Here is a 53,294-nt window from a genome sequence, read left to right as displayed (position 1 = left end):
TTGTGTAACCCGACAACTACAGTCGCACAATCAGGTCCTAATCTAATATAACAGGCTTCTTTTTATTCAGCTGCAGCTTTAGTTGCTGATGATAACAGCTTCTGTTCTCCACTGACATAGTAGACATAGTACAGATGTGTTACTATGTGTAATGTATTATGTTCTGTTGATTAAGACATAATGCATATACTTTGTGTACTATACAACACATGTTCATATCAAGTACAGTTTTGCTCAAAGCTTTTCAATATTCAGTCATTTATTATGTCAACAAAGCTACGAGATCTGCGTCAAGTTGACATTTAATCTGGAGACATTATTATTTACACTGCCTGCGTTATACTCACATGGCCACACTGGCGTCAGCGTACCCGTGGGTGATCTGCTTCGTGATGCCTTCCGCGCTGAAATTAAACTCTTTTTTTCTTTTTTCTCCTACCTCTGAGTCCTCTGAGGAAATCATGCAACCTTACTTTCTCAGAGCAAGACATTGTTTTGTTTCTAACCTTGATGGATAAAGACGGCTCTTCAATGCAAACACCTGCAGTCTCCTGTGCATGTAACCTGTCCTTAAACTTTGCCAGCGAGCATTCAAATGAGGTTTTTGTCTTTGCAAACTCTGATGACGCGCTCGTCCCTCGTGCTTTCACATCTGAAAAAGGTCTGGAGAGCTTGGATGTTCACAGAGTCAATATTTATGTGGAGGCTCACCGCCTCTGGCTGCAGTCGCCTGGCCCTGCTTTGCTCTCCGAGCGCTTATTTACAGTGGCAGGTACTCTGCGGTCCCTGTGCATCCTCACCTGCAACAACTGAGTGAACTCTGGACTCTGAAACAGATGGTTTTTCTTCCCCCACTGCATTTTTTTTTATTATACTATACCCACATTTGTTGTTCACGGTCAAACTGGCTGTTTGTGTTTCACTCAGCCTCTGAGGTTTTGTTTTATAGATGAAACTCCCCTGAGGCCACGCGTGTCTTCGCTCCCTCGGTCAGCCTGTTTTTTTATAAGTCTGGATATTTAATAAATATTCAAGTACTTTACCAGGTGAAGAGTTTCCGGCTCATGCCTCCAAATTGATCTGTATTTGACATCTTCATCTGCTCAGCCGGCCACTCTGTTATATGAGCTCGCTGAGAGAAGAGTATTGTTACCTTGCTTCATCGATCAAATCCCTCTTCCCTCTTGTAACCATGGGTCAGAGACCGGCTGTTCCCATAGTGACAATCAAAACAAGACTCTGCTGACAGCCACGCAGCATGGTGCTCGATTTAAGGCTGCATCTGAGGAAAATCCCCAAAACCAGAGTGTTTACGCCTGGCACTCATCCGGACAATAATCCTCCTGTGTATAACATTACGCTGTGAATATCTGTTATCCCATGCTGTGACGTTAGCTGTGCCGCACATTACCCAATTCCCAAAGCTTTCAGAGCTCAACTTCATATCTCCTACCACCAAAGTGCAGTTTCACAGAGATAATGTTCCTACTGGGCTGTTTGCAGTCACACCAGGTTGGAGTTTACAGGCTGTTCTCAACCATAAATAAGTTATTCGCTGAGTTACCTGCCGGTTCAAGTACAATCAATGACTTCCAAATTAAATAATATATTGTTTTTACAAAGCGTTTAGAGGTGCTAGCCACGAAAGAGCCTAATAATACTGTAAAGCTTTGGAGGAGACAAAAGCAGAAGTAAAAGAGGAAAATTCTGTTCTATATGAATTGATAAATGAGTGACGGATGGATGGATGGATAGATAGATGGATGGATGGATCAGTCTGTCAGATAGATGAATGGATGGATGGATGGATTAGTCTGTCAATAGATAGATGGATGAATGGATGGATGAGTCAGTCAACAGATAGATTAATGGATGGGTGGGTGGATCTCAGAATAGATAGATAGATGGATGGATAGATAGATAAATAGATTTGCATATAAATACACAGTGCAACAGTTTCTCTGTGCAGCATATATTAGAATAAAGAATATACACAATAAAATATACATACTATAAACACTGTTGATATTGCAGCAGCAGTTTTCTCCTGTTGAATTTTTCAGTTATGTTAACAGCTTCATTCTCATTGATGCCTGGGACTGGCCCCACGGGGGAAAGAAAGGTCGGTCTCCTCAGGTGCAGAAACAAGGTGAATGTTTTGAACTTATATACAGTATATTGTCAGACAGGAATAACCAACCGGCAGAAAAGTGGTGAGAGGAAGAGTGTGTACTGGTGCAGAAGTTGGATGGTGGTGTTGTTGTTGTTAAGACAAGATTATCTGAGTGGATTTCACATGTCAGCGCAGCTACTAAGAACATTTTGTTCCACATCGTTACCCACAGACAGAGAGCAGAAATCCAGCTCCTGGACCAAGGGGGACAAATAAAACAACACATGCCAATCACTTTTTCACAAACCAAGTCATTTTCATCCAGAGCAGACACACACAGACCTGAAGTGACCACGCCATCTGGGTACCTGTGTATGATGTGCATACAAAGCTGCTTTTCACCCCAATGTGTGTTCGCTGCTCAGCTGTGGGTGACATTGATGCAGCAGTCTCCGTCGGTCAGTGGATAGATAGATAGATAGATAGATAGATAGATAGATAGATAGATAGATAGATAGATAGATAGATAGATAGATAGATAGATAGATAGATAGATAGATAGATAGATAGATTAGACAATTTTAACGCACAAAGTGGCATCTGACACATGCTAGTATTAAACTATGTGAATATATTCTGTGTGGTTTAATTAACAGTATTGATGTTTTGCTCTTGGCCAGTGAAATCGCTGGAGCATCAGTGTCAACAGACAAATGTCTGTGTTTGATTTTTTAAAGACATAATTTCAAGCCAGAGTTTCTTTTCCTGAGCTCCTTCATTTGGTTTTGTTGTGGGGGTGATTAGTAGATTCATGTTTCAAGGCTGCATGAGGGACAGTTGTGAATTAATGAAATATGGAAAATACACGTGAAAAAAATAACTAAAGGTCATGAGTCTACTTACTGTAGGTGAAAGGAACTGATGAATATCATATTACACTTCAGAGTAGAAACATGGCCACACAGCTAATGAGGAATGTAATTTCAAAGTATTCACTACTGAGTACAGAGATGCCAAGATGAAGATGAACAATAACAGGGCCATTTAATGTACATGGGTAAAAATGTCTGCGTTGGATGAAAACCTTTTTAAAATCTGTCTGGATTATCCTACAAGGCGTGAAGCAAGACTTCTCTTTCTTTTTTCTTAGCTTAGTCCTTGAAAGAAGTGTGGGTTTGAATGGACAGTGACGGACAAAGGGCATCTCAGCCCTCTTCTCCTCGCCCTCTCAGGAGGTTTCAAACAAAGAGCCGTGATGAATAGAAATCTTGGCATAATGAAACATTGTTACGAGCATTACTGTAATTGCTGACGGAGCTTGATGGGAGTCATCTGTAGCTATAGAACTAAAGAAATTATACCACGTCTCATCCGTAGGAACAGATTGTTAAACCCCAACATCAGTGGTGGAGGGAGAGTGGCATACTACCATAGACCATAACCACAGGATATTTAGAGGTAACACTTTACAATAATTAATATATAAACTAATGTGTTAATTAATGCTGAGTAATGCATACATAATGATAACTAATTACATTATTCAACTTTCATTATTACTTAATAATTTATTAACTAACTTTGAGTAGTAAACATTAATTAACTGCTTACTAATAGGCTACATAAATTAATGTGTGTCCTAATCCTAAGTAACACATAATAATGATTGTTAATATATCTGTAAACAGTTAATTAATGCTTAATAATGTACTAACTAACGTTAATTAAGGGGCCCTTATTGTAAAGTGTTACCTATTTAGATTTTAGAAACGTTATATCATTGCTGTATTATATAGAGAGGCTTGTCTGTTAATATCCTCTCATTATTTAGTTTTCTCTCGTTAATATAAATGTACCCAATTTTATTTGACAATACAATACAACAGCCTCAGATATAATTGTTGATAAACACCTCATTACCCTGTAAATGCACTTCTGTACCGCTTCTCTAGGCACTCGGACCACTCCAAGCACTTTAAACTGTTTGTCACATTCACCAATTCACACACGCATTCATGCAGCACTGTTCACAGACACATTTTTGGAAGCTAATCATTAAAACACATTCACACATCGGAGGGCAACTAGTGTCTTGCCCAAGGACACTTCGACACACGGACAGGAGGAGCTGGGAATCTAACCACCGACCAAATCGACAAACCCCCTTTACCTCCTGAGCTACAGCCGCCCTGAGCCTCCTGCACTTTATTTGACACCAGTTTGTTGTACCAATAGTTGGCGGTTGGTGGAGGTTGTAACACTTTGTGTTTGAGCAGCAGTGGGTTGAGGCTCAGCTGAATAGACTGCAGTAGTTTTAGTGCTTTACCTAATAGCCTACACTGGTGACTGGGGCGCCGTGTGGACCAGTGGGTTGAGCAGGCGCCCCATATGCAGAGGCCATAGTCCTCGCTGCAGTCGGCCCTGGTTCGAATCCTGCATCCGGGACAACAACACCCAACTTCTTCCTCTCACCACTTTTCTGCCGGTTGGTTATTCCTGTCTGACAATATACAAGTTCAAAACATTCACCTTGATCTGCACCTGAGGAGAGCGACCTTTCGTTCCCCCGTGGGGCCAGTTCCAGGCATCAATGAGAATGAAGCTGTTAACATAACTGAAAAATTCAACAGGAGAAAACTGCAGCTGCAATATCAACAGTGTTTATTTCATTATATTGTATTCTTTATTCTAATATATCCTGCACAGAAAAACTGCTGCACTGTGTATTTATATGTCTTTATATGTGTGTCTATCTATCTATCTATCTATCTATCTATCTATCTATCTATCTATCTATCTATCTATCTATCTATCTATCTATCTATCTATCTATCTATCTATCTATCTATCCGTCCACCCTATGGGATCCACCCACCCATCTATCTATCTGTTGAATATCTGACTCATCCATCCGTCCATCCATCTGTCACTCATTTATCAATTCATATCGAACAGAATTTTACTCTTTTACTTCTGCTTTTGTCTCCTCCAAAGCTTTAAGATATTATTATTTTATTATTTATTTTATTTATTATATTACTCTCACTCGCTGACACCATACAGCGGGAAAGAGTCAAGAAGAGGGCAGCAGGTACAGCTACAGGGAGAACAATCACGGCCCACTCCAACAGCAAGAAGGAAGTCCAACATCCTTCAATCTGCAAGCTCCTGGGAGATGAGGGTTGATGTGGGAAGGAGGCTGCATTTCCCGGAGGTGGTCCAAACAACCCTCCGGACTGACATCGTGCTGTGGTCAACTAAAGACCAGAAGATAATACTGGTTGAACTAACCGTTCCATGGGAGGAAAGCTGCGAAGTCAGATCGGTTCATTTCTATTTTTCGCGCGAGCTGGGTAGACCAGATCGTACCAGACAGGAAGTCGGGCACAGAAAAGGCGAGAGAATCCGGTCAATTTTCAAAATAAAATAAATAAAATGTTGATTAATTAAGTTGTTGCTTGTCCGACATATTTGTCAGTTGCGTCTGCACACGGGACACACACACATGTTTAAAATGACGTGTGTGTGGAAAACCGAGTGAATACGAGTATGAACGACTGCAGTCGATGTCTGACGGGCGCGGAGAGAGGAGAAGAAGTACGCTCCCAGTGCGACCACCCAAGCGCCCGAGAAGCCGCGCGCAGTGCGCGCGCTCAACTTCCGCGTGCAGTGCGACCAATGGCGCTTGATGTCAGCTCTGGGCGTGGACGAGCGGAGCAAGAAGCAAGCGGCCCGTAGGATGGGGGAGGAGGCGGAACGCGCCTCGTGTTGGATCTGGAGTAAGCGTGAGGAAAGCTGGAGGCCAGGGGCAGGTGGGCAGTGAGCTGGCCACTCACTGCCGGCCCACCAACTGGAGAGTGTTGTGGTTGAGGGCCGAAACACTCGGTGAAGGTTGTGCACCACCTGATGACATCTGCTCCTGGCCTAAGGCTACAGCTACCTACTAAGGTAGCTGAAGAAGGCACCCACAGGTGTATGTAAATAGTAATAGTTAGGCTCTTTACACGCTCCAACGCCTCTAAACACTTGTAAAAGCAATATATTATGTCATGACATACCCCTCTATCTGCCTCCCCATTTCCCTTTTCTCTCACTGTACTGTCAAATAAAGGCAAAAAATCCCCCCAAATAGATTAAAAAAATAAATAAACTGGTCTGGTGACTGACCGCAGTGAAGTTATTTTACTGTAAGTTGGATATTCGCAAGCCACTCCAACATTTCACATGCACAGTTTGCAGGTTTTACAGTAAACACACGAAGAAGACGGCTACAGCATGTACCGTATTCCTGTTTTCAAAATAAAAATGTGGGATATTTAAAGCAGAGATACCATATTGAGAAACTATTGAGCTAAAATGCTAATAACTAGCCTAATAAAAAATATTTAGAGATTTAAAATGTAAAAACAAGAGGTGTATCTCATGCAGCCAGCGGAGTATGATCCCACACTGACTTTGAGTCAATTGATCACATGACCTGGAAGCTATTGAGCTAAAATGCTAATATTTACAGATAAAAATGAATCCAGATGATCGTTTCTGTGTTTTCACATTAAAAGCTGCACTAGACAGTATCTTCATGTTAACAATGAGTCCCATGACCGTTAGATAATGTGAAAAGCATTGCTTGACGAGCCCACAGAGAACTATCACTCAAGGTTTTTGGCGTCTTTCAGCTCATTGTTTTGGTTTAATTAGCCACAGCTTCACTGTTCTGGCTCAGTCTCAGTGCAGCAGCATCAGGCAGCTGTTTCCACTGAGCCGCTCTGACAGAAAATAACATTTCATACAGACATGACGACAACAGACAAAACTGTCCTCACGTTTCATCAACTATAAATCTGTCCTTTTATTTTCTCTTGTTTCATTCCTCATGTATCATACCCAATTAACTTACTGCTCATACGTCATCATCTGTTTATTTCGAAACTTATCTTCCAGAACAGTGGGGTGACATTGACAGCCTATAGGTGCAACTTGTGGCTATTTGCACTCGGTGGAAAGTGTTTCCTCCTTGGATAACAGGCCTGGATGAGTGTGGGATGGGAGGCAGATATTTTGAAGTTTAATCAATAATATAGCAGCAGGATCAGACGAGTGTTGTGTTGCGCATGGGGAAGGCTTTGTGTGTGAAATCAACATTTTGCCTTTGTGGGAAAGGGCGTCTTTTATCTCCCTTAAAGCTGCTGGGAAATTGAGGTTTTCCATGTTGATGCATAATAGCGCTGACTGTTCAGGAGCAGGGGGGGATTCCACAGGGAGCTAACAATGCACAAGGAGATTTGTGATGGTTTTTTAATTCGAAATGGATAAATGAAACACGCCGAAATGAGACAGTAATCAGATGAGTGAGCCACACTTCAAAAATCCTGCACAAGCAGTTGGGGGAAAACTCCAACACAAAAAGACAAACTTTTTTTCTCCAAACACGAAATGAGCAAACTCCAAAAGGTCTTAGTGTTGAATGCTTCTCTTCTTCATGAAACCAGTAATTGAAGCGTACTAGTGAATAGACATCACCTCGGGTTATTGTGCACAGGGCAGTAAAAATGCAAACAGGGATTTATTCTCAACATCATCTGCTGAAGGCTATAACAAACATTTGCTCTCCTCCTCTGGAACTCAAATAAAACAACCTGTTCAAGTGCCAGAGGAAGAGTAGCAAATTGTATCTGTGCACAAACAGACCTTTGGCACCTGTATCATTAGGATTAAGCGATGCGTACTGGCAGAAACTGTCTCTTTCTTTCCCCCCCTCCTCTCATTGGAGGAGAGATGCTGCCAGTTCAAGGTTCAAGGAGGACCTCCGTCGATGAAGTTGCATCAAATATTTGTACTGACAAACACAGAGACTGTCTCACAAAGTCAAGCCTGCACAGTCCTCAACAATAGAAACACACCTACAAAAAGGCTTTGTCACTCAAGCAACATCTGGCCATGATGGGTCTCTAAGCAACGGGTGTTAGTGCATGAAATGACTGAGGGAAAGGAAACAGCGCCCGCTTAATTATGTGCCGGTTGAAATCTGTGTCCTCCTGTGTGTTGGGGGGAGAGAACTGGTTGTGATTTCTGTCAACATGGATGTTTTCTTTATTTAAAGACAGAGAGAGTTTCTTTTTCTTTTTTTCCCTCCCCTGAGCTCTCAGCACATCTCTCCTTGTTGTGGGAATGATTAGTACATTCATTTTTAAAGGCAGCAGAAAAAAAAGTGAGTTAATTGGAAGAAGAAAATTGATAAGATAAAAGTTATGAGACGAAATGATGCTGAAAGAAAATTATGAAAATTACACTTTTTTTCTTGCAGCAAAACTAATTTTGACCATAAATTGGGTGAAAACAGGCCACACAATAACATGCAGTTTTTATTGTGAGTTCTACTGAAAACCAGTGCTCCTGTTTTTTTTTGTTTGTTGTTGTTGTTTTTACACACTATGAGGTGATGTGCATGGGATGCAATCATGTGTAGGTTGCTTGTTAAGTGTCCTTCTTACTTCATAGCTCTTCAACATCTGATAGGACTCTGCATGTTTGCATTGCAGTGGCAGTTCTCACAGGAGTTGCTAGGGAACATCTTATGGCAGCACTGATGGGAATTTAAACATTTTCAGAAAGATGTGGACACTGTGGCATACTCAGTTTTACTTTCCCCGCTTCCCTGAAAAAGTAAACTGCATGGTTCAAATAGAAAGACAAGATTTAAAAAAAAAAAAAAAGGCCTAAAAAAAGGTTATAATAAGTGAATGAGCAAGCAGGTGTCTGAACGGTGTGAGGGGCCATTTGTGCTGCGTTTTACTAGATATAACCCCCCCCACCAAAGTCTAAAAAATAGGTAAAATGTGCGTGATAGATTATATTTCGAGCTGAGCGTGGTGAGTGTGGTTTCTGCTGGTTTCTGCTGGATATTGTCAAATCTGTTGGCTCAGCCTCTGATGTCACTGAATGAGCAGTCGGGCTTCCAGTGCGCACCTTCGGGGACGCAGCGGTGGCACAAGGCGAGTGAGTGAATCTCCTGCTCGTCCATTCAGCTGCTGCCCACAAATCTTTTGTTTCTGACAGTCTGATATCTAACCTGCAGCCGTGCGTCCTGGCTGTCACACAGTCTTCAACAGTCTTGCTCTTATTTGAATTAACTTTTTGGAAGCAGAAAAAAGACAGGTAAGCTATAATGGCACACTGGTGTAATAATTGTCCTTGAGGGCGCGGAGCTTTTGCGCTCTTATCCGCTGCCTGGAGCTGAGCTGAATTTTGCTGTTCGTGTGTTTTGTTTTTTGTTTTTTCCCCCCCTCGTCCTACCAGTCGTCAGAAATTCAGCTGTGTTGACCGGTGTCTGTTTAATGTGAACGGACAGTTTACGCCCTCAGCCTCAGCTTCAGCAGCAGTGTAGTCCGCAGCAGCAGCAGCAGCAGCAGTCCGGACGGCGCAGGCAGCAGCAGCGTTGAGCGCCATGGAGAGCAGCGTGGTGCACATCTACAAGGAGGACAGGTGTCCTACGGGCCAGCCCGAGGAGTGCATCCCAAACTTCACCTGGCAGCCCGGCATGTCGGACATCTTCAACTACACACCCAACGGCACATGGGACAATGAACCCGAGCCCATGTCGCCCCTCATCCCAATCATAGTCGCGGTGTACTCCGTGGTGTTTGTGGTGGGGCTCGTGGGCAATTGTTTGGTCATGTATGTCATCATTAGGTGAGTTGAAGCTTTTTTCCCTTCTTTTTCTTCTTTAAAAAAAAATATATATATATATATATATATATATATATACAACGACTGTAATGTGTCAACAAAGATGCGAGTCTCTCAGCTACAATAATATGCGTGTCTGAATGGATGCAGGGAATTTAGTGCGTGATCATTTTTGGACATTTGTGTTTGTTCAGCTGCTCTGATGAGTTTAGAAACATGTGCATCCACGTGCGTCCCTGCAGGGCCACACATGTAAATGAACTGTGATGAAAAAGAAGAAAGAAAAGAAAGCTTAAAAAACTAACGATTTCCTCTATGGTGTTTCATTTGCATGTGCATTTTGTGGAAATATTTTTTAGATCTACATTACCCTGTGACATATTTTCTCTTATTACAAGATTTGCATTGATTGTGAGGTCAATATTGCTCCGATCTGTTCTGTCTCATATAAGGTTCTGTGTAAAGCCTCAGGAAGGTTTCTTTTTTTTTCTTTTCAAGTGTTCAGGCTGAAAGCAGCCTTGCTGGATTACATTTTAACCCTCTATGGTACCTTGTTGCCCTCAGGCAACATACCACTTTTTGGCCTGTCACATCTCCACAATTCATCCCATTTAATGCTGTAATACTTTAAAAAAGAGAGGAGGCCTTAGAGAACCAATAACAATGCTTTAATTTATCACATGACTTTCAAGAAGCCATACTGAAACCCTTTTTTGCAGACTTTTTCAAAGGAAACAGGTTTGCCATTTTGCTCCACTAAAACGGTCTGAAAACATAACTTCCTGGCCCTTTTTCATCTGGAAAAAAATATATTTACACTAATAGATTAGTAAAGTTTAATTTTTAATAGTTCCATGCAATTTATTTACTTATTAAATAATGGAAACTTGTTAAAATGCACCTGTTGCCCCAAAGCAACAACGTACCATTGTAGAAAATTGCAGTGTTGCCTTGAGGCAACACTGGACCATTATGGAATCAATATTGCATTATGAGACTATGGTAGTGTGTGTTTAGGTGTACATATAATGTTCAAAAACATATAATTCATCATAATTTAGTTTTTTATCCTTAATAAATTTTATTTTGAATGCAGCAAAGTAAACATCAGGCTATTATGATGATGATGAGGAAGATGAGAATGAGAATTGGGATGAGGATGAGGCCAGTGAAGGTGAAAGTCTACAGAGACTGGTGTTTCTAATACAGTATATGACGAACCGTAATGGTACAATGTTGCCTACAAGCAACAAACCCCAAAAACTTCCAAAAATAAATTATTTTTAAAAATTTCTTTAGATTATGTTTATTTAGTCTATTTTGAGACATAAAAACACTCCAAACATTTTTTTCCCCACTGGCATCATAGTGCGTACCATAGAGGGTTAAAACCTTGAATATGAGATGGTGGAAAAGGAAAAACTAGGAGATACGCCACCCCTTCAGCTCTCTGTCAAGTTACACTTGTGTACATACAGGAGTTAATCTGTTTATTCAGGAGAGACAGCTGAGCACTCTGATAACTATAATCCTTAACTGGACACATGATCTCATTAACCTTCCACTTCTTTTAGAGGATTTACGCAAAACAAAAAACGTCCTGATCTTCTTCTCCCACTGCAGATACACCAAGATGAAAACAGCCACCAACATCTACATCTTCAACCTGGCTGTGGCCGACGCTCTGGTCACCACCACCATGCCCTTCCAGAGCACCGACTACCTGCTCAGCTCCTGGCCGTTTGGCGAGGTGGCGTGCAAAGTCTTTATCTCCATCGATTACTACAACATGTTCACCAGCATCTTCACCTTGACCATGATGAGCGTGGACCGCTACGTGGCCGTGTGCCACCCGGTCAAGGCCCTGGATTTCCGCACGCCCGTCAAGGCCAAGATCATCAACGTGATCATCTGGGTGCTGTCGTCCTCTGCCGGGATCCCTGCCATGATACTTGGCAGCACTAAAACCAATAACGGTACATTGATATTCACAGTGTTATATCCGCTGGTCGCACTCCACCTTTGATGGTGTAAATCTCTCTACTCATATTTATCTGGTTAATCCCACATCTGTGTCGACTGTAGAGGCAAAACACACTCCATCAGATGCAAAGGGACACTTCTAAGCACTTTTAAACTCGAAGCCTCATTGCACTAGAGCATACTCGTCCTGAATTATCTCAATTAGCTGTAGAAAGCGTCATTCAGATCCAACGAAGAGGATTTTTGTAGGTTTGATGAGAGTCTGCATTACAGCTACTTGACTAGATGATGCTGTGACAGGCATAATGGGTCTCCCCTGACTGAGAATAGAGCTTGAAAGATTAATTTTCTTTCCTTCAGCGACAGTCTAATAAATTGTTCATGTTCACAATGAGCCGCCCTTCAATAAAGCGCAGTCCACCAGAGCTATAGAGTGCCGAAGCGGAAGCAGGAAGTAACGGCCCCATGGGTCCTCAATTCGAAAAAAGGCTCCATAGAAATGAACGAGACTGCAAGATTTATTTCGTGATCCGTTTGAATTGTGCCATGACAAAAAAATATGTCCTCTACCTGTTTAAAACATCACGTTTCATGCCGAGAAATCAGCAGTTTATCGTAAAACGGCAACAGAAGAATGTATTTAGTGTGACGACGCTCTACGGACTACAGATCTGTGTCCCACAAAAAATACGTCACCAACTAACACGGGAAAGGGCGGCATTTGGTGTGTGACGTCACCTACGCGACTTGTAGTCTTTCTGGTTACGGATTCTTCCGAATTTTATTTTACAATAGTTTTACAACAAACTGCTGATTTCTCGGGATGAAACGTGATGTTTTAAACAGGTAGAGGACATATTTTTTTGTCATGGCACAATTCAAACGGATCACGAAATAAATCTTGCAGTCTCGTTCATTTCTATGGAGCCTTTTTTCGAATTGAGGACCCATGGAGCCGTTACTTCCTGCTTCCGCTTCGGCACTCTATTAGACCACCAGCTGATGAATCTGATCTCCCCCTTTCGCCTTTCTGTGGTGACGAGTCGACCTTTCTTTGCATCGTGGGATGTGACATTAAAATTTTTAGTCATGCTCGGGATGTGGCTCCATGGCTGTTACTGGCAATCACTGTTGTTGTCCGTGTCAGGCCAATATTTTGCTTCAGACTGAAATATCTGAGCAACCGAGGAATCGATTGCTGTAAAATTTAGCACGGATGTTCACAGTCCCCAGAGGATGTGAGCGTTTGACTTTACCGCCATCATGAGGTTTTTCTTTTTGTGGTTTTAGGTTAAATGTCTCGGTTTGGTTTTGGTTGCTGACGTGAAATTCAGTTCAGACAGTCAGTCGTGTTTCCCAGAGGATGAACCGTAATTTGTTTGATGATCTAACAACTCTAGGCAACTGAATCAGGTCAACTGGACCTAGTAATCTTAAATATCTTGGTTTGGTTTTGGTTGCTGACGTGAAATTCAGTTCAGACAGTCGTGTTTCCCAGAGGATGAACCATAAAAACTCTAGGCAACTGAATCAGGTCAACTGGACTTAGTTTTTTATCTAGACTGGCTAGTTTAGTCTACATGAACTGATGAAGCCACTTGGATAAGAGGTAAAAGACAAAAACTAAATCCAGTTGACCTGATCTAACTGCCTAGAGATGCCTTTGACCTGTACACATACTGTGACTGTGTCTCTAAATTCAAACCTCTTCCTCTTTAAGTCTGTTTTCCTGTAACCGACAGGGACGACAGAGTGCGCCCTCCAGTTCCCCGAGCCCTACACCTACTGGGACACACTGATGAAGATCTGCGTCTTCATCTTCGCCTTCGTGGCGCCCGTAATCATCATCACCGTCTGCTACACCCTGATGGTCCTGCGGCTGAAGAGCGTTCGCCTCCTGTCGGGTTCGCGGGAGAAGGACCGCAACCTCCGCCGCATCACGCGCCTGGTGCTGGTGGTGGTCGCCGTCTTCGTGGTGTGCTGGACGCCCATCCACATCTTCATCCTGGTCAAGGCGCTGTCCACCAACGTCCCCGAGACCACCGCGGTCATGGCCGCCTACTTCTTCTGCGTGGCGCTGGGCTACACCAACAGCAGCCTCAACCCCATCCTCTACGCCTTCCTGGACGAGAACTTCAAGAGGTGCTTCAGGGACTTCTGCTGCCCCCGAGCGCAAGGACACGGGGACTGCCAGGGGGTGAGCCGGGTGAGGAGCACGCTGCGGGACCACACGTGTCCCACAGAAGGTCGCGGAGACGGACGGCAGGCCAGGGCTGTATGACTAGCCATGGACACGTCCTCGTTGCCCTGTCAGGGCTGGGAGGACTCCAACGACCTGGGCTTGACTCAAATCACCACTGCCATCTAGCAGAGAGAGCTATAGTCTTTATTTATTCATCCAAATTGTTGCCCAGAGAATTCAGAGGCATGTCCATTCATAAACTAGATTTCTCTTATCGCCAACAAAACCCATATAAAGTCTAAAACCAAAATTGAACGTCACTAGGCACAGGTGTTCATCACAGGTAACATGGGAACTGTCAATTATTTGACTTGATCCTCCACCATGCCGGTTTGAATCCCACGACAGATGGATAATTTAGTCCTGTTTGAGTAACATTTTGAAAAAAAAAAACATTACTGAGCTTTTTTTTTTTTTTTAAATGAAACTATATTTGTGATCTGTTTGTAAGGATTTGCATCTTCTGAAGGAACCGCCTCCAGGGTAGGGATATAGGAAAGTATTTAGAGTATTTAACATGAAGTAGGCTTTGGTCTTGTATTGGGACACTCGTCAAGTTGACATTGAGACAGTGATGGTCTCTGGAGTCACAGCCAAGTCAGATCTTTAATCATCGTTGTATAGTATTCATAATTTACAATTTGCTGAAGAAATTGAAACTTAATATATTTAACACATTGTGTACTGTATATCAAAAACTAAAAGATGATGGAAGATGTCAAAACAAGGAAAACCAAAAGTATTTTACTCTGTAGCTACATTTGCATTTTGTAAATTGGCCGTCACCTGAAAGTGGAAAATAGAAAATAGTTCTCACATGCATAAAATATTTAACAAGTGTTTTGTGCAAATAAAGAAAAAAAAAGTTGAATGTAATTCAGAAACAGCACTACTTTTACAATAACTGTGTTTTAAGTGAATTGTAGTTTGGTGCTTGGTTGTATACTGTAAATTTGTCTATAGCCTATAACTTTGAAGAGTCTCGCTTTGGTTGTAAACACATGTAGGATATTTAATAAGCTCTCAGGGATCATCCTCTGTGAATCACTGTGTTTTTTTCTCATTGCCAATATGGTTGACTTTGACGTGGCTTTACAAAACAAATCCACTCTTCTTCAAAGCTTCAAGAAACTTTTATTACATCTGACAAGACTCGACACCTTTGAACATTTTCTGCCATGGCGTTGTGTCACATGCAGGAGACGTTGTGTGTTGTACAGTACATAGTATTGTCGACCTGTTGTTTTCTCACCTTGTCTGAAACTAGCGATACATGTGAACACTGGGCAGAGGGCTCCATGGCAACAGCCGACATGACGATGATAGCGTACTGTAAACCGGCACAGCAGGGCTTTTATTGTCTGTTTTATTTTCAATCTACTGTTAATGCTGTAAATATCACCGCTCACTGTTTCTCATCTTTTCTGCTTAGTGACCACACGTTTGTGAGCTTCTCCTCGTGAAAGTCGGGTTTTACTCTCAGCAAAAGTTCAGTTTGGTTTTTGTATCATGTGCTGTAAATTGTGATCAATAATGGACAGCCTGACGTGGTATTGATCGTTGTTTTAAATAGCAGTGTGTGGGTTTTTCCGCTTTACATGTTTGATATGGGCAGCACTGATTTCTTTCCTGTCCCTGGCTGCGTTTCTGAATGAACCGGTTCATCATGATGACTAATAATCAGTGAATGTATACAGATAAAGAATGTTTTTGGATGGTGGAAAGTCACTTTATTTCACCGAACATTGCTTTGAACCACATCTTTGTCATCTTTGCCTTGGTTTCTTTTATTGTAGCTTTTACAGAAACCAGATTTAATAGAACCAAAGTGTTTTTCTCAATGTAGAGCTAACTATCGATATATTATTATCTGCCTAGATCTGATAGAGATGCAGTAGTTATAGCAGATGTGTTTTTGTGCCTTGTTTTGTGTGCCTTATCTTATCTTTGATCTCTTAACTCAGTTGGTTTGCTTGCTCTCAAAGATCAGCAATTATCCACAACTACATCCATTTTTGTGCATATGTTTTTATATGAAACAATACTGCTGAAAGTTACTGTAGCATTATCTCATCTTACAGAGGAAATCCCACTGTTGGCTTGGTTACAGTATTTCTTAATTATTCCTTTAATACCGTATAACCTACTCAATGGACAAGATTTCAGTCTTAACCTATACTGTTCATGAACATATAATTGGCCCAGGGCTAAGCACCATGTGTGTATAATGTGCCGCTGCTTTGTAAACTCACTGTATGTGTTGTACATTTATATTTTACTGTATCTTTTAGCTCTGAATGTCAGAACATGCTTCATACATATGCAACTAAGCCACAATAAAGCTGGAAAACATGCTACTGTTCTCTATATGATATCTATGTTGAAAGAAGAAAATGATGGTATAACAAGGCATCAGATTTATAGCCCACCTTCCCACCTTTCCATGTCTTCATTTTTTTTTTTTTTTTTTCCAATCCTGTATTAAGTCCATCCCTACTCAGAAGTAAAGTTAGCGTTTCCATGGAGAGCTCACCTGCTGACAAAGCAGCAGTCCAAGGCTTGTTGTGCTAATTGTGAGGTGTTTTGTGTCGGTGGCCTTGCAGAGGAATTTGCAAAGAGAATGTAAATCCAGACACTGTGCAACTCACCCACTGCACTCCAGTCCACAGATTCATGACTTTTCTTTTATGTATGTATATATATTGAATGAAAAATGTTTTATTATTTCAAACAAATGTAGTAAAAAGTCAAAGGGAAGACATCCACACACTCATCCTTCAAGTATCAAAAAGCAGGGCAAGGACAGTCTAAGGCCAAAGGTCAACAGTGCTGCAGGTTGATTGCTTCCTCACAGTCTGTTGTTGACCACTTTCAACCAGTCGATGATGGTCAGTGACGGTCTTCTCTCCATGGACACAAGGTCTGGATTTTGCAGAGCACAGACTGGAGGTCCACTCTGACACACCTGCCCTCAATTAGCACCTGAGTCACTGCCACTGGTTCTTAGCTAAATTCATCAACCACACACACACACACACACACACACACACACACACACACACACACACACACACACACACACACACACACACACACACACACACACACACACACACACACACACACACACACACAAACACACAGCCACCCAAAACCACTCCCAATCAGTGCCAATTAGTGTGAAGGTGATGATAAAGGTCTGCCCTGCTACATGAGCACCAGGAAGCCATTACACAGCCAGGTTCAGTAATAGGCCCTTGTGTCTAATAAGGCTCTAATAGGCTTCATTGTTCAAAGGAAAAACTGTCAGTCATTACTGTGGCCACATAAGGCAGATGTCACAGTTAACAGCTCCGGGTGGGGGGAGGAACACGGTTGTGCCATTCACTGTCGCCTGTGTGTGTTATAATTATGTGCTCATGATTACATGAATTTGATTTCTTAATAATTTTCTTAATCACTGGCCATTTGTAAATAAAGCAGCATTTTATGTTTAGGGTTGAGTAACAGCTTTGTTAATGGTTAATATGTTTTCATATATTATTAGGTTGCTGACTTATGACAAACATTTCTGGTGTTTATTTATCTGTTTGATAATTGATAATGATCTCTAAATGTTGGTAATCTTACAATACCTGCACCAAAGAACTGGACAGTTTCAAGGTACTTGAGTATTTCCTTTTTATGCTGCTTTGTTCTTTTAATCTACACTACATCTCAGAGACATTCATTTCACAGGTGTGTTTATTAGGGCCCGAGCGGCGACTGCAAGTCGCCCAGCGAAAGCCCTATTGTTATTGCTCTGTTTATTATTATTCTTTCATTCTTTTTCTCTCAAAAGGATCGCATTTTTGGAGGCTTCAACATGCCCCAAAACGCGTAAATTTTGGCATGCACATCAGGACTGGCGAAAAATTTGATATTTTAAAGTCGTTGGAAATGGGCGTGGCCAAATGGCTAAATAGCGCCCCCTAGAAAATTTCAAAACATCAGCCCCGCCTTTGTGTGTCACCTAGACGCATGAAATTTGGTGGGCTTATAGAACATGGCAAGACGCACAAAAAAGCCTCTTATGTCATGGTGAAATCACAACAGGAAGTCGGCCATTTTGATTTGAATTTTTGACCTGTTTGATCTATCTCCTCCTAGGGATTTTGTCCGATTGACTTCAAATTGGCTGGAGACCACCGAGATGCCACTCTGATCAAAAGTTGTGCTCCGCAGGTCTCTACGTCAAAGGGCGTGGCTTCTGGGGCCTTGAGGATTTTGGCGACTTTTCGTTTGCTCGCCATTTCACCTTCGAACAGCTCTCATGCCCACATACTTTATCCGATCAGCTTCAAACTTGCTAGACATGATGACGGCTCCGCCCTGAACGTCCCGATATATTAATTTCCTACGTCACTCATAGCGCCCCCCGGTGGTAACAGGAAGTGGCCAGGTTTTACCTTAACGTGTACAGATGGCACATAGTTCACCCCATCAACTTCATTCCACTTCTAAAACATGCAGACTAAGGTGGTGAAGCTACATCATGAACGCTGTGAAGCTACGAGTAATGGCGACCGTGTGGCGACGTGGCGACCATTCCTCGCCATGTAAATACGTTTGGCTTTTTGATGGCTTTATTGAACTCGTATCAACATGAAAATTGGTACACAGGTCCAGGGTCACGACCTCAAAGTCTCCATATGCTCATAGGCGATCTCACTCATGTTGCCCCCTAGTGGAAACAGGAAGTGCCATATTTTACATCAACATTGTCCGATTTCCACGAAACTTCTCATGTGTGATGAGGGACTGACCCTGAACACACCCGCACGCATCCCATTACTGCCCCCTTGTGGATGAACCATTAACTGCTCATAACTCCGTCATACTTTGTCCGATTCACTCCAAACTTCACATGAGTGATGAGGGGCCGCCCCTGAACGCACCCGCCCACAACTGCTTAGCGCCACCTGGTGGACGAACAAAACATTGCAGCCCCGGCATGCCTCAGGCCCCACGGTCGCATGGGTGAGCGAGGGCCCGTCATCGCCGCTTGCGGCTTTAATTATTATTATTATTATTATTATTATTATTATTATTATTATTATTATTATGTACATAAAACATATCATAAACTTGTAGCATTTTCAGATATCTAACCAAATGTTCCTAAATATTTTTAGCTTGAGGCCCTTGATAAAAGAGACAGTGTTCATTTGTTTCCCTCCTTGTCACAAGTGTTTTGTTTGTGTGTGAGTCCTTATTAGGAGTTACAACTGAAAGGTTTCATCCCTAAATTATTTCATTTAGAGCTGCAAAAAGAAAAACAATAAAGTCTGCTTCTATTTGGAAGAAAAGCTGCTCAAATGTGATAATTTGTCTCTTTGTCATTTGTGATAATAAACTGAACGTCTCCTTCGGCTAAAAGCAATTATAATTACAATTTCCTTAATTAATTAATTTATAATTAACAGTTATAAGTCTTAGTTCCATTCCAAGTGGTGAAATGAACCAAGAAAGATGAATCTCGTCCTCCATCCTTTCTAATTCCAATATTCATCTCAAGAGCCCTCAAGAAAAAAGAGATGCAGGCATGAAAGAGTGCAATAAATATAAGTGGGTAATACAATAAGATACTACATACATATGGTAGCTGACATATACTGTAGATGTATACTGAACCAGGGTGTTATTGCACATGGTAAACTGTCCATCAGTTTGATCACAGAGCATGTGGGAGGGAGGACATGAGCTCATCAATCTACATAGAGATGATCAGATGAAAAAAGTGAATTAAAAAAACCCTGATCAAAAGTCACATTTAATTCCTGTGGTATCTATCTGCAGTGGGGGTGTAACAAAAGACTGATGATGATGATGATGATGATGTATGCAGTGTCCTCGCCCGGGTACAATAGCTTTTTTTCCCCTTCTCCACAACAGCTGCATTTCCTCCGCTCGCCACGCGGGGGCGGGGCAGCGTCTGGACTCTGAAGCCTCATTGGCAACAACTGTTTACGTCGACCAATCAGAGAGCTCTGCGTCCGGACCGTTACTTCCGGGTGTGTTCAATGAAGAAAATCCCTGTGATGCTTTTTTTGTTGTGTGTTTTCTAGAAAAATCTAGAGGCTTCAGTTGTCATTAAGAGCGAGTAGAAAATGAACAGGATTTTCGGACGCGGGAAACCCAAAGCGCCTCCTGCGAACCTGTCGGACTGTATTGGGAATGTGAGTATTTGCTGTCAGGCTGGGCTGCATTGTTGTTTATGTCTTTTCTTTTTCTTTTTTTAACCGAGATAGCATCCTACCATGGCAGTGCATCACAAACAGGACTCTCCTTTTTACATTTTTCCCGTTTTATACTGTGAGAGAGCAGCGTGTTTATAAGGCAGAGCCTGGGCTGTTCAACAACACAGACAGACTCCCACCAGCCCACTCCTCCTGTTTTGTTTTTCCTCCATAAACACACAACACCAGGGCCGGTCCAAGCCTCCATGGGGCCCTAGGCAAAAAATTATTTTGGGGCCCTCTATTACTGCCTATAATACCGATTATTGATCATTTACACACCTGTTTCATTTTTCTAATCATTACAAATCATGATCCTAGCCTGGCATGTTTTTACCCATCTATGCCTATTGTTTTTAATCAGAAATGGTACCAAATTCAGCTAAAAGTGCAGCCTGGGGTTGATTTACAGTACACTTAAAAGGATAGTTCAACAAATTTGAACTTTGCCATAATCGCTATAGTCATAGTAGTAGTAGTTCATTACCTTTAATTATCGGTGCATGTTGTTTTGAGATCTGCGGGGCAGAGAGACAATGGAGGTGAACGGTACAGGTCCCCTGTCCCCTCAAAACTCATCAAATACACAATCCAACAACTTCAAAACGCTCTCGTGGACAAGTTGTGACCTGCACATTTGCCATGCTATGAAATAATCAAGTAGCGTTACGAGACAGAGTTGTTTTTGAGGCAAATGCAGCCGGAACTACACTCCAGAGTGATTTCAAAAGCGCAATTAGTTCCGAGTATGTACAGCAGCCGCATAAATAAACCAACGAATAAGATGGAGGAAGGAAAGAAAAAGGAGTAGGAAGCAGCAAAGAGAGTGAGTTAGTAGTTAGTCAGTAGAGAATAGTGAGAAGAATAGTTTATGTAATTATGCAGGATTTCTCTAGGGATCGACAGAAGCTGCACACTATAGATTTTAAAAAGTGAATTGATCTTTGGGGCTCTCAGTGGTCATGGGGTCCTAAGCAGGTGCTTGGTTCTGCACAGCACGCAGAGGCAGAGACAGGAGGGGCAGGTTGGTTCGCTCTGTGTTTGGTCTGCTGGGAGCCTCCAAGCCATTACACCTCTAATTGATCCTCTCGCTCTCCTTCTCTCTGTCACAGGTGGATGCCCGGGCCGAGTCCATAGACAAGAAAATTGGCAGACTAGATGCTGAGCTTCTCAAGTACAAGGACCAGCTGAAAAAGATGAGAGATGGGCCCTCCAAGGTGGGGACACCCACTCATTCAGCCCCAGTCGTAAGGAAAATGTGCGGTTCAGAAATGGGGAATAATTATTGTGTTTTCTTCTTGTTCAAACGCAGAACACGGTGAAACAGAAGGCGATGAGAGTGCTGAAGCAGAAGAGGATGTAAGTCCCATGATGTGAAGGCATATCTTTTAATATATCAGAAGTAAAGCCTGATCAATAATCATAAATATATATGGTTTACAGTATTGTGTATTGCCAAAATACTGTATGGTAACAAATATACATAGAACTTTTGCAATAAATAACTTGTTTTAGAGCTGCACAAAAAATCTTATTGTAATAGAAATCACAATATCCAAATTTAAGGGAATGCATTTATTAATGTATTTATTTTGATAAAGGTAAAATGTGTCACAACAGAGTCGCTACAGAGACACTGTGGACAACAAGTCGTGTTCTCAAGATGGGACATGATTGTTTGCTAAAAGACCCAACAAAAATTACATCACCATTTTTAATTTGTTTTTTAAGTGAAAATGAAAAGCAACAATGACCATTCACAGTGAAATTGCAATCGCATCATCTGGCCAAATCATTACTTTATCCTGAATTTTAGGTTAATTGTTAAACTCTAAAATGCTCCACTCAGTACATCTTATAGTTACAATTCTGAAACAATAAACAAACCAAAACTATATTGTTAATGTGAAAAATGTAATGAAATAGAATTAGACAACATCTGGTTATACAACTGTTAAAACCTCTCAAATACAGATCAATTGCAGTATAAAATATCTGAAAATTGAAAAAAAACAACAACTGATTCAATTTGTTAGAATGAAAGTCAAGAAAAAGCAGCAAATGTTCACAGTTTGAAGCTAGCTGCACTCAAACAGTGGTAATACTGTTACCAGCCTCAGAAATTCGTTATCAATCAGGCTGAAGTTATCATTGAACTTTGGAGAAGAATCACTGTTGTCACGACTGAATTGTTTTTCCTCAGGTATGAAGGTCAAAGGGAGCAGCTGGCCCAGCAGTCGTTCAACATGGAGCAGGCAAACTACACAATCCAGACACTAAAGGACACCAAAACAACGGTAAGAGCCCCACAGTGTGGCCGGGACTGATGGGATTACACTGGTAATCTCTCTGTACTGCTGCTGTTTACTTTGCTTTGTGGTGAGTCTGAGGTGAGATTGAGATTAAAATGTTAACCAGAGTGTAAACACTGGCGCAGCTCTCTGAGTCACTAATAAACATTTCTGGCTTGTAGGACGATGTCTCAGACTTTTTTCTTTCCTCTTGATTTGTAGTCCAGAGATGAGTCATGTGTTTTTATCTGTTATGAATGAATGTTTTATTTTTGCAACAGTTTTTCCCAGAAATGATGGTAATATTTTCCTTTCCTCTTAGTATTTCCAATTTTAATGGCCAACATGACTAACTAATGGACATACTGGATACGACCTCGGTCACCTGCCTGACGGAGGCAAAAGAGCCTCCACCCTTTGTTTAATGTGAGGTTGTTTATGAATGCACTCACACTGATTCAACATGTAACTAAATATTCTTTGATTTGTTTCTATTTGCAGGTGGAGGCCATGAAGATTGGTGCAAAGGAAATGAAGAGGGCTTACAAGGACGTCAAACTTGATCAGATTGACGTATGTTTGTTTTACATTACCGGCTACAGTTATATCCCATAATATATAGACTCTGATTTATTAATTAATTAATTAACAGAATATTAACAAACATTTCTCAGCACTGGTCTGTGTCATATTGTAAATGTGAGGGTGACATTATTTCCTCTCTCTGGACACATTTAAATGTCACTCTTTCATCGAAATGTCCCCCACTAAATTCTTATAATTATTATAATTTGCATCCAAATAAATGTTAATTTAAGTACTTCCTTTCAGCCACAAATCAACAGGAAAATAATTACCAGACAGACACATTTTAAGCATATGCATGGCATTTTGAGCATCGTTACCAGGCTTTGCTCATTTACTGTGCACTCTGTTACTGGTGGTTTGTAAATAAATGAACTTGACCAAAAAAAAAAGCATCTTACATGACAGTGTTGGTGTTAAATAACGGTCAGAAGTCCAGCTGTGAGATACTGTGTCTGCTCCTAAAAGAGACCCCATGTGTTTGGACTTCCAGGATTTACAGGACCAACTGGAGGACATGATGGAAGACGCCAACGAGGTTCAAGAGGCCCTGAGCCGCAGCTACGGCACCCCAGAGATAGACGAGGATGATCTTGAAGCAGGTATACCTGACTGTCTCTGACATGTTTATTTTTGTTTTTTTACTTAAAGGAGCGGTATGTAAGAATGTGGCCAAAATTGTTGCTGCAGTCAAATTCAAAACATAGCAGCGCGTTGTTTCCCTCAGTGAAAGCTTAACTGGCAACCCGGAGGCTGAAATGCCGCTGAAATGCCACTGACACTGTGATTGGGAGAGAGCGCTAGGTGGCGCAACATGCCAATACGTAAATTCAAAACATAAACATGATTTGCAGTCTGCAAAAAAATGTTTTAATGTAAATATTCTGGCTGTACTATTGTTGTTGGTGAGTTCAGTATGTTATATGAACATTATTCCTGAGTCTCTGTGACATATTAGGATGATTTTACAGCCAGTTGCTTTAGATTTCTTACATATTGTACCTTTAAAGGCCCTATAAAGAACTTTGAACTGGATATGCCAAAGTCTCTCATTTGTGCTGATGTCTCTTTGTCCACAGGGGTCGCCAAAATCAACACAAAATTAAAGTTCTTCGTAGATGCTTTAAACCAAAATGAGTTTAACGTTAACGTTTAAAGCTGCAGTTATGAGAAAAGTGTCATTGTGGTTTCAGAACTGGACGCACTGGGTGATGAGCTGCTGCTGGACGATGACAGCTCCTACCTGGACGAGGCCTCAGCCGCCCCATCGATCCCTGAGGGAATCCCCAGTGACAGCAAGACAAATAAGGTAACAGTCCACGTAGCACATTGTACTGAAGGTTCATGTATCATCGATTTAATGTTACCAAATTCACACGATCCATCTCATGATATCTGTGGTTGCTCATTGGTTTTCTAATATTAAGCGACTCAGTTCCTGAGCTTTTCATTGCACAGATGTTATTTCAAGAGAAGTTACAACATGAATGCACATCAGAAAAAAACTCTTGAATAAAACCAAGATTAAACTGATTAATTTTCATACTGGAGTATGTGGCTATGTAGGAAATGGCGTAAAAATTGCAGGCGGTTAAACATGAACCAATCAAAAGAACAATAACACTTGAAATATAAGGGGTCTATTTTGAGCTTTGTCTGCCTGTGTTTGTAGTTAATGACATTTTCCTTTTGTTTTCAGGATGGTGTTTTGGTGGATGAGTTTGGCCTCCCACAGATTCCTGCCTCATAAACAGGGGACTGATGAACAACTGCACTTCACCAGAAAACACTTTTATATGTAGAGTAACATTTTTACATGCAGAAAACCATTTGACCTGAGAACACTACGATTTCGAAGTTGTCCTGGTGTTGGGTTGTGTTTTGTTACTACTACTGTGCTAGCATGTGGCCTTGTAACATACTGATCCCTTTTTTTAAAAACACTATTCCTGTATGTGTCCCCTCCAGCTGTCGGTGTCATTTATCATCAGTGTTACCTAGGATTAATTTATTTTTTATTTATGACTAGTTTTGTGTGTTGTTGCTTAGACATAATCATTTTGTTTGAGTTCTCAAAAGTGGAGTTGATCCCCTCTTAGCCTGCCCCAGATGTCTGCAGGTTATTTGAAACATGCAAAATAAAATGTGTTTTAATTTAACCTTGAATTACTGTTTATTGATTATGATCTCATTATTCCTGTGTCCCTGCGGTTTCACATTTCTCTACTCACAGACCTTGACTTTTATGCTGCCGGCGAAGAAAACACAGACTCCTGCACTTTCTCAGGAGGTGGACTACTACTATTATTATTATTATTATTATTATTATTATTATTATTATTATTATTATTATTATTATTATTATTATTATTATTATTATTATTTTGTGGTTATTTTTTATTTGTAAATGTCCAACCAGGACCTGGCTGAATGGCCCTGGGGCAAAACTGAGAGGTGGCCTGCTACTGAGATGCCCACACAAACCAGGCTGTATTCATCTGCTGTAATAACACCCTGTTCGAGGTTTACTGCATGTAGTAGTTGTTGTAGTACGATACTGTAGTTCTGCAAAATTAATATCTTAAGAGTAGACTGACATTTTGGGAAAATGTCTGATTTTCTTTCTTGAAAAGAGTTTGGTGAAAAGATGATGCTTCTCTTATTTTTCAATTTAATATAGCCTAACTTTTTACTGTGTTAAAGCGCATTTATTTAATTTAAACCATGTAGGTTGAATGGTGGACTACTGTGGGCAGCTTGAAATGTGATGCAGCTCATTAAGGTCCTGAAAAATTCATTCAGGTGTGTTTCTCATTGTTTCTTCTTTTCCCCAAACACAACAAGTGCAGTGTAGCTCTTCCCATCCTCAATGCTACATTACTGCGTCCATGTTGAGTGAAGGGGCAATAATACTGTCTGCTGAAGTATTAGCAGGTTACTTACAGGTTTCTTCTGGTTATTTTATATTTAATACTACAGTCAATGCAATATTACGCCGCGTTTTCTGTACTTACAACATGAGGAGAGCAGAAGTTAGTTTGAAGTCAAAAGTTCGACTCTGGTGGGACTCGAACCCACAACCTTTGAATCACTTCACATGTGTTTAGCTAGAAGTCCAATGCGCTATCCATTGCGCCACAGAGCCAGATGCCCCGTCTATGTCTACACTTCCTCCCAAATTTGTAACTTGAAAAAGAGTTAGAAGATAACTATAACAATTGATTTTTTTTAGAAACGTTTTACGATCATCTGAAGGGGACACCAAAGTTATATGTTGAAAAGAAGACGGCTGCGCATTAAACAATTATTTATTCATTCATTTTTTTGTGAAAAGGGTTGTATTTATAGCTAGAATTATCACTTTTGTCATCTATATGTTTTAATCTCGTGTGGTTTCGTTAATTCAAAAGAATAAATGAATTTAAAAAAAATAAAAGCACGTAACTACTTCCGGTGTGTCGCCGGAAGTAGTCAGCGAGCATCAACATTCTGCTGTGCGGTCTCTGAGTTGACGTGATAAAAGGACTCTGAAAAGGAAAATGTCAGAACAATCGATAACAGTGACAGTTGCATACGGTAACCGTATTTTTTTTAAAAGATGTTGCACGACAGTTACCAGATGATCGATAGTTTACTAACGTTACTAACAACCGTGGATCGAGTGGTTTAGAAATGGCTAGCTAATGTGGCTAAGTTACCACACCGAGCATCTGGCTCCGTTATAAATACTTCATCCCTCCATCCACTTTAACATCTTGAACGACGTCATACCATTGCAGTAACCCTTTAATAATATTAATGTTTCTCTTATAATGATTCAGTTGCTGCCATTTCCGCTAATCTGACATCAAAGCGTTGTTTTACAGCAACGTGCATAATGTATCAAGAAAAATGTGTAAATAAAATGCTTTTAGAGTTTGTCCAAGAGGCATATTATTGTTTTATCAAATATTTTTCAATATGAAATGTTCAATATCCTAATGTAAAGAAAAAAGACAAAATGTAAATGCCTTATAGAGAAATACTTGTGTCAGTACTTTGGGTTTCAGCGAGTTCTTCCCTTTTACTTCAGGATCTACTAAGCACAACCTCACAATAGCGGGTCAGGATGATGGTAAGGGTCCCACCGTCAAAGACCTGTCAGATGCTCTCACTCAGGCGACTGGAGTCCCAGCAGCCTCACAGAAACTCATCTTCAAAGGTAGACTGCATGTCTCTGTTCTTTCACAGCGTGAAAAGATCTTGAATATCATTATCTCCAGATGTAACTTTGCCTTGTTCTTTCTGGCAGGAAAATCATTGAAGGACATGGAGGAGAGCCTGACCAACTACGGAGTAAAAGAGGGCTCAAAACTCATGATGATTGGAAAGCGGGTAAGGCTTCTTTTTTTTCCAAGTGTCCATTCCATGTATCCGTGATGAAATACTGACCATAATCTCAAAACAGAATAGTCCTGAGGAAGAAGTGGAACTGAAGAAGCTAAAAGACATAGAGAAATCCATGGAGCAGACGGCTAAAAAGCTGGAAAAAGTTGATGGAGAATTGACTGGACTCAAGAATGTAAGAATTTATGTGGAGTTTCTAAGTTGCATACTTTTCCTGTGGTGGTTTGTTCTGCTCCTGAGATTTGATTGTCTCCCATCTGTGACTATTTTTTTCAGGGCTTCCTGGCCAAAGACCTCCAGGCAGAGGCTCTGGGTAAACTCGATCACAGAGTAAAAATAGCAGCCGAGCAGTTCATGAAGATTCTGGAGCAGATAGACGCCCTGGTAATCTATTGTGGTTTAGGTGTTTATTTTTGAGTGCATGTTTTATTCATGCGTCACATATTAACCCAAATTGCTCCTCTTCTGACAGACTGTCCCAGACAATTTCAATGACTGCAAAATGAAGAAAAAGGGACTTGTAAAGACAGTGCAGGTAAACTTCACCTCCAGTGTTATCAATATATTACAATTGAGAATCACATACTGTGTATTTTTTATTATCATTATTATTAAGTGTTATTGCTTTCTGCCAACAGGATTTCCTGGCTCAGTGTGACAAGATTGAGGCCTGTATATCAGACCACCTATCCAAGATCCAGTCAAAAAACCTTGCCCTGGCAGATTAGGGAGAAGACAAAGACTCCCACATCATGTGCTATACATTGCTCTGTGAGCAACTGCAAAGTGTACAGAAAGCTCCAGGTGTGGAGCAGATCTTCATCTATTTATTGTTGGTGTGTTGTGTATGAGAAATGCCTCATCACAGAGAATCCTACGATCAGAAGGAGTCTGGTTAACAACACTGATGCTAGTTACAGCACGGATACATTATCTGGGTCAAAAAAACATGTGAGGTGTTTTTGACATATTTTAACCGCAGGCATCAGAGGTGCTTTGAATTGTGTAACATCATGTAGATCCCAAAACCTCATTGAGAACAGGTAATCAGTCAGACTACTACTGCCAAAATATCTGTCATATTATCCATGATGATGACAAACTATACAACACAGAACACAGTTTTGTTTTTCCTTAATTGTGACATACCAACTGTGGTGTTACATATGGGGATTTACACACACATGGCTAAAAGGATGTGGACATTACAAAACGATTACCTTTAATTTGCCAACTGTTCTCAGGAGGTGGCAGAGATCAGCTCCCACTCAGTTCAAGTAATGGTAGAGAAATTGTCATCTCTTCAATTTTGTGACATTTTACCAACCAAAGGACAAACAACCAGGTACACATCAATATCCACATACTTTTGGCCAGATAGTGTATGTATTTATCATTCAGTCTCCATGAATTGTCAACACCAAACCAGCAACTTTTCTTTTTTCTCTAGTGAGTGATCCCACATGTGTCTTTGAAATGTGTGTGAACTGTGAAACTGTAATTGCTTTAAACCATCAGTGACGACACACATCCCATCTATTTTCCTTTGTTTTAAAAAAAAATAAAAGGACCTTTTGAAATATGAACAGAGCATTGTTGATTCACCTCAGAACACAGTTCCATCTCAAAACTTTAATTTCCTATAAAATACAAAGGATTCAGTGAAACCAAAGCAGTCACAATAACAGATCTCGTTTGAGTTTATTTCCAGCTTTATCCATTGGGGTCTTCACATACATCTTTGCTAGCTTATACAGACCCTTAGTGGTGTTATCACAGATGTGCAAATTAGCTTTTAAGAGTAGGGTTGAGGGGGTTGGAAGGAGGGGGTCCAGAAGTATGAACCAAAAAGCAGCTTAAATGACCTTCAGTAGGCTACGCCATAGTGAAGCTTCATCAAATGACAGGATACAGCTGTTCTAACCAGTGGAAGCACATACAACACACAAGATGAACAGTATAAACCTCATCCAGTGAAATACTCCTTTCTAATCGTCTTTATCCTTCGCACCGTGCTTTAAAATACGTGTGAATGCTACATAGTTGAAGTTGCCTTTCTTGTCAATCGGAGCCTCACGGAAGAGCTCGTCCACTTCTTCTTCTGTAAACCTGTCACCCATCGTGGTGAGCAGCTCCCGTAGATACTCCTCCTGGATCACACCTATAGGGGAAGACGGGTGAATCCATTAGAAGGAAAGTACAACAGAATAGATTGCTGCTATCATCTTAAAACAAGCACAAAGTATTTCAATTTTCTAAATGTAAATTGTTTTAGTCAGTCACTGAGAAAAATGTCAACAGTTGGATTCAGTTTCTAAAGTGTAAGGATGTCCAAATCTTAACATCTCAACAAAGTAAATCAAATTCATCTCAATGTTTTACCATTTTCACTATTTCCTGTTATTTTTGGATCAGGTGCATGGTCATTTGAACTGTGTGTATTTTACCATTTTCTCAAACAGCACATAACCTCACCTGTGCCTTCCTCATCGAAGCAGGCAAAAGCATTACGGATTACATCCTCAGGATCTGTGCCGTTCAGCTTCTCTCCAAACATGGTCAGGAACATGGTAAAGTTGATCGGACCTGGCGCTTCATTCATCATGGCCTCCAGGTATTCATCTGTGGGGTTCTTACCTGAGAAATGAAAAAGTCAGAGTAATGAGGACGGAATATACTAACTGTCATCCACGTTTGTTTTTTGAACAGTGCTCACCATTTTTATTGTTAAAAAGGGCATGAATATTGAATATATACTTTCTAAATGTGAGTTAATATATAGTTACGTTTACCTAATGAGGCCAACATGTCATGAAGATCTTCTTTGTCAATGAAACCATCCCTGTTTTGGTCGATCATGTTAAAAGCCTCCTTGAACTCCTGGATCTGGGACTGATCAAACATAGCAAACACATTGGAGGTGGCGCGCTGAGGACGCTTCTTGGTGTTCTTCCCCTTGGCCCTTTTGCTTGACATGATGGCAGCTGGTTGTTGCCCCCTCCTGTAGCACAAATAAAATGATATGAAGGCTGTGAACTAGAGCTCAACAATGTGATGAAAACATCTGTCAGATTTATCTTTATGATAATAAATGTTACACAAGGAAATTATTTTATGACGTCCGCTTCCTTGTTATGTTTGTCAGGATCAAATACATCATGACCTGTTTGAGATTCAGATACACCCGTGAACCGGGCTGATTGAACACCTTTTTTTTTTTCAGTCAACAAAATTAACTCATTAAAAAGCGATTTACATTTTACTGAACAAAAGCAGTGCCACCAACTTTAATATAACCATTTTGTGTGAATGTGCCTTTTGCTCCTCTAAATGTAAAACATTAAAAACTGTTTTGATTCAGCCTTCAGACTTAGGAAATCCTTATAGTTAGTAAAAGGGGCTTAACTTTAAAAACGCATATTTACATTTGTCAAACGTGGATGTGACTAAAAAAAAAAGTGGATGTGACTAATAACTTATTGAACCCTTTATTTATTAAAAAGATTTCTGTTTTCTCCTATGACTATCTGCATCTGTATGACTGTGTGTTGTAGCATCACACAACACTAAGCTAGCGTTACCGTGCCACAATGATTTAAAAACACACGCATATGACAATTGAATAATTGTTAAAATCAACCTTCATGATTTTGCAGTTACTTACATTTCCTCCACTTTGTAAATAACCTGAACAAACCCTTTATTTCTTAGCTAGCTGTGGCCCAGTGTTGACCTAAATAAACTCATGACTAGGCTAACTTCACAGAGCTAACCGATATCAGCTCACGGTGGAGGAAAACATTTAAATTGTGCGTCCTCAAATTAGGAGACATGAACGAGCACTTTGTAAAAGAGAGGGGAAAATATCACCAACCTCAGAAAACACAGGCGTTATTTGCCAAAGGGCAGCGCACACAGGTACCAGAGCATCCACAGTGTGATGATGAGGAGGAACCATCAATGTTTTATTTCCTCTTCGCCGAACTGACCAATCAGAGCCGAGCTGGACGGGACCAACATTCTGGAACATTCCATGTCGTCTAGGTAAACAGGTGGATTTTCTCAAGTTTTTCTTCTTTTTTAGGATAAAAATCATCAATTTAGCAGTAAGATTTTAGGTAATTTGTAAATGATGATACACAAATACAGGCACGTAAAATAAAGCTCTTATTTTGAGCTTTGTCCAAAACCACAAATCTGCGGTTAAAAGGTTTCATCACCAGGTGGCAGCAATTAGCTACTTGGCTAACGTGTGTGTGTCAACGGTTGGTTGTTCAACTGCTCGACCAGCGTTTTTATTTGTGTGTGTGAACGTTTAATTGACACAGAAAACAGTAACAGACTTAATTTTGCATCACAACAAGACTGCAAACTGTCCACCAGAAAGTAAGAGGGGAAACATGGCTTCTTTAGGAAAATATATGCAACAGAAAGTGTTTTGGGGTCATATTTAGGGTGAGACTGTAAAAGGTACGGCCATAGACAGCCCTGCCGTTGAGGTTACGTCTTCTTAAGCAGTTTGTTTGCTTGTTGCGTGCAGTTTTTCTGAGAAGAATACGGCAGTCAGTTATGTTTGAACTCCAGTAGTTTGTCTGAAGACATTTGCCATCCCAACCCAAACAACCACTTAGGTGCTGCGATTCTTCTGTCATTAACTTACTTCCACTAATCCACTGTACCTGGGCCTGCAGCAGCAGCAGCAGCAGCAGCAGCAGCAGCAGCAGCAGCAGCAGCAGCACAGACACTACCAGAGCAGCTCTTATTCCTGCACTACTGTAAGAGTGAAGGGCCAAGAGGAGAGGCTCCTCAGCTCGTCTGCTGCTGGCCCTTCTCATGGTCTCATGGTCTAAATTTAAAACTGTCCCAGCCTTAAAAGGTCCTGACGGTGTCTTGTGCATTCTGCCGAGTGGCAGCATTATTTTTGTTCTGTGGACTGCTGTCCTGTCCGCTGCCCCTCACCCTGCTGCTTTGCCCCGATCCGGACTTGCTTTTCGCTACTTTTGGACTAGCACTCATATTCTCCTAATTTCAACTGTTGTGGATTGGTGGATCTTGACTTGTGGTGAGTGATATATATTTATTCATAAAACTGTCTCTATAATAATTGTTCTCATGCTGTTGGTTTGTTATTTGGTCAGCTATATCAATGAGGACGGAGGCCTACTTTCAACCTCTTTTATTATATTTTTTAATGCTATTTTTTTTCCCATTTTATGTATTTTCACTGTCCTGTATACTAACAGGGTTTTGTTAGTTTTAGCTACCGTACTATGTTCATGTAGATTAGACTGCATGTGTCATTGCAATGAAATGTAACCCTCAATCAAAAAGAGCTGATCATTTCAATGAACATTGGCTTTTACCTCTTAATTGTTTCTCCGCTTTGTGCATGACCAGTAGTAGTCCAGATTACAGTGTATAATGGTTGACAAGAGGCTTCAGCTCTCAGCAATGTGTGCTGCTCAAGGACATAATCATGGGGAAAATGAAGTCTGTTGTCATAAACTACAGATTTGATGATAAACGTATTGGTCTTCGGTCAAGTGGTAATGAGACTATGCCCAGTGGAGTTTGTTCATGTTTTCAAGCTCTTTAGTCTGAGCATTAACTACTAGCCTGAAACAATTAGCAGATTAATTCACATAACACTTTTGATAATATTAACTATTTGTCTTTTCGATGAAAACATGCACCAACAAAACAGGCCAGGCTTGAGTGAATATCTGCCCGTTTTCTACAAGACTCAACTGAAAACCTTTAGGATTTGGGCAAAAACAAGCAGTTTGAATGTATGTCAACAGTGCCTCCAGGATATTCTGATGGGTCTTCTATATTTACTGACATTTTATATGTCAAATGAATGATCAAATTAAGACATTCCCACACAAAATATTTTACCCTTTTTCTCGTGGATCCTCTCATCAGTCATTGGGTCCCATCCACATGTCCCTGTTATTGAAACCTAGTTCCATCCTTGGAGTTGAGAGAGACACAAAATAAAAATGTTGATTGTTATAAAAATTGATGCTGCTCAAGCTTATTTTCTACCTGCTTCTATTTTAACACAGTAGAATAAGATTTTAACCAGAGCTAATGCCACCACTGCTCACTCAAAATGAAAAGCATAACACCATCTAACTTCCCCCCCCTAAAAAAACCAACCAACCAACCAACCAACCAACCAACCCCTCCTGCTCAATCTAACCCCTAATTCAGAAATCAATCCATAATAATAACAATGAGATTGATTTACAGAGCTGGTAAAGTAAAGGACAGCCTGACATTATAAGTTGGCGCAGTGGCCCTCAAGATGTCAGAGTCATTACAAGTGACGCTGAAGCAGCAGAAGCAGCAGAAGCAGCATCATCATCTGCAGCATCAGCATCATCATCATGAGCATCATGAGCATCAGCATCATGAGCATCAGCACCATGAGCATCATCATCATGAGCGTCAGCATCATGAGCATCAGCATCATCAGCATCAGCATCATGAGCATCATCATCATGAGCATCAAGTGCAGAAGAAGCAGGTGCAGCAGCGTCACTATGAGAGCAGTTGTCACCTGAGCAGCAAGTCATCTGTTAGCAAGCAGTCGTTCGCAAGTTTCAAGGCTGCCAGCCATCGGTAAGAGGATGGGAGCAATGCAGATGCTGATAGTTGATATTTGAACAGGGTATCCGCGGGGTCTTGAAAAGTATTAAAAGGTGATAAATCAATTTTTGGAAAATTAAGACCCTTAAAAGTATTAAAAAGTATTTTCACAACATTATAAAGTCTTAAATTTTGAAGGTATCCAAGTAGCGAAATGGTACTCAGATACCACCCAAGTCGAGCGAGTACTCGAGTACTCGGATATCGGCTACAGCCCTACTAGAAACAAAATCAAACGAGCTGAGGCACATGTCATGACTATCTTGATTGTTGTTTTTGTTTTTTGAGAGTGGAGAAATGTTTTTTTTTTATAAACTTTGCCTTTGATTTATTATCCTAGCCTATTTTGAATCATCATAGCGGTCTATAGTCTTTATCACAAACTAAAACTGTTAAGTTAAAAGTGTTACAGCTTGAAGTTTTCACTTGACAGTGAGGTATTAAAAAATATTGATAAGGTCTTGAAAAAGTCTTAAAAAGGTATTAAAATTAACTTCAAGATTCCTGTATATACCCTGTTGAAAGATATCAAATGAAAACGAGGCTCTCTTGACTTAACTTCCCACTTCCATAAACGTACTAGGAAGTGAGGAGTGCATCCAAGCAGACCTCTTTCAAATATTCAACTCTGCATTTTTGGGTGTGGTTTGAATTGTGTTCGGTAGTAGGAGAGAAATAAAAATAACATGCAGCTCAGAGAGTTTTCAGAGAGCAGGTGGGCTGTGTGTGCTGGTTGTCATCAACCCATAGATGTTCATCTGTAACTCTTCAGGCTGTTAAATTTACAAAACTCACGTCAATACAAATGTCGAAATCTGAAAATAGTAGAACATGTGAGTTGTGAGGCCAAGGGAGTCTGCATAACACAGATTTTTCCTTTCTTTCTTTCTTTCTTTCTTTCTTTCTTTCTTTCTTTCTTTCTTTCTTTCTTTCTTTCTTTCTTTCTTTCTTTCTTTATTGTTCTATAAGTTTACCATATCAGAACATGAGATCTAAGTGTTTGTGCTGTTATATTTTTAAGAAAGTTTGATTAGGTGAAATCTCAGGGCTCCTATAGTCTAAGATGACTCTAGTCCAACTCTCAAGTCTCAAGTCTACCACTCATGAGCTATCATAATATTGGTAACTATTGGACTTTATTCAAATAACTCTATTGGAATTTCTTAAGTTAAGAATCAACATCCTTTGGCAGAGCCTTTAAAAGGCGACATACGATGAAGCTGAGAAACAAATCAATTGAAATCAGTCGGTATGGTATCATCAATTAAATTAAAAAAAGTCAGTTAAGCAGAAAATCCAGTATTACACATATCTAGATTTCTTTGACATGGGGACAGTCAAGTGTAGGAAATAACCAATTTTAGTACTTGATTTAATTATAATGCACATTTATTACCCCTCTTGGCCAAATTTTTTAACATTTTTAAAACCCAGGAAGAGTCACTAGAATTAATTTGGTTGTCGGTTAACGCCCGCCTCCTCTGTGTGTTGACTTTTCATTCAATTCATTCTTTTATGAAACTCTGTGTTGGAAGTGTATCGTACAGGCTGTGTGAAAAGAAAGCTGTCCATCAAAACACACCCAAAATCAATAGCTGGCAATTGTAGCACCTCATTATGTTCCACTGTGTCACTGACACTTTGTATGATAACACTGTCGCTTCCTCTGTCCTTCAAGCTGCAGGGCTCAGTGTACATGTTGGAGCCATGATAGTTTTCTAAACGGGGTCAAGGAAGGAATTTCAGCTGTAGTGAGTGGCTGCCAGATATATTCATGGACAGCCAGGCTATTTCCGTAGGCAGGACATGAGACACTGCCACTAGGCAAACTGTAAAGACACAGTATGGAAGTCATGGAGGTGTAAAGGATTGTGCACCGGCTTCCACAGATGTTTGATTCTTAATCAACTTGGTTCAGTTTCTGCATTTCCCAGTGGAGTTGATGAGCCACTGCAATTATCCTTCTGTCACAACACAATGTTCTCTAATTATTCATTTCATCAAACATTGATACTCAGGTCACATACTATAGCTTCCCAGACTGTAAAGATTAAATGCTTTTATCAGCACAAAACTTTTTGGACCTTTGACGTTCGTAACCAAAGACTTTCTTTCTTGATGAATCAGCAGTCGGAATAACTTCTTGGCACTTTGCAAATCTTTTGTGAGACTCTCTCCATCTGTCTCCCTGTCTCTGAATGCCGCACATTCAGCCCCTTCCACTGACTTGATCCCTTCGCGCCAGAATGGAATAGAGTTTATCAAAGCCATGCTATGCCGCTATTCCTCCAGGCCAAATGGATAGACTGGGGCAGACTTGACAGAGATCATGAGTGAAAGCAGGGATTTAAGATGAACCTCTCCACCCTGCTGCATATCCACAAGTTACGACTCCATTTATAAACCCATCTGAAAATCAGGAGGCTTTGCAGGCTGATAGGTAAATGAGTCAGTATGATGTGGGTCAAGATCCCAGAAGGTGGACAGAAATACATTTACCTTCTCTGTGTAACTGGACTGTGGCATATGAGTGTGTTTTTATGTAACAAATATATTCATTCAAAGTTTCAGGCAACAGAGTTTATATTGAGAACATTGTCAAATATGTTTAGACTCTAAAAGAGCTGTGGTACATATTTAAAAGTAATCGGTAACATTTTGCCAACCTTTATTGATATTAGTGGATCAACAAAATACTAAAAACACATCTCTGCCATTCAGTTTACTGATCTACATGTACAGCCTTCAAAATAATGAAACAGTTTAAACAATGTCTCCAAGAGTTTCCAGTGTTTCAACAAAAGCTGAACATCATGACCTTGATGGTAGGATCCATCCGATCCAACAACACTTTGGACTGTCCCTTAATAGTTTCTCTAAGCCTGTTTTGCTTTGACTGAGAACATAAGTTGTATTCATTCAGAGTGAACAAATCGTTTGATTTAAAAGAAAGCGTTCTTTATTTCCCTTACAATAGCTTGGCACTGTCATCTTCAGCATAATAATATTGTAGTTGTGTTTACAGCAATTGAAATGGTGTTTGACGTGTGACATGGTTGTTGTGTGTGATCTTTAAGCCAGAAGACCTCTGTGACAACAGAGAAGGGGCAGGCGGTGGTTAAACTGAGCCCACTACCCAAGAGAGCCAAACGCACCTACCTGGCAATGGACACGGACAAAGAAGTCATTGGCTATGTTATTCCTGTATTCAGAGCCAAGTGAGTGAACAAAGAGCCAAACATTTACAGCAAACAATCATTACCATTAATACACTTTTTAATTATAGTTACTGATACTTAAGATGTTTCTTAAGTGTTTTCCTTTCAAGCTGTGTTTTTTATTGTTTTGTTGTAGTCATGATGTGGTTCGTGGTCTGATGGAGGCCCAGGATGAGGTCACTGAGGAGGGGATAAACTATGTGGCAATGAGGAACCTGTTTGTGAGGGAGGCCAGGGAGGCCATGGAGGTGAGGGTGGAGAAGAAAACCAGGACAACGCATGTCAGGGAATCTGCTGAACGCCTGGAACTCAGCAAGACGGTAAATCCTGTTTATTCTTAAGTTTGATGGACTTTTGAAAGTCCAGGTCAAAATACTCTCCCATGTGAATCACAAAGCCACTCTACAGCTGCATCAAATATCCGAATCTGGCTTCACTCTCCTGCTGCACAGATGGAGGAGTGGTGCGAGTTCCGTAAGAAAATGAACCCCGACAGCCTGACACACCGTCCAGAGTTTATCGTCAAACCCCGTGGACAGACGGTCTGGGAGGGCAAGTCTGTGAAGCTGCACTGCACTGTGGCTGGGTGGCCCAAACCTAGGGTTGCTTGGTAAGACATGCTCCAAGTTCACCGGTCCCCCTTCTCTGAGTCACAAGATGCAATTATAGACTCAGAGGACAACGGTAAAAATAAACCAGCCGTCTCTCTGCTGTCTTCAAGGTACAAAAACAATGTGCTCATTGATGCCAAGGCCCACTCCGAGAAGTACACAGCCGAGAGCAATTACAACATGCACTCCCTGGAGATCAAGAAGTAGGTAATCTTTCAGCTCACTCTGCATGGCCTCAGTGAGAATTAATGAGATGCACCCAAAATGCACAATGCCCCAAACTGAATGTTCAATGTTCTGCCGAATATTAAATGCAAATCAGATGCCAGAAATTCATCTTGTGCATGTATTTTATTTTCAGCTGCGATTTCCTCGACACTGCTCAGTATCACATTTCTGCCCTCAATGTGAAAGGAGAATCTTCCTCTGTGGCTACAGTTGTTATCAAAAGTAGGTAACTATTTTTGTCCCCTTCTCTGTAGCAGCTCCTGTTCCCTCAGCTAGAGGTCATAGAGGTCACACTTTCAAACAACATGCTCCAGTATTTTTCAGAGGGTTGGATGGCATCAGTAGAAAATGTTTGACTGACTTTGTATGATTGTATTTTAATCATCTCAGATATGTAATGGCAAATTTCCTTTTACAATTGCAATGAAGTTACTGACTGATGTATTCTTCCACAGGGTACCAGGAGGGCGAGGAAGCAGGCCCACTTGATCCAAAACCACGTGAGTAGATATTCATTTTCTTTTGTTATTAAGCAAAACAAGAGGTGCAGTCAGAGTGTGCAGACCTGTCAAATAACATAGACAATAGTAAAAAATAAGAAAATAAAAATCAAAGTGAATTCTGTGGATCTGCCTAAAATATAGTAGGTTCCTGGCCTATCCCACATCCCTCCATCTTTTGTTTTTCTATAATCCTTCTGACAAATAAACAGACCAATAAACATATGGAAATACAACTAACAGACTAAAAAACAAACAGGGCAACTTTTGTGTGTTAGGAACATTTTACAATTCATGAACAGTACAATTGAAGGTGCTTTTCAGTAGGTAGAACTGAAACCTGCATTTCATGTCATATTATTTAATATTCTTCATCATTACTCATCCTGACTATGCATTGATTTGTAATTTTAGTATACTGCACTGTCTGTGAGGTCATTGTTATTTTCGTGTCATTTTTACTTGCTGTATTTACATCTTCTATGTGCCTAAGTACCTACATCCTGTGGTCATGGAAAAGATGTTAATCTGTTTCAGAAGGGTCAAATTATTGGCATGCATCAAGAAAATAAAACATCTAAGGAGTTTCCTGAAACTACTAATACTGGGTTAAGAACTGTCCAACGCATTGTTAAAAACTGGAAGGATAATGGGGAACCATCATCTTCAAGGAAGAAATGTGGTCCAATGTGACCACAGAGTCCAGACCTTAACCCCATTGAGAATCTTTGAAAAATGAATACAACTCTGGATGGAAATAAATGTTGTGACATTGCAGAAGCTTATCAAAATGATACCACAGCAAATGCGTGCCGTAATCAAAGCTGAAGGCGGTCCAACGAAATATTAGAGGGTGTGACTTTTTTGGGGGGGACAGGCAATGTTACAGGCATTTTCAGTAGTGCAGTTTTATTTTAAACGGGACATAAGTGAGGGTGCTGTAGTGTTAAAAGGATTTCAGCCTGTGGCAGTGACTCTACTGTCCTGACTTCATGAGGACATTAACTGTTTTTAATATTGCATATTTCTTTCATCTCTGCAGATGGTTTCTGCTCTGAGCATGGTGTTACCTTTAATACTACCATCATTGACAAATTCGAGGTGGCCTTTGGCCACGAGGGCGAGACAATGAGTCTGGGCTGCACTGTCATTGTTTTTCCGACTGTGAAGAAATACCAGCCTGAAGTGGTGTGGTACAGAAACTGTAAGTAGATGAAAAAAATGGAAATAGTGCCTTGTGTTCATTCATACACTGTATTTTACAGTGATGAGTTCTTATCTATTATGTGTAACGGCTCTTTTGTTCGGACTTCTCCCTTCAGCTAAGCCCTTGAAGCCCTCTAAATGGGTACACACCCACTGGTCCGGGGAGCGTGCCACACTCACTCTCGTCCACCTCAACAAGGAAGATGAGGGAATGTACACCCTGCGTGTCAACACCAAGTCTGGCTTCGACTCATACTCTGCTTATGTGTTTGTCAAAGGTAAAGTGGTCAATAGATGCAAAGCAACATGTACAGTAACAGATTTCCACACATGTATGCAGATACGTTAGGGAACCATTCATTCTGCCGTGTCTTTAAGTGACGTAGTTCTCTCTCTGAGGTGTTTGGTTTCCTTTGAAGAATGTTGCTTCTATATCTGTCTGCATGTCAGGAAAGTCACAACACAGTTTGATCTACTTGCACTAAAAATCAGACTGTTTATATACATTAGGGAAATCTCCAGAATCCTCTTTTAGGTTACCATAATACAAACTAATCTATCATAGCTACAGTGCTGCCACACATGCTGTACTGTAAAGACAAAAGTAGGTCAGAGAACTGAAACCAAGTATGTAATGGAGATCATCCTGATTTAGAAACAGCACTACTCACTGTGTGTGTGTGCCTTCCTATGCCAGATGCTGAAGTGGAGGTGGAGGGGATTCCCGTGGCGCCCCTGGATGTGTGCTGTCATGATGCCAACAAGGACTATGTGGTGGTGACCTGGAAGCAGCCAGCGGTGGAGGGCAGCAGCCACATCCTGGGATACTACATTGACAGGTTGGTCTGCTCACTCTCTCAAGGTTTTTTTAAATATATTTTACCAATGGCTTTACCTCAAAGCGTGATATTGTAATTCAGTTTCACCAACTTACTTCAACTATAAAACCTTTCTGTATACAGGATATCCACGAAAACTGTGGACCTATTTTTGGTGTTTCTATGTTAAAAAAACATAAAGTGCAAGCAAATTCCCCATGGACTTCTTTCAAACTGGCATCTTGACAGATAAATGTTACCTCAACAACTCCTACATAGCTTCCTACCAGCCTATTATAACTGTCAATCAGCCATTTGCTTACTGCGTGGGCCGATAATATGAATGATGAGCAGTTAATTACTGCAGCAGCCACCAACCAAGAGAGATTAGACAGACAGAGAGTTCATCAAATCAACTCATGAGAAAGCACTATGCAGTAGAATATGTTTACCTTATGATCAAAACAAAGTGCACCTGTGTGTGTTTTGTGTTGGCAGGTGCGAGGTGGGCACCCATCACTGGGCTCAGTGTAATGATAGCCCAGTGAAGTACGCCCGCTTCCCCGTCACCGGGCTGGTGGAGGGCCGCTCGTACGTCTTCAGGGTGCGGGCCTTGAACAAAGCCGGAGTCAGCCGTCCATCCCGTGTCTCTGAGCCCGTTGTTGCCATGGATCCCTCTGACAGAGCTCGCCTCAGAGGTAGGAGACGCACCAGAGAGCCGTTGGCTTGCTGCAATAAAGCCAACAACTGCATTTTGACTTATTTATTTTATTTCTTGCAACAGCTGGCCCCTCAGCTCCATGGACTGGGATGATCAAGTTTACAGAGGAGGACTCCACTGGTGAGACAACATAACACCACCTGTTTATGGAAGAAGACTGTTACATTTTCTAAAATGTGAAACAAATGGTTTTGTTTAAAGAACATGATTACATTCCTCAAACTATTGTATTAAAATAGTATTGTTTTGGTATCTGTGTCCAGTCCAAGTATCTTGAACCAGGTCAGCTGGTTTAAATGACTTCCTTTTCATAACATGATGGTGTCACTCCTGCCTCTGCAGCGGGCGTTATCCCCGGAGATCCCACTGATGTTGTGGTTACTGAGGCAACCAAGAGTTATGTGGTCCTCGCCTGGAAGCCCCCACTCCAGAGAGGTCATGAAGGAGTCATGTATTACATAGAGAAGGTAAGGAGTGATGGATAACTGTCTCTTTAAATATGATTATTTTGTTATATAGAAATACATTATATGCCATGTGTATTAAATTCCAGTTGTCAGATATCATTCACTGCTGTTATGTTATCTTGTGTCTCTCTGACTTGTCTTTCACTGTCTGTCAACCTCAGTGTATTTCAGGAACCGACACCTGGCAGAGGGTGAACACTGGCATGCCAGTCAAATCTCCACGCTTTGCACTGTTTGACCTGGCAGAGGGTAAATCCTACAGCTTCCGTGTGCGCTGCTGCAACTCTGCCGGCGTGGGCGAGCCCTCTGTATCCACTGGAGACATCACTGTGGGAGATAAACTAGGTGAGCCAGCAAGACTTTCATTTGTATAATGTGTAGGAGTCATGGTTTATCATAACATGAAATTAAATCTATTTTAGGGAAAGAGAAATCCATATCATAATGTCAGCGGTTCAGTCCAGCCTGATTTCTTCCTTTATCAGTTTAACTGCTGGACCTTCATGTATTACAGAGTGTTCTGTCTAATCCTAATACATTACATCCACACCATGCTCACTGTAATAACTCTGGTTTTCTTTTCTTTCTCTCTGTCTTTCTTCTTACTCACAACGCATGTTCTTGTTTTTGACAGACCTGCCCTCCACTCCGGGCAGCCCAGTGGTCACCAGGAACACTGACACCTCAGTGGTGGTCTCCTGGGCGGCCTCAAAGGAGGTCAGACACCTGGTCGGCTACTATATTGAATGCACTGTGGTCGGCACTGACGTCTGGATGCCTTGCAACAATAAACCTGTCAAGCAGACTAGGTTGGCAGTTTTCATATTAAAGACACAGTTTGATTTCCTCTTGCTGCTCTGGTGGTGAAAACCATATAACCATTATATATGTCTATTTGTTGTTCAGATTAGTTTACAGCAAATTGGTAATGCAGAGATGGAAAAGGGATCTCAAAAATGAATGAATGCCACTTTGTGTTACTAAACTTCATTGTTACTATGATTATCAGGGTATCTATGTGACCTGAAGTAGCTAGAGAGTTTAAAGTAAGACTGGATATATGACAATTATAAGAAAACAAAAGTAACAATAACTGAAGTTCATTTAAATTTACTAGGTGAAGAGCAAGAAAACGTACATTACCACTTCACAAATTAAGTTAGCTCGTTCCCCAGGCTTTAGTGTAGCCTACATGGCTGTGTACACAGAGAATCATAAGATATTTTCTGCTTCCATAGCAGCAAAGCACCAAGTAACCTTTATATTGTTAAAGGTCCAATCTTGTGGTTGGCACCAGCTCTTTCTCCTACTATTAGAATCAGAGTAAAATGAAATATGAAACAGTTAACATTTTTCTCTTTACTTTGTTAAGGTTTGTGTGCCATGGCCTGGCCACAGGGGCGAACTACGTGTTCAGAGTGAAGGCAGTTAACGCTGCCGGGTACAGCCAGAGCTCCTCCGATTCTGACGCAGTGGTTGTTCAGGCTGCCATCTGTGAGTGTCCTCATCATAACTTATCTCCATTATTCACTTTGCCTGTAGCAGTCAAGCCATCCCCTTTCTCTTTGTTCCATCCTCCCTGCTATTTTTAAACATTTATTTGTCCCAGGAATGATCGCAGAGAGTACACACTGATATTTTCTTTCAGAAAGACCTGCTTTAAATTCATGTCGTTCACACACCCTGCAGGCCTGTGCTCTTTGCCACTGAGCCATAAGATCCTCTTAACTCATCCTTGTTCATGAACCTTGTTGACTTTCATCATTCCTTTCCCTTGTAGTTATTTCATATTTCCTATTGTCATATATATATATATATATATATATATATATATATATATATATATATATATATATATATATATATATATACATTTCATGCATTACATTTCATGCAAGTTACACATTATGTTTATATGTGACTGCTTGTGTGCTTATTTGCATGTGCCTGCCTCATCACTAACAGTGGATTTTGCAATTTTGCTGTTTCCCATTTTTTCATTTATCATTGACATCGTCAGATAACAAATGTTTTATGATGCTTTCCATTGTATAGCTATTGATTTCTGTATAAATTTGATTTTGCTTGAGTTCTGCTTTGCTGTTTGATAACTCTTTAGGGTTGCCTCTACGTGCATGGCCAAGGTGAAGGCTAAAACTGTGTGCTTTAAGAGCATGAACGTAATGAGAGTCTCGTCTGGCTTCGGAGACTTTTTAACATCAAAGTTACCCTGCTTATGGCCTTGAGCGTAAGTAAATTATTCATTAGAATTACCTTATATAGATTTTGTGCATAGCATGTAGCTGCTTTAACTGTACAACTTACTGTGACGTCTTAGCACTAATAACCAGTAAGATCTGTTCGATATTTGCCCTAATGCCAGATTATCTTTATCAGATCATGTATAGGACCAAATTTGTTTTGCTTAACAAAATGTCAGTGATCTGAAAATGAACTTATTTGACACGTCTTTTTCTCTTACAATAAGTCCTGACCAGATTATCTACTCTGTTTGTAGCCGTCCCAGGGAAGCCGATTGGTGTGAAATTACTGGAGGCTGTCAAGGACTACATGATGCTGGGCTGGAATGAGCCTTCAAAGAATGGAGGTGCTGATATCAGGGGTTACTTTGTGGACTACAGGACTGTAAAGGGAGACGTTGTTGGGAAATGGCATGAAATGAACCACCAAGCACTGACCACAACCTCCTATAAAGTAAGTTCTTTCACAAGCACCAATATACCAAATTCATGAGGACATTGTTTTGTTTTGTTTTGTTTTATGAATGGAGGGGTTATTGCAGTCTGACACAGGTATTTTTAATGTGTCTACTTGATAATTATTATACTTGAACAGTTTTTAACCATTCCTCATTATCTGCCCTTGTCTCTCTTTAGGCAGAGAACCTGAAGGAGGACATCTTCTACCAGTTCCAGGTGCGCGCTATGAACATGGCCGGTGTGAGCGAGGCCTCTCTGCCCAGTAAATCACTGGAGTGCAAGGAATGGACCCTCACTGTGCCAGGTATCAGAAAACTTCAGACAGATGATATATATTCACATTCAGTCAGAGCAAGATGAATGTATTTCATTTTGCTACTAACACAAAAAATAGAACTGATGGTACATGGCCCAAAAGCAGGATAAATGCAAAGAAAATAGTTTCAGCAGCATCGATGACTATCACAGTACAACAATAACAGAGAAAATGTCTCTTGTGTTACAATGATTGTATTTCCAATCATGAAAAATAGCAAAGAAAATATAAAAATTCATAATCCAAATGATTTGTTTTAGTTTACTGTTTTACATATATGTATTTCTTGAACTATATGTTTTTTTATAATATAAGTTTGTCATTTCTCCTTCAGGTGCTCCTGTTGGTCTCCATGTGCTGGAGGTCCGTGACACCACCGTTGTGGTCCTGTGGGAGCCGCCTGCATTTGATGGCCGCTCTCCTGTCAATGGATACTATCTGGATCACAAAGTGGCCTCTGCTGGAGAGGCAGGTTGGAAAGCTGGCCATGAGAAGGCCAACAAGAAGAAATACATGAAGGTAAAGGAAAATGAAGATGGTATTTTATAATATGTGGCTTGAACAGCATATTCCTCCTACATACAGTACATGTCCATGTGAAATATGCACATAAAATATTGAATTAAGTATTGATTTAAACCGTCTCTCACTCCGACTCAGGTGACTGGGCTGAAGGCTGGTACATCCTACGTCTTCCGTGTGCGAGCTCAAAATCTTGCTGGAGTTGGAAAGACCTCTGCAGTCTTAGGTCCAGTCCTGGCCCAGACTCGTCCTGGTAAGTGTGATTGTTACGCAACTCACACATTCAGTCGCACAGTGTTCCTACGCACGTCCATTCAGTCTGGAAAAGTAAAGAAAATGCCTTTTTTAATTTGAAATACGAGACAACTTTTTATACAGACGTAAATTGACTGTGGTGTCTTAAATTTTAAATATATACTGTATGATATTATAGTTTGAAATACTGAGTTGAATACCAGAAATGTGTCATCTGCCAGTGATGCACGCACACAGTAACCATTTACTCTCCCTTCAGGCACCAAAGAGATTTATGTGGATGTTGATGATGACGGTGTCATCTCAATGATCTTCGAATGCTCCGAGATGAATGAGAGCTCTGAGTTTGTTTGGTCCAAGAATTACAAGGCCATAACAGATACCTCCCGTCTGACTATTGTCAGCGAAAAGGGCAAGTAAGTGTCATACATGTCAAACCACCAGGACACATGTTATTCTCCTCTGTCCTCACATCCTGTGTCCTCGTCTCCAGATCCAGAGCCATCTTCAACAGCCCCTCCCTGGAGGATCTGGGCATCTTCTCTTGTGTGGTCACCAACACTGACGGCATCTCTTCCAGCTACACACTCACAGAGGAGGGTGAGTCAGCCAACAGTCTTGGCATCTCTGGCCCTGTGCGCCTGAAACTTGATTCACTTGTTATTTGTCTGGGTGACGTTAGTGCTGAAGGTGTGAGAGAGTCTCCTGTTAGTTATACTGTTTCAACAGCTGCATCAAATTGACCTCTGATACTCCCTGACTATATGTCTGTTTGTCTTGAAAATTATCTGAAATTCTTTCTGTGTTGTTTATCAATCAGAGATGCAGAAACATTTATAGTATTATATATGTGTAGTAGCCTTCTTGACAGGATTATGAGGAACTTTTCAAAATACTGTCAAATGGGAAAAAAGCATTAAAGCAAGTAATTGGAGGATTGACGCTGAAGTTGTTTGCACACGTCATGAAATTAACAGTTTTGCCGCTGCTGTTGTTATTTGACAGGTCTCAAGCGTCTTCTGGACATCAGCCATGAGCACAAGTTCCCTGGTGAATATCCCCACCCCAGCACAGCTGCCACTGAGTTTTTCACTTGCCAATCATTTCTATTTTAACTATGAAACTATGAAATGTAGACATTGTTCTGTACAGTATATAGTTTGGAAATTATCACATCATTCAAGAAGGACAATGTTACTAGTGTATGTTTGTCAAGAGGATTTTAGTTGCCGTTGTTACTTCATGCACTGTGCACATGAATATACAGAAAAACAACTGATTCTACAAAGGTTTTTTATGAAATATGGTGCTCTCCAGTTATTCCCTTCAAGAATGAAATGGCCATGGAGTTGCTTGAGAAAGGTCGCGTACGATTCTGGACTCAGGTGGAGAAATGGACTGCTGACTGCCATGTGGAGTACGTGTTTAACGACGTCATCGTCACCGAGGGAAAGGTCAGTTTGTGTCTGTTTGTCATGTTGTCATGTATTGTGCTGTATATGCACTCTTTAATTTGGATCAAATATTGATCTTAGCCTTACATCTCTTACATTGATTTGTGTTTCTTAACGCTTGATTTGTTTCAGAAATACTCCATGAACTTTGACAAGTCCACCGGCATCATTGAGATGTTCATGGACTCTCTGGAGGTCACCGATGAGGGAACGTTCACCTTTAACCTGGTGGATGGCAAAGCGAAGGGTACAACCAGTCTGGTGCTCATTGGAGATGGTAAGACGCCTCAAATGCACTCATTACCTCCATGTTGATGCTGTGCTCAGAGTCAGAATACTAATGTGAACTGTGAACACAGTACTGCAGTTGAGGTATATGTCCATTGAGGGGCAGCAGAAGACAACCTTTTCCTCACTGTCAAGTCTTCTTTATTCTTGTTGCAGATGGTTTTTGATGCATTGTTCAGTTATGAAAAGAAAATGTGTTTCTCCGACTTCATGGTTTTAACCTTTACATTTTTCTTTGCCATTGTCCAGAATTCAGAGAGCTTCAAAAGAAATCTGAATTTGAGAGGGCAGAATGGGTCAGGAAACAAGGTAAGAGATCTGCATTATGTACGTCTAAAACTAATTACACACTCTACATGTAGTTCCCTAATTATTTCCCATTGACTATCCATAGGTCCTCACTTTGTTGAGTACCTTGACTTTGCTGTTACTCCCGAGTGTGATGTGCTGTTGAAATGCAAGGTAAGAAAAGTAGCTGCAAATATCTTCACTGGTGTTGATGGTTTTTGTTTTTTTATAAGGTAGGAGCTTCATAAGTGTTGAGATGACTTGTTATCTCTTTTCTTTCACCCAATAGTTAGGAAACATCAAAGCAGAGACTGAGATCACCTGGTCTAAGGACAGCATTGAGATTCGAGAGGACGATGAGGATGCACAGAAAATTGAGAAGAAGGACGGTGACATGACCTTTAATATTGGAAAGGTCAGCCCAATAGACGGAGGTCATACTTTGTGAGGGGTTGTGGGCTTATGTTTTAAAAGAGCTAGAAACCATGCTTCTGGTGCAGCTACGCTTCCATCTCAGACGTAGACTAGATTGGACACTGCCAACCATCCCTCTCTGACACACAGATTCATAAATGATGAAACACTTTAAAAAATATTCACGTCCCTGAGTCCTGCTGAAGTGCTGCTGGAGTCAGCACATCAACATGTTGTCCGTGGGACTCTGAATAGACACACTGGTCTGTATTTTTAAAGGCTTGAAATCTTTCATCATTTATGACCATAGACTGTAAATGCAGTGTATGGTTTATCTGTGTGGTTAATTCATTCATTTCATTTCTAACTATTCAATTTAGCTTCTCTGGCTAATTCACTGAAACACTTCAAAGCTGGAAATCCCTTTTCAGGAAATGTCAGGAAATCAGTCTTTCCTGACAGTCAGTGCCAGTGAAGTTATATTGATGTTTCACGAGTACCATTGCATTGTAACCATAACTCATCAAGAGAGGTTTGGTGTCATCGCATGAGCTCAGGAGAGGTGTTCTGTTCATCGCCGCTTCTGTCATCTGCACTTGCATTAACTGGCTTATTTGTCTAATTCACAGTGGATAATTAAGCAAGAAAAACGCAAAGAAGGAAAAAAGGCACCTGCAGACGAAGTTCCCCCACCGCCAAGACCCAAAGTGTGGACATAATCTTTGCTGCCATAAGTTGACGCCTATAATTTCTCCATGTGTCCTCGTCATCTTACCATATTCATGTTTTCCCTTTAACGCCTGCAGCATTCGGGCGGCAGAAAAGCTTGCCTTTTCGGTTTAGTTGGTCCCTGTCTGGCTTTCTCTCTGTCCTTCTATCTGTCCCAACCATAATTCTGCATTCTTCTCTGTTTGAGGTAAAAGGGGGTTCATCGCTGTCTCGAATGTACTAAATTTGCTTTCAATTCAAAATGTAGATTTCCAAGAGCGATGCAGGCATTTACGAGGTCTTCCTGAAGGACGAGAGAGGCAAAGATAAGAGCATCTTCAATCTGACAGATGCAGGTAAAGTCTTAATTTTCGATGAATGAAAAGTGACAAGACAATCTGGCAAAAAGAAAAGGGACATTAACAGCTGATTTCAATCTTCCCCAGGATACCAAGCTGTAATGAATGAGCTGTTCAGAGTTATTGGTGAGTCATTAAACACAAATTACCCAGCAATAATGAAGGACCACATATGGAGCACTCATAAGAAAACCACAGAAGGCAGCAGAATGTGCCAGTGTACAGTAGTTTTCCTCGCATGAACTGTTAATAGCAGGAAATGGAAGTATATTTTTATTTTGCAACATTACTCTATTGTGTCAGTTTCCATGGGACATAAATAGATACATTGTATACACAGCTGCTGGTAGGCAGCAGGAATGTGTAAACTAAATGTATTTTATCCTTTTTCCTGTTAGCCAACTCCTCCAGTGAGGTAAAAGTCACCAGTACTGAACACGGCATCATCCTCTACTCCACGGTTACATATTACAATGAGGATCTGCGTGTTGGTTGGCTCCACAAGTATGTAAACAACTTTATTCCATCCTCATGCACTAATTATGATACACTAGCAAAAAAACCCAATAAAAACCAGTTTGACTCTTTTGTTGAAAACAACTTTTACCACATTTTTTATCTTAAGATAAGAAAAGTTTCCAGTAATGATGCTCTAATACAGTATATTTGTTGTATTTCACTTGATTCAAGGACAATACAATAACAGACACAACAACAGTGTACGTTAAGTTCATTACATGCATTACCTGATCTCTGTGTTCTTCATTTCCACATCAGAGATGCTAAGATTGCTGCCTCAGAGAGAGTTAAGGCTGGAGTCACAGGAGAGCAGCTCTGGCTTAAGATCAATGAGCCCACTGAGAAGGACAAAGGCAAATATGCCATGGACATCTTTGACGGCAAGGACGGCGTAAAGAGAGCCTTTGATCTGAGTGGCCAGGGTGAGTAAAAGTTTAAAAGTTTAGAAAATGTAATGTTTTTTGCCTACGTAATTACATAACAATAACTTGATTTGTTTCCGATGCAGTATGGGAGGAGGCATTTGAAGAATTCCAGAGGCTGAAGTAAGTAAACAAACTCGTCCGACTCGCCCCCTCTGCTGTGTAATATTGTATTTCTGTCTCTAGAGAGGATGTTTACACAGATAAACAATAACAGTCACAGTCATCACAAACTTAAAATGGACTCAATGTACTTTGCGAGCACTGAAAATAAATTTCCTGGCATTGTATTACTGATAATAACGTCCTAAATTGTCTGCCTGTGATACCATTTTAAGAAGCTTCTGACAATGTACGTCTCCTTCCTTCCGTAGGGCTGCAGCAATTGCAGAGAGAAGTAAGTGATTATTTATTCCCTGGTTTCTCCCAGGAGACATCGCTCCATGAAATGACGTGGTGATTAAGAGGATGCTTCAGTTTCAATAGGATCTTTTACTTTGCCTCAGTGGAATAGAAACATATGAGCTTTATGAAAATGGGCTTTGCTAGAGATTAAATGTCCACAGTGTTGGACTGAACAAAAGAAAACATAAATCCACAGTACATACACAGTAAGGTTATAGACTATAGCATGTTTTATGATGGAGGGTTCATGAGTTTGAAAGTGAGAGTCAGGTGAATATTACTGCACAAACAGTGGTTACACAGGTTGACTGACTAATGTCTGGCATGCACCTCTTGGCTCACTCTTGTATTTCTTGTTTAGACCGCGCTCGCGTTGTTGGAGGTTTACCAGATGTTGTTGCAATCCAAGAGGGCAAGGTAAATAACTGAGATATTCACTGTGAAACATGTTAAACTCTCTGTCCCACCTTCTACTTTTAGGTAATTCTCATTAACTTTGTTTTGTATGAAACCCCCACGATCCTTTTCTTCTCTTTTAGTCCCTGAACCTGACTGGAAACGTCTGGGGTGAGCCTACACCCGAGGTGTCCTGGACAAAGAACGAAAGGGAGCTAACGTCCGACGACCGCTACAAACTCAAGTTCGAGCATGGAAAGTTCGCCAGCATCACAATTGCTGCTGTCACCACTGCTGACTCTGGCAAATACGCCCTCGTGGTCAAGAACAAGTACGGCACAGAGGCCGGCGAGTTCACCGTCAGCGTCTACAACCCGGAGGAAGATGAGCACAAGGAGGGGAAGAAAGACTAGAGGATGGTCCAGTGTGATGAAAGGAAGAAAAGATGAATGACTGGGCTATCTCCAAAGCATTTTACCCCGGCACATGCTGGTGCACCCAAAGCAGTATAAAAATAAATGATGAAAACAGCTGCTTTCTCCTGCTTCTTTCGTGTGCTGGGCTAAAGAGCTTTGGGGCATTGCTCGTCAGGGAAGCAAAGGATGAATGAGATACAGAGAGAGGATAATTGTGTGCTTGTAGTTGCTCGACAAGTCTTCTGTCACATCTGGCCACTATCAGCAGTTAATGTGATGTAAGGGAGATGGTTGACTTGTCATCAAGCTTTTTTCTTAAAAACAGTATCAATACCAACAGGGGTAACGTTCTGTTTTCTTATAATATTACAGTATGAGAAACTTTTAACCCCCTCAAACCATGTCATCCTAAGGATTATGTACTGTGACAAAAAAAAAGTAAATAAAGGAAAAAAAGAAAAAAAAAAAGGATGCCATGAACTTCTTACCAGCTATTTGCTTTGTGTTGTAAAACATAGGAAAAATGTGACACTGGCTATGTGATGTTTTCCAATGGCTTGAGCTCTGTCAACTGTGCATGTATGTTGTGTGCCTCTGACGTGCTGTTTGCATCATGCAAGAGTCAGTCATTGCAACAGTTTGTAGGATAGGTGGAGCCGGTTAGCCCTCATGACATGTAGCTTTGTGCGAGTATGACAACACACACACACACACACACATGTGACAGTTGAAACTGGTTCATTCAAGGTGTTGCAAAGAGATACAAACATTGTTGACATTTCTTTTTGACGTGCTTCAGTAGAACTACACATATGTCATACGCTTAGAAGGATGTGTTGTAAGTGTTGGGGGTTGGGGGGTGTGGTGTGTTGTAAGTCGGATGTGACAGAAGGAAACCAAACACACTGCGCAGCAGGATTTGGTTTGAGGCTGTGTAACCAATGAACAAGTTAAACGTGAGTCGGTTTCTCTTGGAGGCCGGACTCTCTATGGTAATAAAGCTGCACCTGCTTTCGAGAGATGTCCCTTTGTCATCATGACATAATCTCTCATAAACAAGAAGAGAAGCCTTCATTAAAGTTCAATAATTTGATTTGCAAAAAGCTCACGTGTGTGGAGGATTAATGGTGATATTAGAAAACACCTGTTGTGCCTGATTTCATTGCCGGTGGCGGTGTCATTTAGCAGAAGTTCCCAAACTGGGTTCTTGGCCCCAAACAGGGGAATCACCCTCACTCAGGCGTACTACAACCGAGCAACAGGAAATGAGTTCACTTTTTTTTCTTCGAGAGAGAATACAGCTACTACAGTTCACATAATCTATTTCCTAAACATACTTGGCATACCTTCTTCACTGCTTGAAGTGCCAATCATCACTAAAGCATGTGACGTAGTGCAAGAGAGTCAACACAAACAAATGAATGGTTAAAGTTGTCAAATCTATATTTAAAAGTCTGCTCATTAACTTACAATGTCAAAACATGCAATGAGTAACAGGAAAGAAAACTTTCCACTTTAAAAGTTACTGGTAGCCTTTATTGTTGCCCATAATGAAATTATTCCAAGCCATAAACCTTCAAAAACACAAATAAACCTGTTCACAGAGCGTGAATCATGTGACAGGTTTCATGCAGACACCTGATTTATGGGTAGAACAAACATTTTTCACATAAAAGCAAAGATTTACCAGTATAATTTAAGATGTGGGAAACAATCCACTTTCTTTGTGATATGGTAGTAGTAGGCCGCACTTAAAAAAAAAAAGGACATGACCTTTGTTCTCTGACCTCAAAACAGGACATTAACCCTTGAGTGGCACCCCGCA

General features: G+C 40.8%; 5 protein-coding genes across 7 annotated transcripts; 4 read left to right on the top strand and 1 right to left on the bottom strand.

The window, feature by feature from the left end:
- Window positions 1–9,557: 9,557 nt before the first annotated feature.
- oprk1 (opioid receptor, kappa 1) lies at window positions 9,558–14,063 on the top strand (the record flags this gene model as incomplete). The annotated part of the gene is made up of 3 exons (XM_083990911.1): window positions 9,558–9,802; window positions 11,423–11,775; window positions 13,525–14,063. The coding sequence occupies 3 exons, from the start codon at window positions 9,558–9,560 to the stop codon at window positions 14,061–14,063; spliced, it is 1,137 nt and encodes a 378-aa protein (XP_083847037.1).
- Window positions 14,064–20,066: 6,003 nt separating this feature from the next.
- Window positions 20,067–25,134, top strand: chmp5a (charged multivesicular body protein 5a). The gene is made up of 8 exons (XM_083991118.1): window positions 20,067–20,242; window positions 21,415–21,519; window positions 21,615–21,661; window positions 22,506–22,599; window positions 23,095–23,166; window positions 23,672–23,780; window positions 24,372–24,487; window positions 24,878–25,134. Exons 1-8 carry the CDS (start codon window positions 20,174–20,176, stop codon window positions 24,926–24,928), a joined length of 663 nt encoding a protein of 220 aa, XP_083847244.1. The 5' UTR covers window positions 20,067–20,173; the 3' UTR covers window positions 24,929–25,134.
- Window positions 25,135–26,625: 1,491 nt separating this feature from the next.
- Window positions 26,626–29,130, top strand: bag1 (BCL2 associated athanogene 1). The gene is made up of 7 exons (XM_083991008.1): window positions 26,626–26,754; window positions 27,251–27,379; window positions 27,470–27,552; window positions 27,626–27,739; window positions 27,841–27,948; window positions 28,037–28,099; window positions 28,203–29,130. The coding sequence occupies exons 1-7, from the start codon at window positions 26,718–26,720 to the stop codon at window positions 28,290–28,292; spliced, it is 624 nt and encodes a 207-aa protein (XP_083847134.1). The 5' UTR covers window positions 26,626–26,717; the 3' UTR covers window positions 28,293–29,130.
- Window positions 29,131–29,269: 139 nt separating this feature from the next.
- On the bottom strand, window positions 29,270–31,625 carry myl12.2 (myosin, light chain 12-2). The gene is made up of 4 exons (XM_083991033.1): window positions 31,439–31,625; window positions 30,357–30,565; window positions 30,040–30,201; window positions 29,270–29,725 (listed from the first exon to the last, which is right to left on the bottom strand). Exons 2-4 carry the CDS (start codon window positions 30,538–30,540, stop codon window positions 29,553–29,555), a joined length of 519 nt encoding a protein of 172 aa, XP_083847159.1. The 5' UTR covers window positions 30,541–30,565; window positions 31,439–31,625; the 3' UTR covers window positions 29,270–29,552.
- An 821-nt stretch (window positions 31,626–32,446) lies between these two features.
- myom1a (myomesin 1a (skelemin)) lies at window positions 32,447–51,937 on the top strand. Of its 3 annotated transcripts, XM_083990824.1 has the most exons (38): window positions 32,454–32,626; window positions 33,820–34,191; window positions 37,296–37,436; window positions 37,573–37,756; window positions 37,889–38,046; window positions 38,158–38,250; window positions 38,409–38,497; window positions 38,731–38,775; window positions 39,818–39,979; window positions 40,098–40,259; window positions 40,679–40,820; window positions 41,298–41,497; window positions 41,584–41,640; window positions 41,863–41,987; window positions 42,149–42,332; window positions 42,622–42,796; window positions 43,360–43,481; window positions 44,506–44,702; window positions 44,885–45,011; window positions 45,358–45,542; window positions 45,684–45,798; window positions 46,060–46,216; window positions 46,294–46,400; window positions 46,806–46,850; window positions 47,118–47,254; window positions 47,387–47,531; window positions 47,792–47,851; window positions 47,937–48,004; window positions 48,120–48,245; window positions 48,874–48,951; window positions 49,221–49,308; window positions 49,399–49,437; window positions 49,710–49,815; window positions 50,089–50,252; window positions 50,339–50,375; window positions 50,627–50,649; window positions 51,019–51,074; window positions 51,197–51,937. In XM_083990824.1, the coding sequence occupies exons 2-38, from the start codon at window positions 33,875–33,877 to the stop codon at window positions 51,464–51,466; spliced, it is 4,686 nt and encodes a 1,561-aa protein (XP_083846950.1). In that variant the 5' UTR covers window positions 32,454–32,626; window positions 33,820–33,874; the 3' UTR covers window positions 51,467–51,937. The 3 variants fall into 3 exon arrangements, with proteins under 3 accessions (XP_083846952.1, XP_083846950.1, XP_083846951.1); XM_083990826.1 differs by lacking the exon at window positions 33,820–34,191 and having other exon boundaries at window positions 32,447–32,626; XM_083990825.1 differs by lacking the exon at window positions 48,874–48,951.
- Window positions 51,938–53,294: the final 1,357 nt, after the last annotated feature.

The sequence above is a fragment of the Trachurus trachurus genome, assembly GCF_905171665.1.
Source record: "Trachurus trachurus genome assembly, chromosome: 17".
NCBI lineage: Eukaryota > Metazoa > Chordata > Actinopteri > Carangiformes > Carangidae > Trachurus > Trachurus trachurus.
This window is presented reverse-complemented; position numbering and strand designations above follow the sequence as displayed.

Excerpts from the sequence above, each read along its gene's own strand:
- chmp5a (XM_083991118.1), top strand. The coding sequence starts at position 20,174 with ATGAACAGGATTTTCGGACGCGGGAAACCCAAAGCGCCTCCTGCGAAC. Across the intron at positions 20,243-21,414 it reads TGTCGGACTGTATTGGGAAT|GTGGATGCCCGGGCCGAGTC; the intron begins GTGAGTATTTGC and ends TCTCTGTCACAG. Across the intron at positions 21,662-22,505 it reads GTGCTGAAGCAGAAGAGGAT|GTATGAAGGTCAAAGGGAGC; the intron begins GTAAGTCCCATG and ends GTTTTTCCTCAG.
- myom1a (XM_083990824.1), top strand. The coding sequence starts at position 33,875 with ATGTCAGAGTCATTACAAGTGACGCTGAAGCAGCAGAAGCAGCAGAAG. Across the intron at positions 44,703-44,884 it reads TGACCACAACCTCCTATAAA|GCAGAGAACCTGAAGGAGGA; the intron begins GTAAGTTCTTTC and ends GTCTCTCTTTAG. Across the intron at positions 46,401-46,805 it reads CTACACACTCACAGAGGAGG|GTCTCAAGCGTCTTCTGGAC; the intron begins GTGAGTCAGCCA and ends GTTATTTGACAG.
- bag1 (XM_083991008.1), top strand. The coding sequence starts at position 26,718 with ATGTCAGAACAATCGATAACAGTGACAGTTGCATACG. Across the intron at positions 27,740-27,840 it reads AATTGACTGGACTCAAGAAT|GGCTTCCTGGCCAAAGACCT; the intron begins GTAAGAATTTAT and ends TATTTTTTTCAG. Across the intron at positions 27,949-28,036 it reads TGGAGCAGATAGACGCCCTG|ACTGTCCCAGACAATTTCAA; the intron begins GTAATCTATTGT and ends CTCTTCTGACAG.
- myl12.2 (XM_083991033.1), bottom strand. The coding sequence starts at position 30,540 with ATGTCAAGCAAAAGGGCCAAGGGGAAGAACACCAAGAAGCGTCCTCAG. Across the intron at positions 30,202-30,356 it reads TGACATGTTGGCCTCATTAG|GTAAGAACCCCACAGATGAA; the intron begins GTAAACGTAACT and ends TTCATTTCTCAG. Across the intron at positions 29,726-30,039 it reads CTTCGATGAGGAAGGCACAG|GTGTGATCCAGGAGGAGTAT; the intron begins GTGAGGTTATGT and ends CTTCCCCTATAG.